This window comes from Ischnura elegans, chromosome X, assembly GCF_921293095.1.
Source record: "Ischnura elegans chromosome X, ioIscEleg1.1, whole genome shotgun sequence".
NCBI lineage: Eukaryota > Metazoa > Arthropoda > Insecta > Odonata > Coenagrionidae > Ischnura > Ischnura elegans.
Window position 1 is genome coordinate 91,044,693 of NC_060259.1, and position 60,721 is coordinate 91,105,413.

General features: G+C 36.1%; 1 protein-coding gene across 1 annotated transcript; it reads left to right on the top strand.

Moving 5' to 3' along the window:
- The first annotated feature begins 7,898 nt into the window (after positions 1 to 7,898).
- Positions 7,899 to 51,777, top strand: LOC124171207. Its single transcript, XM_046550349.1, has 5 exons — positions 7,899 to 8,033; positions 10,320 to 10,581; positions 10,735 to 10,936; positions 36,810 to 37,235; positions 51,510 to 51,777. The coding sequence occupies exons 1-5, from the start codon at positions 7,899 to 7,901 to the stop codon at positions 51,775 to 51,777; spliced, it is 1,293 nt and encodes a 430-aa protein (XP_046406305.1).
- The last annotated feature ends 8,944 nt before the right edge of the window (positions 51,778 to 60,721 follow it).

Consider the following 60,721-nt stretch of genomic DNA (forward strand, 5'->3'; position numbering starts at 1 on the left):
AAACAGTCAGATCTAATCAATTTGCGACGTTGGTTTGCCTCCAACAAATTGAATATGAGTGTAGCTAAAACGAAGTATATATGTTATAACTTATGTAACAGGTACAAATTTGATTAGGTTTTACATTATCATGAAGAAAATTGTCCTATAATTTTATGCAATAGCTGTTTACCCATTGAAAGGGTTTCTAGTATTAAGTACTTAGGAGTAACAATTGACGATTCCTTAAAGTGGAATCAACATATCAACAGTCTCACAAATGTTAAGCGTCACACACTGGCAAATTTTTATTTCATTAGAAATAAATTTCCTGAAAGCTTTCTAAAGACAATTTATAACGCCTTAGTAAATACTAGGCTAAGCTAAGGCATTTTTTGTTGGGGTGGCGCATATCTAAACTCCTTGAATCCTGCTGTTTTCTTTTACAAAAAAGAATTGTGCGTATTATTTTGAAAAAGGACAGATTTGAAAGATCCTTCCCACTTTTTCTTCATTTGCGTTTGCTTCCGTTGAGGAATCTATATATTTATAAGGTCCTACGATGTTTTTGTGCTAAAAGTGGCAGCTCTAAAATATCTCAGTCCGTGCCTTCTCCCTTTACCCTGCGTAAAATAAGTGTGCCCTTACCTAAACCAAAATTGACTTTGTTTAAAAGATGTTTTTTGTACGTAGGACCAAAGGTTTTTAATTTGTTACCCCAGTCATGTTTTATTTCAAAGTCTTTAAAAAAGTTTTTGCAAAATGTACATTCTTGTCTTCTCACTAAAGAAAGTGTAGAACAAATATTGTTATAAAATATTGTTGTAAATGAATTGTAAATAGTGCTTTAGTTGTTTTTTTCATGTACGCAATTAAGCTTTGGTTGTATAGATTATCAAGTTAATACAAAATGAGCTACACTATATGTAAAGCATAAATATTATTATTTTGGATGGTAGCCTCAAATAGGTTATCCTTCGCGGCTACCTAAAATTACTCAATTTTGTTATTGTCATGTAATTTGTGTGTGGAGTAATAAAATTATTTATTATTATATTATTATTTCCAATTTCAGTCCACTGTGCAAAGTTACGTGATCATCTACCGGTCTCTTGTTCATGGGAAATGAATAATATTGTTCACATTGAGCCGTGAATGCTTAAACAAAAAACTTGAAAGAAATTTAAAATAGCATTTTTGATGGTCTCGCAGACCAGAAGTTAGTCATATTTGATATGCAGCTTGCAGAATTTAAACAAAAAATATATAAGAGGGATAATTTTTTTTCGATCTTTGTGAATCATTTCGCCGATTGAGCTATTACGATATTCAAAGCATAAGATGAGACATACTGACTTCTGGGAGCATTTTAATCCATTAAAACTTTTATCCTCTCGCCGCTGGTACAGCCCAACTGCTCCTTGGGGAGTTTCAATGGGACATTTACGATCACCCTCCGTGCAATCCTGAACTGGCGATTTTGACTACCACCTTTTCGCTGGAGTGAGAATGTTGCTCGAAGGATAGCGTTTTCAAACGGGCGCTTCAGGATAGCGGTAAAATTCATTGAAAGTTATCCGCTCCAACGCTCTATGAAAAAGGTATTGTAAAGCATGCCCGGAAATACGACTAATTGAAAAGTAACCGAAATTTTGCTGTATATTTAGCAATTAAATGATATTTAATCAATCAATTTGTCTTCCATTCATGACATATTGAAAAGCAGCAAAAGTTTAAGTAAATTTTTGTCGTTGGTAGTTCTTAAAATGCTGTCTTTTTAGAGGCTAATTTAAACAAAATTTTCAGGAACATTTAAGGGCTATGTAAATTACTGTGGAAGATGTTCCATGGCACGTAAACCCCCGGCAGGATTGCTGCCCCTCCCTCCAACATAAAACTCTAATCTTCCCCCATGTTCATGACTCATTGGAGGATGAAAAAACTGCCCTCGCAAATTAAAAAGAACTCGCAAAAAACAATAAAAATGTAAAATATACTGGTTCAGATTTTGAATTCCAAGCACGAAAGTCAAAAAGAAGATACAAAATATCGTATACAAATTAATTTATTCTGGTGTCTATAAAATATTAGCCACAGTGTTAATTTATTCTGTGCCATCAACACCTGAGGGGGTCGGGTTTCAATAGGATCAGAAGACTACAAATCCACCGAACTCCACCCAAGTATGAACAGTAATCAGTAATATTAAATATTATGTATTGATTGTTAATTATAAGTCATGTTTTGCAGTTCTGGATACCGCAGTTTATGCCACGAAATTGAGTTGACATTCGGATGGAAGTAAATCACATAGTCATTTAGAGTTGGGCTGCGCCTTCAAATATGGCCGTAAAAGTTGAATAAGGAATTATCATGAAAAAATATCTCATATTAATTATGTGTATAACGATTAAGAACTCCTCATTGGTGATTGTAATTGGCAACAGTATCAGCACGTGAAAGGAAATGTGTAAATGCATGAACTTAAGGATGTACCGTTAAACCATCCAAATTTGGCAGGGGAATAAACAAAAAATAGAACATGCCTTGATATGTTTCCTTAATTCTCGTATTAATTCGTACTTGTAAATGCTCTGCCTTAAGACAGTAAGATTAACAGAACATCTCTGCATCTATTTCATCTATATCTACACAATACCCTGCGAGCAACCTCTTAGGTGTATGGCAAGGGGTGATCACTTAATATCATGAACCATGCAAGAGGATTCCCACATGAACACCACACGGTCATAAAAACGTTACGCATACTAACAAATTATACTACCATATCCATGGAAAGGCAAAACTTGACAACTACATTTGAAGGTAGTCAGCTAGATCACGCAAAACATACTGTGAGAAATACTAGACCAATTCAGAAACATGCATAAAGATTAAATATGTTAGTAGGCACCTTTACCACTAAACTAACCTATTATTAAGTTCTGACGCTGCCATTATATTCTCTAATCGATCGTGTAAAAAACAACATTCTGAATCTAACTGCTCTACATTCCATATCTCTTCATTTATTTTTATGATCTGATCATTCGTAGTAACCGCACGGTCAACCACGCTAGTACCCCTTTATGCCCCGTTCACACTACGTCCTTTTTACGCCGGTTAGCCCCGACCATGGTTACAAAACGAGGTGTGAACGCAAGTTCCCGTGAACCGTGGTTGGGATTCTGACCACCGTTTTCCGACCATGGTTGGCGGTAGTTCATGCGTGTGTGAACGCAAGTTGGTTAAAAGCTGGTTAGAAAAAGAAGAAGGCGAAGCAGCAACGAAGTGGGATAGGAGGAAAGAAAACAGAAAATAAAGTTTCGAAGAGGAGACGGTCGTTATTGTTGAATTATATTCGTCAGAATTAATTCAAAGGAAAGTGCTATTGATTCATTCCGTAATGTGTTGTATAGTATGAGATTTTAAACCTGATTTAAGTTATGCGATATACTTTATAGTTCGTAGTGAATTAGCTATTAGCTCGTATTGTATTGTTACGGACAGATTGAATAATCTATATTAATATTTTGCTAGAATTAAGTAAAATGTGCGAAACTACGATAATAAAAATCCGAAGGTCACAATGATTTTAATGTTTTGGTAAGAGTTCTTTGTCCCAGTTTGAAAAAGATCACTTATGTTCATCCTTGAACAAAAGTTCTTCCCATATCAATAAAAGTATCAGGCTAACGGCTAGTCAGATGTAACGATAGAAAATAAATTTAGAAACGTCGGGTGATACCACATATCGCAGAAATTACCACGTTCTCTCTCTAATTTCATAAGTTAAATTTCAACAATCTTCACATTTCTGCAAGTTATTCGTCCACATTTGAAGAAGAGGTAAAAGAGTTTTAATTTACGGTATAGCATCAGAGTGGATCATGTCCTTTGTCAAAGTCAGAAAAAAATAATAGCTAAGAATGTAATGCAGCGAAAAGTGTATCTCCATCCCAAATCACAAGTGTCTCAAATTGAGGCTCAAGTCTCAAGATTAGGTCCTCGATTTTCTTCACCTACATCAATGATTTGTCGACACATCCGAATCAAGGGCAAGTAGTAGCATATGTTGTTGATATCAAACTAATTATCAGCAATATTCGCTTTCATTCGTATTAAATAGAGCATTAGAAGAATGCAAGCCACACTATGGATGAAATGATTAGTTGGACGAACACATTTGAATTACCTTCTACGTAGCAAGGAACAATGATTGTCGACGCTGGAATGCAATTTTTAATTCATAAGCAGCTCATAATATGCACATATGTTTAAATTCATCGTCAATATCATTGCAATTAACACAAGAACTTTTCCCTGCACATTCTATATTTCCTTCCAACAAGTTATTCGCTCTTGTCAATTCATTTTTCACTTGGAATTACTATACCACTCATCAGATGTCGCCAGGGTCTAACCACGGTTGAGTGTGAACGCGCGTTGGTTCTGACGTCATGTTACGCTGGTTAAGAAAGATGGTAATGTGAACGGGGCATTAGACGACCACGAAGACGTAGTGCATCGCATGCTGCATGTTGGTGTATACTCACCCCCTGACAAACACCACTGAAGTGGCTCGCAGGCTATTATACAGATGTATCATCATTCAGGCCAGGCTAACGTCAACAAACGTATCAATAAGCCCTGACTCTGCCGTTATAGTCTTGATCAGTCTCTCTAGTGTCTATCTGTTCTAAAGTCTTTCTCTTATTTTGTTTTTAGTATCAAATGTGCAGTGGAGCAAGTGACCTTTATTTGTGAACAATGCAGACTACGTAGGTATGTGACGTCTCGAGAGGTATGTAGGGCCCTTAGTCTCTTCTCCACCCCTCCCCACTTCGCCGACGCTCTTGAGTACCTCCCGCTAACCACAACTCCACCCAACGACGCGACAACCGAACCTGTCCCGACCGCTTTCATGATGCACACGGACTCAAAAATGGGCCCATAATGTTGACTTTGCTTTGGGATATTTACTATGCCAGGCAACCTCCCCTGCGATCCTTAGTGCTTCCTCACACTCAATTACCTCTCCAGCGCTGTAAGTAAGAAGCAGTGCGTCACTTTGTCTTTATCCCCTCATTCCTCACTCTGTTATACGAAGCTTTAGTCCCACAGTAGTTCGGTTAGCGTCGAGAGGTGGATGATCTGTCGGTGAAGAGTACTGGTAAGTTAAGTGCTTGTTAATAACCTAATATTCCATGCTATTTCTATGTATTAAATCATAGTTTCTAACTTGGTTCAGAGTTTTCGTGTTTTGTTAATTATGCTCAAAATCTGGCACAAGAATTTGGTTCACGCATACATATATTTTTCGTTCAATTAGAACATGTGCGGAAATTTACATAAACTTGTACAAGGTACAGTGCAATTAAATTAGGTCTTTAAAAATGGCTTAAATAGGTGTGCATTGCATGCATTTCCGCGGTCACTTTTCCTTCTTGTCGTATGAATAAATGTATAGTGTCCTTAATATAATGTTTTGTGTTATAGCTTATAGGTTATTTCTTGTTTTTTTATTTTAGAGATTACAGAAGGTGTAGTGAATAATTCAGTCAATCCATTAAATGAAAGTACAAGCCTAACAACAAGCTTTCAACGATCCCTTTCAAGCTTTTGGCTTGACCTTTGGAGCAGCATCATCGGTCATACTGCTCAAAGTATGCATGTCTTATGGAAATAATGAGAAGCTACATGCTATATTACTCAACGCCAGTTACTAGTGATCATCCAGCTGTGCAGTGAAGTGAAAGTGTCAATAGTTCATAAAAAAAATCATTGTCAGTTGCGTGTTCTATGTGAAGTGTTGGTGAATATAAGTGTTTTGGAGAATCGCTGTTGTAAAGCTGAGCTCTGCCGCCCATGGACTCGGAAGCAAATAAAAGGTAGGGAGTCATCTCTTCTTGCAGTTTGATTGAAATGATACTTAAACATTTTTTGCGGAAAACTATATAAAAAATTACTTTTAGCTCCTTCCTCTATGCTGAGAAGGAGAATTCATTGATGCAGGGTGGCGTCTTTTTGAAAATCCACAGTTTTCTTTGCATGCTGGTTCTACTGTTATTTGTAATATAGCAGGACAAATAAAAAAAAACGATTTTTAGATAAGGTCAATAGATATTAAATGCAATTATTGTACATTTACTATCGTGTAATGCTTCCACCAATTTTAAAAAGCTCGACTTAGGCAATATTATAATACTTTTAATTTGACACCTTACACGGTTCAGCAATCTAGCGTCATTCAGTTTAAACTCTAATAAAATGTGTGTAATTAAATCCACATCGAATAGGTACCGTGCAAGCCTCCACTAGGGTGTGTGGCACGGGGTGACTCCATGCCAATAATAGTGAACGAACAGTTAGCTTAATAAAAGAGTCATGAATGAATTGTAACATGCCAAGAAATGCATGCAGGTAGCTAGTATTGAGAATTATAGGAAATTATTATCTAAAATACAGATCCTATTTTATCTAGACCACGTTAAAGTATCATAGAGCTAAAGTATCGCAGTTATTACGCGGAAAAAACGAAATCTTAAATCTATCGGTTCTGTAGCCTATCTCCATAATCTTATCATAGCGATCGTTTCTTTTATAATAATTAGGCTTTCTCAAAATATCTCGAACATCAGGCAAAGAGTATTCTACCTGAAATTTTCGCAGAAGATTTGATCTAAGGTTTGCCCTTCAATCACTTTGACATTCCGAATTGACGTGCAGGCAAAATTATTTAGGAAGTATGTATCGAGGGGAATTAGGGAGAGAGATATGAGAATAAATGAATCACCACGTGGAAGAAGTGGGTTAGAGTGAGAAACGCATTTGGTCTTCGGCAGTAGATAAGATTTTTCCCTTCCCACTGCGATTTTGACACACGAACGTTCAAACCTACGTGAAGCAGTGATCGCGGCGAACAGGACCCTATTTGACCTCAACTTACGCGATGGCATCACCAACATCTATCCCTCTCTTGAATGACATGACTTATAAGGACGTGCCACTAACGCTCGTCCGAATGTATATATATATATTCTAGATAATGGTTATAATCGTGATTATATCTCTTTTCCGACATATTACTTGCTAAAATCTGAAGCTCTTCTTTTGCAGAGTAATGATAATTTGCACTCTTCCACATAAATATTTATTTGGAATTGAGTCAACATAATCCACTGGACTCATGATAGCTGATGATGCTGCAGTGCAGTGAAATATGTTGACTCATTTAAATATTTATGTGGAGATGTGCAAGGTATCTTAACTTCATGCCCTGCAATATACATATGGTATTCCCCAAGCCCCATTGGCCAAAATAAAGGTTGAGAAAATGATAAAAATAGCGCTAAGGTATGGATCCAAGATGATTAATGAAATGGTATTTATAAACCTTAGTATGATTTATTTAGATAATGAGCTCAAAAATAGGTAGGGGTGTGTGAGTGTGTATGTGTGAATGGTCCCTTTTTGTGTTTTGCCCTTTGAATTTTGGTTGTGTTTGGGGAGGGTTGGGAGGGAAGTTTTATGTATATTTTGTGTGTTCATACTAATCCTACCTCTCCACAGATTCAAGTCATCGCTGGATTTGAAGAAAAGAAGACAGCGGTCGAAGAGGATCACAACAAGAGGATTGATTCAGTTGGTAATTGATTCTCTTGGTATTAGTAAATTCGTGTCTTGCGATTTCATTACCCAGTTAGAGACTCATTTCTAAGGCCATGTCCGGAAACATTTTACCCGCATGTGACTCGCAAAACAACGTAGTTCGCTCGGCTATTAGCGAAAAATTATTTTAATTTATAGCACATTGTGAGCCCTCAAGGAGAGGTCGTACTTAAATTTGCTTCAATTTTGATTGATTTATACAATTGGTGGTGAAAGAATGGGTCCTACACAGCTATGCCATATTTGCGATGTTCCGGGAAAAAACAGTGGCGGGGCACGAGGCTGCTCTGGGCACCACCGCGATGTACAGGGATAAATATCTCACCATTTATGTCTTCGCCAGACCAGTGTGCATATTGAAAATTAGGGATAAAGATATGAGAGTAAAGTGTTAGTTCAAATGAAAAAACATCAATTCCGGTGCAAATGTTTATTGTGGCCTGATGCATTCTGGCATATTTTGGGCAACATAAATCTCACGTAAAACTCTTTTAATTTTTCCACCATGTCTATGGCCCAAAAATTATTTTATCTTGGCTTATATTAATTAACATACCATGAGGATATCACAAAATGTATTTTTTAGTAGATATTTCTAGCTGTCCCTGCTCTTGGTAGAAATTTCTGCTTCTTCTGCGTAGCTATTTATGTATTTATAACTCCTTCCTTATGAGTATTTGTATAATTATAGGGGAACTTGATTTCCGTCAAGCCTTTGCCGTCAGTTATTATTCCATCAGGACTTGCTACCAAAAAAGTTACATTTTAATCAACAAAGAGATCTGTGGGTAGAACTTCATATTTGCTTGATCTTTCATATTTCTTGATGGCAAATTTTTCATTGGCATTTTCTCAATCGGTTGCCTAGTTTCCTCTGATGGAAGGAAACAAACTTTCGTTTGACAATTTTGATGTTTGATTTCCTTAGATTACATGCACGTCCAAGGAAAGAGGCTTCAACCTCATCCGCCTTTCTGACTGCCAAGTCCCATTTAGCATTTAATCTCTAGCTTCCTTCTGTTAATTTTCACGCGACAATTTTTCATTAGTTATTTGCAAAAAATGTTATGCACATCGTATTTTACGTATAAGGCTACTGATGCAATGGTGCACCTAGTTTCGTAGGACCCCTTAGGCATAAATTTACTCTTTTCCCTCCTATTTACTTTGCCACGTAAGAGTTGTAGAACTCTGCTAGATTGTTAGTGACATTATATATTTAAAAAAATACGGAGTGACGAGATAAAATGCTACTAGCATAAGTGATATGCTCCCAGATGCCGCAACTCATGATATGAGGGATCAAATTTTCCTCTCCTTCTATCAACCATTTGCAATAATATATGTCACCTTTACTATGGTTTTCGAGGGTATTATTTCCTTATCTTTAGCCGGTTACTCTCCAATCTCCACTTCAGCCCACTGTGGGAGGGTGGGAATCAGAATGACGTCATAAGGGCTTTTCCCATCATTCATACTCGGCCGTCCCGTTTTTGCGCGCTTGAAATTTTTCACTTTTCATTCAATCGCAAAAAATAGATGTCGTCATTTAAAAATCTGGGAGCGTGAAATTCGTACTCCAGGAGTAATAATAATCATTTGATTTAGGCAATAATAGGAAACCACCCTATTGCATTTTTCAAAATATAAAATGCTTGCGGGGTGATTTCTGATGAGTGTTATAACAGAAAAAATGACGACACAAAGTTAATTGGATTAACTACTACTTATGTCTTGAAACGCTGGTTTCGGCTCTCCATCAGTATGTTTTTCACCGTGTTATGCTTTATTGCTTCTTTTCATCGGTATTAATAAAAAAATTCTTGCTGTAACTTAAGTAACCATTGTTTTTTTACATCCAAATGTGACCTTCAATCAAGCTAGCTGACATATTTTGTAACATTTTATTAACCGTTTACAGTCCAATGTTCCCATTTGAGAACAGATTTATAAAAATTCATAAAAATTATATTTCGTATCTCTGATTAATTTTATAGCTTTTATATGTAAATAAAGTATGGAAGTATTTTTTAAAGTGAATCGCATGACTTGTTCATGCATTTGTCGTTAATTATACATTTTTAAAGTTGGTTATTTTCATTAGGTACCTCTGTATTGAGTATGCGGTTTAACCAATATTTTTCTCTACACTCGCTCTCAAGTAACAAATAGTCATTTATTCAAAAGATCAACATACATTACATTGTTAAACTTAGTTTTTTGGTCAAGTTTGTATTTTTTATCGAGCAATAACAAAATGTTGAGGCGTGTTCTCATTTGGGAACATTGGACTGTCGGCATATCTAAGTCAGTTGCTGTTTTTTACCTCCGATGAGATATCTCTTGTGATTTTATTTTTTTCGTCCCATACAAAGGAGTTTTGAAACATTGTCGCCCCTTTGGCCTGATTATATCTGAATTCGCCACCTCAGACTGCTTGCAGCTATATAAATACATTGTTGTTTTTGTTGGACATTGCGGTATGAAATAGACCCGGTCAAACCAAGTGAGTCGTAACAGTCGTAACTTGTTCCTTCAGGTTCTGACGTCCACTGTGTGCTCCTCTGTTTAGTCATTCTGAGAGTCGGTTTTGTGACCACTATCTTTGAAGAACATACTTTTTTTTAGAAACATCTGATAAAATGAGCTCAAAGGAGTTTCTTATTTAGGGTGACGTAGTCGAATATTTAGACGTTCTAAGTGACGATGAACTGTCGGAATACGAGTTGTGCCAGCTTCCTCCTGAAGAAGACTACCGTTTGACGGATGAAGAAGATGTCAATGAAAATGATCTAGGGGAAATAATTCCGGCTGACACATGTGGGAAAATCAGCCTCACTCTACCAAACAGAGATGATGATGGAGAGAAAGAGAAAGACAGTCTACCTAGAAGGAAAGGAGTAAAAAAGAAAAGCAGTACTTTGGGAAAAGGTCAGTAAAATAAATTTTCCTCATACTTCATTGCGGAGTTATTTACTTTTTAAAATCACAAATCAGCATCTTTTAACACTTCAAAACTTTTCATTTTTTTCAATTTATATATTCCTAAGCCATGAAGTAATTGAATGGTTGTATCATTCACAGGCAATGTTTGGAAAAAGCTGAATCAATTTGAAAAAGAAATTCCATCAGAACCAATGCGGGGGCCAGATAATCATCTGGAGGAACTGGTTGCCTTGGAGCCGATTGAACTCTTCTTCAAGCATTTACCACAGCAGTACTTCAGTCATGTTGCAAACATGTCCTCTCTTTATGCTCAACAAAAAGGCTCATCTCTTGATGTTACGTGGGAAGAGATTGGTCAGTTCTTCGGAATACTTTTGTTTAGTGGTTACCACACGGTCCCCCAAGAAAATTTGCATTTGTGTTCTGCAGAGGATATGTCGATTCCAATTATTCCACCAGTGATGTCCAGGAATCGTTTCAAAGACATAGAAAGATACTTTCACTTGTCCGATAACAACATGTTGCAAAAGGGTGACAAATTAGGAAAAATTTCTCCTTTGTATAGAGAGTCGGGAAAAAACGTCGTGCAGTTTGGAATCTTCCAAAAGGAACTAAGCCTTGACGAATCTATGGTTCCATTCTACGGCCATCACTCGAGCAAAATGTTTATCAAAGGAAAACCAATTCGTTTTGGGTACAAAATCTGGATGCTATGTTCATCATCAGGATATCCCTATGCGATGCAAATATAAGCAGGCAAAGAAAAAAATTCTACTGGACCGCTGGGAAGTAGGGTAGTATGTGATCTTTTGGCTGTTGTAGAGCACCCTAAGCAAATTGAGTTGTACTTCGATAATTTCTTTTCATCCCACTCATTGCAAGTAGAACTGGAAGATAGAAGCATAAAGGCAACAGGTACAATTCGCGAAGGAAGGATAGCCAAATGCCCACAAAAACCATCAAAAGTGATAGCAAAATCTCACCGAGTGGATTTTGATTTCCTATGTGATGGAGTGGTATTTTTCTGTCGAGGGAATGATAATTCAGTGATTAAATTAGGGTCCAACTGCTACACTAATGAGCCATTGGGTTCTGTAAAGAGATTTTCTAGGAAGGAAGGGAAAAGGATAGAAATTACACAACCGCAATTGATAAAAAAATATAATTTGGGAATGGGGGGAGTTGATGTATTGGACAAACATCTGAGTAGTGACAGGCCAAAACTTCGGAGCAAGAAATGGTGGTGGAATCTGTTTTCAAATGCTTTGAATATGAGTGCCGTCAGTGCATGGCTTTTGCATAGGGGAATCCATGGAAAAGGGTCGAAAACGCACTTGGAGTTTCTTCGCGACGTAGCGACAAGTCTCATGCGACTACGCCCAAAAATAATCTCTCATCCTGGACCTAAGACGCACTCTTCAGTGAAACGAAGAAAAACTGGGGGGCATATTCTAAATAAATCTTCCCAGGGAAGATGCGTAGTCTGCAAAAAAAAACACTCGCCTCCAATGCACCGAATGTGGAAAAAAATGCATCTTCACCGGTTTTCTATGTATCATGAGCAATCCATAAATGCAATTTATACACTGTATAATGAGAATGATGTCATTATTACATGTATTTTCTACCACATTCATGATATTTTCGAAAAATATACATGCTCAGAAAAAAGTAAAACCTTGAAATTTTATTCGCTTGAGTGTCTAATGTTGCCATTTGAGAATGTGCTTGAAAAGGCATTTAAACATCTTTGTTCGGGTTTTCTTTCATAACATGTCTTAATGAGCTGTAAAATAAATAGAATATGCAAAAAAAATAATAAAAATCAATTGGTAAGTTAGTTCGGTCTTTAAAGGGTCAATAGTTTATTATGTTAGTTGAATATATTTTGCGTAAGTATGTATAAAATGAGATACCTCTCCATTTTTCCCTCCCTTCATGAAGATGCTCTCAGAAACAGTTGTCTCATTCAATAAATATTCCCTCAAAATTGTGAATACTGCTAAGGTCCCGAATGAGTGAGAATACATTTATTGACATAGAGATAAGGATTTGATGTTGTTGACTAGGCGTTTTCCTTCTATAAGTGGGTCTGCACAGCCTTCATCGCAATGTAAAAAAAATATTACTTGGACACATTGACTTTTTGACGGTTTTTCAGAATAGAGAAATGTCACAAAAGCATTTCTGATCTATTCTGACTTATGCCCTTGGTACACAATCTGATTTTGGACGGCCGGTAAAATACTGGCCAATATGATCTTAGGTTTTCCCGGCGTATCGGTTGCAGAAAAGTTTCTCAGGTTTTCCACCGGTTGAAGTCGTCCATGTCTCCCGGCGCGGCGTTTCGATCCGCGACTTGCTGATCATCCTCAGGGGATCTTCCGAATGCCGTTCTTCGATTTTCAATTTCATTTCAAAAAGGGTTTATTTCCATACTACAAGTTTTACATGAATATTTACATAGTGAGGTAGAGTATTATAATACATGTATACAGTAGGTCCCCGTTATAGGAATATTTCCTCTTCAGGGCATGTCGCAATTTGTTATTATATATACATTGTTTGTGAGCATGTAGCAGATATGGCAAAAATCAAAATATGGAACTCTTTGCTTCCGGGATGGCTATTGGTCCGACATTTGTCCGAGACGTGAGGGAAACCGGCAAAACCCCACGTAGACTGCCGTGTAATATTGGTGTTGCTGCTGGTGATGTTGATGTTCTCGCGGTGATGTTGGACGTCATTATCCTGGTGCCCTTGGTTTGCTGGTGCGTCCGGTATTGGAGTAATGGGTGCAGTGCTGCAATGTCAGAGTGTGAATTAATATACAATATAGTACAGCCTTAAAATTAGCACAAGTTTGTATACTATTTACAACCAACAATGTTTGTCAATAGGATATTTATACATTTATTTACATATTTGTATACATATTAACTTATTTTACTGAGCAGAAGTTGCATTACGTCATATGAGATTGTCTTCGTCATTTTGTTCAGTATTTACATTTTTATATATACATTCGCCTGTCGTCAAAACATGAATTAAATTTTCGGCGAGTTAATTGCATTTGACGGATGATCCTGTATTTCTAGAAGAAAGATTTAGGAAGACAAGGTTTCAATTTGCCTTACAGGCAGAAAGGAAGGGGGTCAGTCAGAATTGAATTATAAATATCAATTATTAATAGTTAATTATTAAATGCAGGTGAATGTGAAAGCATGAAATATTGCGGTCAAAAAGCCTGAGTGACAACTTCGAGTTTAACATGTGAAAGGCAAGAGTAAGGAGAAACTTGAAATCCTAAAGTGCAAATAAATGACCAAATCTTAGAACTCACTGAAGGGATTATTGATTTTAAGTTCAAGTTTAATATTGGTGTGCATCTTTATTCCTCAAGATTAGAAAGTAGTAAAGTTATTATTCAATTTTAATGAATTTAAATTGGAGTTAGGGTTTTTTGCTTAATTTGCACTGAGATTAATTTTAAAATATTGGAATGAAGCAGTGTTTTTACGTTGAAATCAGTTAGGATTGACTTTATGCAAGAAAGTATTGAAGAAGTTACTTGGTCATAATGCATGGAATTAAGAAGAAATTTTAACTTTGAATGCAGTTGTCTTGTCATTGCCTGAGGGGCCAAGTGGGAAAGACAGTTATTTTAACCCTCGGCCTCCACCTGCCCAATACTTACGTGAACTCCACCTGGGGTCTTTTTTGACCCCATGTCGTAAATTCAAAAAGAAATCGGTATTTTCTCTGGATATTTTGAATTAAAACTTTTAAATCATAATAAGACATAAAAAAGTAATTTTTATTGTTTTATCAAGTAATATTAGTATTTTGAAATACAATAACATTGATCTTAGAAAAATCCATAAAGTATTGTTCATCCAGAAAATTTCTCTTATAATTTTTTCGTTGCAGTCCAAGACAAATAACAATTATTTCTATAAAATTAAGCATTGAAATAGTTACTAATTTATCTTATCATCCTTCATATTTTCTGCAGGATATAATTATATTTGTATGATCATTACAAACAAAGACTCCACATTTTTCATACCTCCGATTCATTTTCCTGTCGGATTCTCTCAGACAGAATGAACAGTGTTCACGGTTTTATTCTACGTGGTGGCGTATCCCTTCTACACTGCTGTGGAATACATTTTAAAATCCTGCACAGGTTGTTGCTTCCCCAATTACATGCGTTCGTGTCTGAGGATTTTTCAATCGTCTTCTAATCTCTGGTTCTACTAACTCCTTTGTAATATCAATAAGAAATTTTCTCCTTGCTCCCTTTCCTGTTTACCCGTCGAACCTCTTTGAATTTAAAACAAAAGCGTTTATTGCTGCAATATCAATAATAACAAAAAATAGAGCAAGAGGCCACCTTTACGCTTTACTGAGTAATGTCTTGCCTTTAGATCTACAGTGTCGACGCCGGATTTTGTATGATAGTAAAATAAAATTACTTTTTTATGTTCATCACGACTAACATCAAATGATCGGTGTTGCGTTGAAAGTAGAATAAATGCTTTTCTTGGCTTTGCAACATATGAAACCACTAGCGTATTGTTTGCATAAGCAAAAATACTTGAATGCTCCTCTCGATGCTTGGCGGGTAACACCACCCTCGGAATTTCTACGCGATTTGGTCTTAGTGTACCTACAAGTGATAATTTCTTTTTGAGGAGTTCTTGACCCAGTTCATAGCTTGTGAAGAACCTATCCGCAGTTATATTACTTTCACTGCCTTGAAAATTACTAGCCAAATCTAGCACTACGCGTTTACCTTGAATTACTTCCCTGGATCCTTCAATTTTTCCAGTGTATTTTTGTTCATTTACAATATACTATGTTTCACAGTCAACGGCTGCCCATACTTTTATTCCGTATTCCCCCGGCTTTGATGGCATGTACACTTTGAATCTACATCTACCCCTGCATGTGCGCATATGCTCATCAACTGTAATGTTTGAGGATGGTTTGTAAGATATAATACAGGCCTCCGTAAATATTTCAAACACAGTTCATATTGCCTCCACTGCATTTTTTGATATCTTTTGCCTAGCAGCAGGAGTCTCCTTATTATCAAATCGGAGACACCTAAGAATATCTTGAAAGCGGTGACGAGACGTTGTAGCTCTAAATATTGGTAAGCCATAGTCTGCAGACCAAAATTCAGGTAGCGGCTTTCCTCGTCCTTTCTGAACACCACACATAATCAGAAGACTAAGGGAAGAATATAGCTCTATGATATCCAGATCCACCCATTTAGATAGCTGAAAGTAACATATTTATATTTTTATTAATATTTTGGATATCACTTGTAAATATCAATGAAATATAATGGCAAAATATCTATCAAAATCAAAATACTTTCAATGTGTGCGCTTGTTTATTCGTGTGCTTACAGTTGTGTTGCAGGATGTCTATCACGATGAATCTCTTGAATCAGTTGGCCTTTGAAGCCAACTCGTTCTGCAGTTGCATAGGAATTCCAGTCGCTTCTCTGAATAAGTTCTCTTGAGATCTTCACTGTCCTCAAACTCTGACGAATTTTATTCCACTATCACGTCTGTGACATCCTCTTCTATTTCAATTCGATCCTCTTCATCACTGCTCAATACACAACTGTCCATTGGTAAGTCTTCGTCACTGTCCTCAAAAATTTCATTTAGTACCTGATCTAGACTATATCCTCTGCTCAGCCGATGAAACTCCATATTTACTTCAACTTTTTGAAGGTACTTTTTTTTCTGGCCCCACAAAATTGCTTGCGATGTGGACTATGAACCTACGGAGCTAAAACGAAAATAAGGCCTATCCTCCTTGACATGAGAGTTGTGTGATAGAAAGCGGTGGCCAGTTTGAAAATGAGGAGGAAGAGGAAATCCTGCGACATAGTAAAGGTGTTGAATCATTATCACAGGTAGGGCAAATTGTCCCTTAGTATTTTATTTTCCTTCTCTCAATGCACCCGCTGCAGCGCGCAAGCTGATGACATTGGGTTACGTTGCTCTAAGCGGCCAGGCAGTACCTTCGACATAGGCGTTGCATGCTGTTATTATTTCATGAGTGAAAATGTTATTTCCATAATGCCAATTCCATGTCTTTGACATGTAATAGTACGAAGATAATGCATCATCATGATACCCTCCGAGACAACTCAGGCAGGCGGAGGCTATTTTCATTCAATGTTCACTGGGCCCACATTACAATATCTGTGATACTTTATATCCAAATTATAGCCCTAAACAGAGGGAATTATATTGGATTCTACGAACATCTTCAGCTTGAAAGACGGGAACTAGCTACCCAAAATCCTTACACTGGTCGGCATTGTCCAACGTGCCTGGGCAATACCGTACATCAGTTGGGGCAGTACCGCTCTGTGCGGGGGAAAACAAAGATGGATAATGCTATTTAAAGTTTTATTCCGTCATAAGAATAAGTAAAACATAGCATAATAGGTTACATTAAAATAAAAATAATACCAACCCCCATCTTAGTTGAAATAAACGTGAGCTAACAAAAAAATAAAATTCAATAAAATCCTTTTCTAGCTACGATAGTAGTTTTATTGTAGCATTAAAATATGAAAATCCATAATTAGTACGGACAAACGGACGGCACAGCGGATGAAGGTCGTTTGGACTATTGAGTTCTTCCGACTATCGTGTGTTCGGGCTATCGAGGTTCGCCTGTACATAGGAGGGTTGGCAAATCACACATTCAAAGGTCCTTCGTAACTCACAGAAGCATTTCAATGTCCAAGTTGCTCATAAAAGTTATAAAACTATATGGAGCATTGTCGTTCAACACGAAGCAATACCGTACACCTAGCGCCTTGTACGGCATTGCCCCATGCAAGGTGCACGGAATTGCCCCAAAACAACATGACGCAGCACTTTCAACCCTAACAAAAAATAACAACAATACAGGACTCATTATTGGTAATGAAAATAGCCCATGATATGGACTATTAAAAACCACTATTTTGAATATAGTCACTAGTAACATGTTTCCCTGACCTCAGTTTGAGTTAGTCTTTAAAATCATAAGAAAAATTGACAAAATAGAAAAACTTTCGTTGCATGCACGTGCGTAAAGTCAGAAGCTCCCAGGTCGTGTTAATCGGTTACGCTTTCCTTCCGCTACACACCAGCACTTCCCAGCGCTCACTACATACTCCCGTGGATCTAAATTATGGTGCACGGTATTGGCCCGCCGTACGGTATTACCCCACTCTCCCCTAATGGACGTTAATTTAATGCATAATTGTAATTTATGTATACATATGCTGTGAAATTTTGTTAGGAATACAGTTGATTGCAGGGAACAGGAGATCTCATCATCCCTGGTCATCAATCCTAGGATTGGTTTGACGCAGCTCTACACTGAGTTCTCCTATCAGCTAATCTTTTCACACTTTCGTATTTCTTCTCTCTCACATCCTTCTTTACTTGTTCCATATATTTTGTTCGAGGTCTTCCTTTTCTATTCTTGCCTTCCACATGTCCCTCGACAATTGTCGTCATCAGGCCATCATGTCTCAAGATGTGGCCTGTGGTTGTTCCGTCTTCTTGTTAAGGTTTTCATGAGGCTTCTCTTACCTCCTACCCTTCTAAGAACTTCCTCGTTACTAACTCGGTCGATCCATTTGATTTTCATCATTCTTCTGTAGCACCACATTTCGAAGGCCTCTATCCTTGCTTTCTCCGCTGCGGTCATAGTCCATGCCTCACTTCCGTATAGGAGCATACTCCAAATGTAGGTTCTTATAAATTGTTTCTTTACTTCCATATTTAAGTTTCCCGCTGTAAGCAGGTCTCTCTTTTGGTGGAAGGCTCTCTTCGCCTGGGCTATTCTGCTGATAATTTCTTTCTTTCTCCTCCCGTCACTAGTTATCTTGCTTCCCAAATAACCGAATGCATCCGCCTCTATCAGTTTTTGCTTCCCTATTTTAATGTTAGTCTTGTCTTCTTCTCTTCTGCTACACATGAATATCTTGTTTTCTTCGTGTTTATTTTCAGTTGATATTTACCCATAACCTTATCCATATCAACCAGAATATTTTTCAAATCCTAGCATTCTAATTTTTTCTCCGTGGATATTCACTCCCATTGCCTATTCTTTGATTTCATTAATGGCTCTCTCGATGTTATTTATTATAGTATTCTACCGATTAAGGTAGGTTTCCATGGATTACGTAAGAAGTGATCTGGTAGCCTCCCTTTCCTTCCAGCACTGCCTTCTTTAACTCACAGTAAGGCTACTCACTTTCAATATATCTAAAAATCCTATTCTTTTCCTTCCCCTCCCTCGTTTCCCTAACATTCTACCCTCTAACACCATTTTCAACATCCCCTCACCGCTAAGCACTAAGTCCATCCATATCTTCTGTCTCCTCCGTATCTCATCTATAAGATGTCTCTCCTCGCCAACCATATCCAGCACTTCGTCATTCCTTTTCCTCTCCGTCCATTTCACCCTCTCCATTCTTCTCCATACCCACATCTCGAATGCCTCCTATCTTCTCTCGTCTTCTTTCAACAGTGTCCACGTTTCCGCACCGTAGAGAGCTACACTCCAGATCAAACTCTTCACTAATCTTTTCTTTAAACTCTTACATAACGATCCTCTTAGAAGCTCCTTCCTGTTCCTGATCGCCTCCTTCGCTAATGCAATTCTCTTCCTGACGTCCTTACTATTGTATCCGTTTTCCTCTAACGTACTGCCTAAATAGTTGAATTGCTCAACCTGCTCAAGTTTTTTACCACCCACCTTTATCTTGAGTGTAACATTCCTCGCTCGTGATGCTTTACAAAACCGCATAACCTTAGTTTTCTTGTGAATAATCTTCATCCCATACTCCTCGCAACGCTCGTATAACGCATCCACTAGAGCCTGAAGCTCCCTCGCTGACTGGCTAATCAGCGCCTGATCATCCGCGAATCTCACTGATTTGAACATAATTCCTCCCACTTTTATTCCAGCTTCTAACTCATCCCACGCTTCCCTTATCATCTCTTCAGCGCACACGTTAAACAGCAGCGGCGATAGAAGACATCCTTGCCTCACACCTCGGCCAATGCTTGCCCACCCAGATTCTCCGTCCGCTACCCTCACTTGCGCAGTCTGGGCCATATAATGATTACGAATCAGTCGTCTATCCCCCCAATCTACACCTATTCTCTTCAGAATATCCATTAACTTTACCCAGTTCACCCTATCAAACGCTTTCTCAAAATCCACGAAACACGCATATACGTCCTGGTCATATTATAGATTCCTCTCGACGAGGGACCTCATCATTGCTATTGCATCACGAGTTGACTTCCCTTTTCTGAAACCAAACTGATCTTGGCCCAAATACTCGTTTGCCCTCGCCTCCATTCGTCTGTTCAATATCCTCAGCACCACTTTCGCCGCAAGCGATATTAAGCTGATAGTCCTATAATCTCCGCATTCCACAGCTTTCTTCTTTTTCGGAAGCGGAATTAAAACCGTTTTCACGAAATCTTCCGGCCAACATCCCTCCTCATAGATCCTGCGCACTAGTTCGAATAACCTTTTCTTACCTTCCTTCCCTAGATTCTTCAGAAGCTCACACGAGATATTGTCCACGCCTACTGCTTTCCTAGCCTTCATATCACGAAGTGCTCTCTCTATTTCCGAATCTAATATCTCCGGCCCAAGATTATCCTCCTCCACTGCACTTTCCTCCTCTAGAGTCAATCTCTCTGGTCTGTTCATTCCGTCATACAGGTCCTCCACGTATTCCTTCCATCTACTCTGTACCTCTTCTCGCTCGGTTAGCATCCTCCCATCTTTAGCCTTAATTTTAGACATGGCTTGTCCTCTTTTGCCGCCCTATAGCGACTTAACTTTGGCGTACAACGCGTCTACTTCTCCATCCTTTTGGAACTTTTCCATTTCCTCACACTGTCTTTTCCACCAAGCCTCCCTTGCCCTCTTAGTTTCACGTCGTAATTGATTATTCAGTTCCCTATACATTCTTTTTCCCTGTTCTGTGTCCACGTTCTTCCACTACCTCCTCTCCTCCATTTCCCTTATTATGTTCTCCGTTATCCACGGCTTCTTTATCCTCCTACTGTCAACGTAACCAATTGACTTCTCCGCCGCTTTGACTATTTCCGTTTCAATATTATCCCATCTTTCCTCAACAGTCTTAGTACTTTCAATCTCCCGTATACTAATGTCCACTAGTTCCTGATATTATCTCCTCATACTCCCCTTCAGGGCTTCTACGTTCCATTTCTTCGCTTTCCTAACTTTCATAAGTCTTTTGAATCTTACGTTGCATTTCAAGAGCACTAGATTGTGGTCCGAATCCGCATCCGCTGCGGGGAAGCTGCGCGAGTTTTTCACACTATTCCTAAACCTCTGTCTTACCATAATGTAGTCTATTTGATATCTCCCCACATCCCCTGGACTTTTTCACGTGTACCTTCGCCCTTTATGATGATTGAACCACGTGTTTGTGATGAATAATTTGTTTCTCCTACAAAATTCTGCTGCTTTCTCTCCCCTGTCGTTTCGTATTTCTAGACCAAAATCTCCTATTTCGTGCCCATCCCTCCCTTCCCCCACTGAGGAATTCCAGTCCCCCATCACTACCAGATTTTTCTTACCCGGTGTGTCTCTAATTATTTCCTCGAGCTGTTCATACACCTCATCTACTTCTTCTTCCCTATGATTGCTAGTGGGCATGTAAACTTGGACCACCACAAGGTTGGTGGGCCGCGCCTCAATTTCTTCCACCAGAATCCTATCGCTTACCTGGTCTATACCTACCATACGCTTACCCATCTTCCCGTTTAATACTAAAGCTACCCCTCGCTGGCTCTCTTCCCCTCCACTATATATAACCCTATACCCATCACTCCAATAGTCCCCGCCATCCCTCCACCTCACCTCGCATAATCCTAAGATATCTATCCTCCCTTTATCCATTTCCCTTTTCATATTTTCTAACTTCCCCGCGCTCATCATAGTCCTCAAATTCCACGTCCCTACATTTATAGCCGACTTCTTCTTTTCCATCTTCTTGGTCTTCTTTTCTTTCTTCTTCATTGCTGCTGCAGCTGATGATGATGATGATAAGTCTCTGCAAGGATTTCGCATGTTGGCGACCCCGAGGACCTTGCCGACCTCGCTGCCGTGCCCGACACCCGCCCTTTGCGGACGGGTCCCGGGCGATGAGATTCCGAGGCTCATTTGGTTGTACTCCATGTTTTCAGGGAAGAGATAGTTGGTAGGGTTTCCCACATCCATTCCAACAGTGTTTTTCACGTGACACCATCTCGCGGACTACCTTTCGTCTGGCTCCTACCCTTCGACCTATCTGGCATGGGTGGCCCTACCGGGAATAATTTAGAATCAATCCCGCCAGTGCAGCTGTAGGGGTCATAGGAACGCGCAAGCCTTTCCACCGCGGCAAGGTTGTAGCTCAAGGGAAAAGTCTCTCGATGTAAACGTTGAAAATTACGGGTGACAATGCACAGCCTTGTCTCACTCCTTTCCTAATTCTTGCTTCTTCACAGATGGGCCCTGATTTTATCACCGCTATTTTCTTGTATAAACTGTGGATGATTCTTCTGTCAGTGTAAATAACCCCAATTTCTTTTAGGATTCCAAGCATTGTGCTCCAATCTACGTTATCAAATGCCTTCTCTAAGTCCACGAACGCAACGAACGTTGGCTTATTCTTTTCATGCTCTTCTCTATGAGCAGTCTAAGGTAAGCATTGTTTGTAATGAGTTGCGTAGGTGCAACTCATCGGGGCAATTATGCGATGGTTGCCCTTAGCCTTCTATATCGTAGAAATACAGCCGTTATGCAATTATAGCGACTCCTGCAGTGAATAGTGAGTCACTATACCGACCACTGTAGTCTATACCTTCACTCATATGAAGAAGAGCCTCCCCCCGTGTAATGGAATTCATAGTATTTGGCACCCTCCTGTAGCCAATAATTTCATAAAGTATGCCAATTGACTGAAAAATAGCCAGTCAATTGCAGCTGTTAGCTGCAACAAATTTCAGTAGTTAGCCGTGCGCCTCGTTTTCTAGAATACGCTTAATTTTTTTTAGTATTCCCTTGTTTTCATGATCATCATAGTGTTGGTAACCCTGAATATGTCGCATTAATGTATTCCAGGGGCAGTAAGTAGAAATTTGCTTTTTGGGGGAAACCGGGACAACCCTGCCACTTTTTTTTTGTTTTTCAACGACATTCTTGTAAGTTCATGTACGACGATGATTTAAAACCATTATCAGCCTTTACTCTTAGTCTCTAATTTCAAAATGTGTGAAAAATAAAACTTAAGTAAAAGTTTAAGTGTTAAAAAAATTGAAAACATAGTTGGCAAAGATTCTCTGGAACTGGGGAAACTTTTCTAACGGAATTATATCCATCGAAAACCTAAATAAAACAATGGAGTACATAATTTTAACTTAAAAAACTCTTAAATATAGAATGGTATACAAAGATACGCAAATGCTGAACATCAAATACTGTGGTCATTCCCCTAATTTTTCTTCTATTTAATTGTCCTCCAATATGATTCTGTGTGGAGGTGCTTGGAAGTGATCAAGCGTGATTTTTCCACGGTTTCTCCTGGGGCACATTAATTTTCCGTCTTCTTCTCTATGGCGAACTTTTATTTGGATTGCGACAGCAGGCTTGAAGATAATTAAAAAATGAAGCACTTACTCTTTTAGGAGTGTCGTTACCATCAATTTTCTCTGCATCCGGAACTCAATTCCGTATTTTCTTGGCATCTGAAAGGTCTATAGAACGAATATGAAAAACGTACCCTTAGGAAAAAGTTTACTAGAATTTGAGAAATAACACTAATGTCAGTTGGCAAAGTTGTCCCATTTCCACCAAGCTTCCTGGTGCAACATGGCCAACTTACATTATTAAACCTAAGTACCACTTACATTTTACCATTTAAAGCGATTCTGAAAGTAAATTATATGCCCTATTGAATGATACCAGAAGTTTTCATTTATGTTTGATAAAATGGGCAGGGCGAGACACTTTAATAGCCTACCAAAATATTCAGTTTGGCGCGACGAAAACAAAACACTAATAAAGACCTGCAAAAACCTCGTAAGACTGCAAGTGTGTGGAAAGGATATCACTCAATATCTTTTCTTTGTGATAAAAACATAGGCCCTTTCTTAGATAATTAGGAACTTAGTAGGGCACCAAAGATAATATTTTTCAGAACCTGGCAAAGTTGTCCCAGTTTACGGTACCCCAAAATATGCTCGATATTAAACATTCAGTTTTGGTTTTAAAGAGGACTCTATTCCAATTTATAAGGCTGCAAAAATTTGTCTGTGATGACATGTACCGTCTATTACATCGATTTGTTTCATAACCTTAGGATGGCTTCCTGATTAATGGTCTAATTTTTATTACCTCTAGGGATCTTGTCAACTACTTGTGCAAGTGAGTAATTTGCTAGACTTAGATCTCGAAGATTTATATATTCCTGGATTTAGGTTTTAGAGTGTAAGAATCCAAATTTATTGATGGAGACTGAAAAAGTTAATAAGGATATTTGATTTTCTAAATGGAAAAGAATGTAATTTCGTTTATTAATTGTGCACCATAAATTTCAATTTCAATATAAGTTAATACATGGGAGGCGCTGTGCGATTAAGCTGTTAGAAAAACTCCATCTCCTATCCCATAGTGTCGACCGCAATTGTAGATCTTAAATGCTGGAGGGAAAACTTCGCTGTCGCTTACATCCTTCGTACGTCAACATTCTGTTCCTATGACCATGTATGCGTCATGAAAATTATACTCGATTTTAGCACTCTTGTTTATAACGTTTTGACAATTAATTGCGACAACGTTAATGTCTATTTTTTAGATTGCCTTTCGGTTGGTTCTTTTCCTCGCTAATGTGTATAAGATGAGTGTACCACTCTGGAAGTGCTAATTAATTTAGATATAATCGCTTTCCCTGGAGTAGACGTTTTGGAATTGGGAATTACTCACTTGCACAAGTAGTTGACAAGATCCCTAGAGGTAATAAAAATTAGACCATTAATCAGGAAGCCATCCTAAGGTTATGAAACAAACATTGCTGCCCAGAAATTTACTTCATATAATGTGAGGATTTTCGCACTGTGGACTACCTCGGAGGCTACATTTAGTTAGATAACTTTACTCATTCAAAAACTTCAGTACTGAATATTTCTTGAGTAACCTGCATAAATTATGTTGATATTAAGAATACACCTTTTAATAAAAAAGTATAATTATGTCGTACTCGATCCATCGAAGTAATCTCACGAAATTATATCACACTGTATAGACCCACTCGGCCGCGGAGCCACGTATTGGTAAAAGATAAACGGTGAGTCCAAATACGAATCTAAAGGTAGGAAAAACCTCGCCACGGAGACCGAAAGAAAACACTCCGACGGGGACGTGAATTACCTCAATGAATTCCATCCGCTAATCTTAATTTCGATTGGGCACTTTCTCCTGGAGTTTGACTCCAGGTTCTGTTGATCAGTCGCGTCCGTGTCCGTCCTCGTCGGCTCGCCGCTAAGGCAAAGGATACAGGTGGCTTCGTGAACCAACCTTCCAAGTTTTCACCGACCCGGCCTCATCAATTAAGCGGGTCTCGTGTCTACATATTATTGAAAGCGAGTGATTTGGCGCTTGAATTCTTCAAGCGGGTTGTGGTGGGTAAGGAGATATGATGGTGTCACGTGTTTTCGAGTAATGTGTCCTTAAGTTGTTTACTTGTTCAAAAAAAAACACCATCTTTTGTTCGACAGGGTAAAAATCTTAATATTTCGGCTAATGGACTATTTAAATCTTTGATAGGATGTCATTGTTGTGATAGCTTTGTTTAATTATTTATTGTCAAATTCACCGTAAAAAGCATATAACGGCCTTTTACAACGAGAGTTTCCAACATTAACCCTTAGGTGCACGCTAAGCGGGGATTTTGCCGCATTTTTCAAAAATTCGAAATAGCGCGTTTATTGCGCTTGGATCACTGATGGTAAATTTTGGTATTCTATTTCTGTACTTTTCCCTATACCAAGAACATATGTTTGCGTCAATGTGACGACCAACTATTGCGTTAGAATCTTACAAAGTGAGAACGACGACAACTTCGGGTGATTTGCCGCTAGATGGCGTTCACACGATACTAAGAAACATCTGATAATCTGTCGCTACCGTGGAAACTTGGAAGCATAACTCTTGTTTCAATAATATGCTAATATGTTTTTTCGTAATTATTATATTTTTTAAAGTATTTGCAGTATTATTTTGCTGTTATTATTATTTATATAATTTATCTCAATCTCAAACCACATGTCGTAATTTAAAAATTTCATCTTGATACTCAAATATGAATTGCATTGGTGTAAAAATGCATTATTTACTCTCTACTAGTGACCGAAAAATAAGTTATGCACGTTTTTTTATAATGTATTGGAGTTTGAAGGCGAAGAGTCGGCACTTGGTGTATCTACCTGCGGGAAAAGAACATAATGCTGCAAAGGTATTATAAAAACATTTAGGAATCGTAACCTCCTTATGGACGTAAATTGTATTATGATTTTATCGAATTTTGAACAAATTGAGTAGGTGGTGACTAATGTAGAGTATATGATATTCCAAGATCAGAACGTATTTATTACCCTGATGAGTTCTAACGAGTGCTTTAAAAGCTTGATAATGAAGTTGGGAGGGAATGGCAGGTCAACCACGGTATGGAGAATATTTTTTTGATTTCTCACATGAAAGTGAAGGGGAGGTAGACTTTTTTTGAAGACGCATTACATTCCAGCGATAGTTAGTAGTCTGATGATAATAGTATTGTTAGCCACCCACATAATTTCAACGTTTATCTAGTTCAACGGAAACGGTTAAACGTTTTGGCTGAACTCTTAGACACAATTTTCTATCACCAGAACAAAAGCTAAAGACATTGTTCGTGTTTCACCTGGGCCAACATCATTTCCTAAGAATGCCGCAACTGAACTCGAATTGTTGTCGAAAACGATTTTACTGAAGGTGATTGAAAAAAGTGTCGAGAATACCAAATTGTATTTTGAAGGAAAACTGGCATCTCATGTGTACTCGAGAATCAGATATTGCATCACTACTTCCCGTGTATAACCAATAATATTTTTATTTGAAAATTAACACTCTCTCTGTAGATAAATGTTGCTAGACAGATGCTAGAGAAGAGGTTGTAAAACAGATGGAACAGACCTGATGATTTGCAGAACAGCGTTCGGGATAGCATCGGGAATACAGGAATTCGAATGGGAAAATAACAGCAAAAAATTACTATTCAAGCCTTGATTAAGCCACGTATTTGCTATAAAATGGTCTACCTTTCCTAGGTACCGTGAAAAAAACCTTAAATCCGGAGAGGGTTTCTACCCTGCAAAATTCGATAGGCTGGAACTTCATTTCTTGGTTTCCAGGATACCTGCACTCTTGTTTCGTACTTCACTAAACCAAACAAATGTGAAATTCTGTTTTCTATGTTGCACTGCAATGTGGACATCGATCTAGAAACTGCGAAACCTGAAATGATTCTGAACTACAACTCAACCAAGGGAGGTGTCGATTCCGTGGACCAGAAGTGTGTAAATTACTCCCTTTCAAGACGAACACGAAGAATGACTCTACCACAATTTCTCCGGTTTTTTATATGGCTACTCTTAGAGACCACGTGATTTTTGTAACTAATAATATTGAAAAAATCCATCGAAGACCAAGAATGGAGTTCATGGAAGCTCTCGCGTTAAGCTTTGTAGATGAACATCTGAAGTCCAGGGTAAAAAGGTAATATTCCAGCAGACACAAAGGCTTTTCTAGCAATGAGACTTGGGAAAATTCCTGAAGTATTTCTTCTACATGTGAACCACAATGTAGGGCGGGTGATTGTTTTAAACGTGGAAAATATAAAACGTTATAAGTTATAAAACGGCAAGTATAAGAATGTTTTCGATTTATATGCAATAATCATTCCACCTGCGTCAAAAATGTCACGAAGGTCATTACAGAGACAGTGATGGTCAATAAGGTTGAAAAAATTAATTTTATTTATGAAGTTTGTTATTTTTATAATTTTAATGATTGCATTAACGATTTGGCATATCCATTTCCTTTTTTGTGTTTTTTGACTTGATAGTGTCTAGATTATCGTCTGCAATTCCTTTAGAAAAATTAGTCTAAGTATTAATCCATAAATTTGCGTATAATTATGCCATACCTTTGTTTAGAAATAAATGGCAAAAATATTTTAAGTGATTTTATTTATTAAAAGTTACCTAAATACGTTAAAACACCCTCAAATTTGAATGCATATTTGGGAAAATCAGAAATGTAAAAGTGCGGCTAAAAAGCCGCTAGCGTGCACTGGCGCTATACTTGCAGGTGCGTGCACCTAAGGGTTATCAAAGTACAACACAAACATCCACGCCCTGTAAAGGGGTCACCTATCCAGGCGGGATTCGAACCCACGACCTACGGTTTGGCAGGCGAGGACTTTACCCCACCGCCACCATAAGCATTGGAAAATCGAAATTTGAAAATAAAATACTAGAGAGCCAATATATATTGAAAGAAATACCAGCTACGAAACATACTACCGTTGTTAAGCAAAAAAAAACTATGAAGTAGTATTTCCCCATATCTACGTGGTCTAACAGGAATGGTTATCAAGATATTCCAATTTGCATATTTGCTATAATAATCGAAACGAAAATTAGTATAAGCTGACACCTTTAATGTAGAATCAGCGATCCTATTGATTTCCTTTCCAGTCAACGTTATTCCCCATTTAATGCCAACAAAGCTATTCCAGTGGATGATAAATCCCTAAGGAATTGCGAATCGATTTATTTTGAAGAAAAAGCATGTTCGATACATAACGGGAGCCCACTAATTATGATTATTTGGAATCGGTAGTATAAAGGAGGCTATCATACATCTTTTCACCAAATTTCATTAGGCTTACAGAAATGATTTAAGCAAGATATGCCAATTTTACGTATATGCTGCTATAATCGTATCGAATTATCGATTAACCGAACACCTGTATTGAACGATCCGCGATATTATTGATTTTTCATCCACTCATTCGTCATTCCCTGTATAATCCATGCTAAAGTATCCCCGTAGGTATCATATTAAAAGGTAATAAATACTCTACCCGGTGATATTGATCCGTTTGGTCTGACACTTAAAAATTTTACTCATCGGGCATTAACATATTTACCGCATAAATGACTAGATAGCCGGATAAATGTTTGTTTTTCTTTTTTATTCTATTTAAATTTGTAACAAATTATTATTCCTTAATTATTTAATGTTTGTTGTTATAAGTGCACTTTCAATTTGCAATATTGCTGTATGTGTATCTGTTTATTAAAATAAAATATGCTGCCAACGAGAAACGCGAATCTATTGCAATCTAATGCAAATTTATTATTATATTTGTCCATCGCAAACAATAAACGAAGTTATTGTTTCCGATAGACCAATGAAATTTGGCAAAAGGGTACATCTTAGTGTACTTCATATAGCAATGTTAAAATGCTTAAGCGGGGATTACACGTACGAGTCGACTCGTTGGTACTAGCCGACTCGGACGTGTATCATATCAACTTCCGGCCGAGTTCACTATCGATTGCTGTGGTTCTCGATACTCGGACGAGGTAGCCGCCATCCTAGTAGCTATCAAGGGTTCTCGATTAGATCGAAAAAATCGCACTGGTCCGAGAGCAGTGGAACGCTGTTTTAAAATGGAGAACGTTGAGAGAACTGTAAGCGTGTACGCAAGAGGAGGGAATATGAGTTGCCGGAGGGTACCATTTACCGAGGCAGACACGATAAAATTTATCGATGAATATCAAAGGCATGAATGCCTTTGAAACATTCAAGCACCGGAGTATCGGAGGCTTGACATGAAAAATCGAGCATATTTGAACCTGGCCGAGACTTTTAACTTGTCGGTGGAACTGGTAAAAATAAATTAAAAATATACGGTCCACGTATCTGCAGGAGAAGAAGAAAGTGAAGGCAAGCGGTAGGACTGGGTCAGCGCCTGAAGATATTTATGTGCCATCGTTGGGGTGGTACCATCAATGCGCGTTTTTGGATGACGTGGTGGTACCAAGGAAGACGTCGTCCAGCTTGGAGGTAGGTTTTTCTGCTTGTGAATGCATAGTGAATAATTGGGAATAAAAATGTTGATATCAAATAAATTTCTTTAAAACAATTAATTGGCTTCGTTTCAAGTTAGCATTTTACGGAATCAGCAGAATTTCATAAATCCACAGTATCACTGTAAGTTATCAATTGATGCTTCTTATCAAGCACAAGTTGCCTAAATTTTGAGCTAATCTTGGATTTTGCTAGCTTCAATTGGTATGGCGTTATTTTACCCATTTTAAAACCTTCATCATCATCATCACTGGTCAACAATCCTAGGATTGGTTTGACGCAGCTCTCCACTCAGTTCTCCTATCAGCTAATCTTTTCACACCTACGTATTTCTTCTCTTTCACATCTCTCTTTACTTGTTCCATATATTTTGTTCGAGGTCTTCCTTTTCCATTCTTGCCTTCCACTTGTCCTTCGATGATTGTCTTCATCAGGCCATCGTGTCTCAAGATGTGGCCTATAAGGTTGTTCCGTCTTCTTATTAAGGTTTTCATGAGGCTTCTCTTACCTCCTACCCTTCTTAGGACTTCCTCGTTACTAACTCGGTCGATCCATTTGATTTTCATCATTCTTCTGTAGCACCACATTTCAAAGGCCTCTATCCTTGCTTTCTCCGCTGCGGTCATTGTCCATGCCTCACTTCCGTATATGAGCATACTCCAGATGTAGGTTCTTATGAATTGTTTCTTTACTTCCATATTTAAGTTTCCCACTGTAAGCAGGTCTCTCTTTTAGTGGAATGCTCTCTTCGCCTGGGCTATTCTGCTGATAATTTCTTTCTTGCTTCTCCCGTCACTAGTTATCTTGCTTCCCAAATAACCAAATTCGTCCACCTCTATCAGTTTTTGCCTCCCTATTTTAATGTTGGTCTTGACTTCTTCTCTTCTGCTGCATACTAAGATCTTGGTTTTCTTCGTGCTTATTTTCAGTTGATATCTACTCATTACCCTACCCATATTAACCAGAATATTTTTCAAATCCTTCTCTGTTTCTGCTATAACGGCTATGTCATCGGCAAATCTTAGCATGTTAATTTTTTCTCCATGGATATTCACTCCCCATTCCTTTTCTGTGATTTCATTAATGGCTTTTTCAATGTAAACGTTGAAAATTACGGGTGACAATGTACAGCCTTGTCGCACTCCTTTCTTAATTCTTGCTTCTTCACAGCTGGGCCCTGATTTTATCACGGCTACTTGGTTTTTGTATAAACTGTGGATGATTCTTCTGTCATTATAAAGAACCCCAATTTCCTTTAGGATTCCAAGCATTGTGCTCCAATCTACGTTGTCAAATGCTTTCTCTAAGTCCACAAACGCAACGAATGTTGGCTTGTTCTTTTCCATTCTCTTCTCTATGAGCAGTCTTAGGGCCAATATTGCTTCCCTTGTGCCTTTGTTTTTTCTGAATCCAAATTGGTCCTCATCCAAGTACTCTTCTGCTTTTCGTTCTATTCTTCTATAGATGATCCTTGTCAGTATCTTTGACGCATGTGTAGTAAGGCTTATGGTCCTAAAATCTTCGCACTTCTCCGCTCTTTTCTTCTTAGGCATAGGGATTATAATGTTCCTCTCGAAATCCTTTGGTATCTCACCTGTCGTATACATTTCACTAATGATTTTGTATAGCTGGTTCAACGTCTTCTCTCCTGAATTTTTATTTAGTTCTGCAGGAATGTCATCAATGCCAGACGCTTTATTTATCCTGAGGTCTCTTACAGCCGCACAAATTCCGATCTTAAAATTGGGGCTCCCATGTCATCGGCATCCACTTCCCTCTCGTTTTCGATAGCATTCGTTCTGAGGCGACTTCCTTTGTACAAATCTTCCAGATATTCCTTCCATCTCTTCCCTTTTTCTTCGTTTTCAATCAATAGTTCTCCGTTTTTGTCCCTAAGGGTATTACATCTTACGCCGCTTTCCTTAAAGTGGTTCCTCACTATCCTATAAGGGGCCTCTACTTTTCCATGTTTAAGATTGTTTTGCATGTCTTCGCAAATGCTTTTCATCCACGTTTCTCTAGCCTTCCGCGCTTTACGACATATTTCGTTCCTTATTCTCTTGTAACGATTCTGTCCTTCCTCTGTTTTCGCAGCCTTGTATTTTCTTCTTTCTTCAATGAGATCTAATACTTCCTGCGTGATCCATGGTTTTTTCATAACGACTTCTTTTACCAAGAACATCCTCAGCTGCCGCCTGCAGACCACTTCTAATGGTTTTCCAACTCTCTTCCATTGGTTTGTTGGTCGCATCCTCCCCTATTTTATTTTCTACAGCCTCTTTAAAAGCCAGTTGATGCTGAACCTCCCTCAATTTTTCAACCTGCCATATGTTTTTCACGGCTTTCTTCAACTTTTTAAATTTACGGTGGCATTTCATCATAACTAAGTTATGGTCACTATCGATATCTGCCCATGGATAACTTTTGCAGTCCTTCACCTGGTTCCTGAATCTTTGTTTCACTAGAATGTAGTCGATTTGGAATCTTCTACGGTCTCCTGGCATCTTCCACGTGTATCTTCTTCGCAGGGGATTTTTGAATAAAGTGTTGGCAACCACTAGCCTGTGCTCCGTGCAGAATTCAAGTAGCCTTTCTCCTCTTCCAAATCGGTTACCCAACCCATATTTCCCAGTTATTATTCCGTCTTGACCTTCGCCGACGACGGCGTTCCAGTCACCTAAAATAATAAGATTTTCTTCCCCTCTTACCTGCTTGATAACTTCCGCTATATCTTGGTAGACATCTTCTACTTCATCATCTTCATAATCTGACGTAGGCATGTAAACCTGTACCACTACAGTAGCTATGGGTTTAGTATCTATCTTTACCATTACTATCCTTTCATTAAACTGCAGGTAGTTTTTGACACGCATCCCGGCGCTCTTTCTAAGCATTATGCCAACTCCAGCATTACCATTTAGCGAACCCGTGTGTATCATTCTGTAGCTTCCACTCCAAAAGTCTCCTTCCTGGGGCCACTTCCTTTCGCTGATGCCTAATACATCGAGGTTCATTCTTCGCATCTCCACCTTTAAGTTCTCTAGCTTACCGTAGGTACGAAGTGATCTGACGTTCCATGTTCCTATCCGTAACATTCTACTTCGTTTGACCGATGTACCCTCTCGAGTAGTCCCCGCCCGGAGATCCGAATGGGGACTAGTTTACCTCCGGAATATTTTACCCGAGAGAATTCCATCATGTCATTATATAAATTGAGTGGAGTAGCAGTGACTCCTCGGGATGATAATGTGGTGGTTTCCCCTTGCCTTCCACATCGCAGTACTGCAGCCGTTAAAGTAAATGTTACCACGCCCGTAGTGGAATGTGTGTCGCTGTACCGACCAGTATGGTCTCCACCTTCGCACATGTGAAGAAGAGCTGCTGCCCTCTCCCCCGGGTTATGAGAGGCATAATTGTTGGCGGCCCCCAGTCGCCAGGTCACGGTATCTTCACAGGTTTTGGTATCTTTTGAATGGTCTACCTTACCCAAGGGTAGCCCAATACCCCCTCAGAATACCGCCGCTTTTTGTCCACGACTGCTTATTCGACGAGAGAACTCGCTTATCTCGCAGCTAACCTCTATATCTAAAGGTCGACCCACCATCCGCAACCCGGTGGACGCACTCGGTGGCTTTAAGCTCAGCCTAAGTTAATTAAATTCTAGATAATATCTTTCCTTGTCTCTTTCAATAACATTCATTTTTGTTCTGGAGAGTTTTCATCGAAATTTGACCAGAAGCCACAAGGCCGTTAATTGGACAACAGTTTAGTAATTAAGTTGTTCTTAACGGTGTTAGCTGTCAAGGAGCTTTGGAATTTAGTATTTGAATAGTGCATGTGCACTGAGGTTTCCATGTATATTAATTGCTCCGTCAGCTGCACTCCTAGGTACAGCGATGTTGTATTTCCTAAGCAGTTGTTATACATTGATTGAGCTACCGTATTTTCCCAGCATTTATTTGCGCTGTGAGTTAACTGGAGTTGTTACTGTACTTTTCAGCATCAAAAGTAATTGCCCCTGAGACCGTGTATAACATTTTTCCACTTGAGGTAGAGTACAGAATTAGGTGGGTTTAAATACTAAACTTGTAGCCAGTAGCTTGAGTCCTTCCAGTACTTCGGTTACTCAGTACAAATTTTGTTGGAATGTTATTTCTAAGGTTTGGTTTATCACATTTCTTCTCCAATAATGATATAGTAATGAGAAGATGTAAGTACTATCATTTGCAAAAGTCTTGCAACAAATCGAGCGGCGCCACTTTCGCTCCATTGTCGATTTCTGGCCACCATTAAATTTGAATGATCACTATCTGGGGATGAATCTTCATGGTAGCTCGGGAACGACTCACGAACGGGTCATCGCGACACGGGAGTGAGACGTAGGAAATCATTACGATGTTCAGTTGAGTACACGAGCGTAGATGTTGTTGCGTCGTCGCGGCGTTTAAGATTATTTTTACACTCGTAGTTGACTAGAGTAGATAATTGAAAATATTTACCCGTTGAAAGTGTGGGTACCTAGTGGGTGTCATCTAAGAGTGGGTAATTATGATGAGCAGTTACGGACCTGCAAAGGGAACCTTATAGCACCAGGAATCACATTCACCAGTGATTCTGATTGGAGTTCCTTCAAGGGAAACGCAATGATTCGTCCTATCGCGCTAACAACGCAGGATTCCCGTCGCACGATCATTTAAATTATAAATTGTTGTAAAAAAATGCTTAAATTCAATATTTGGTACCCTCTTAACATACATTTAAAAATAAAAAAACTTTAAAATAAAATACGCCTGTGAGGAGGATAAAAAATTTTGGGCATGAGAGGGATTTGAACGCGGGACTCTTTGATCACCTGTCTAATATTCATCCACTCAGTTATTTCTATTACATTATTAGAAGGTGATAATTTGAAGTTTTTGTTGTCATTGTAACACTAAGCTGCTTTCATGTGCTTCTCAATTGAACGAATTTTGATCAAAATAATTATTTTCTCGGTATCTTAGTATTTTATTCGTTTATATGATTATAACTTGAGCACGGAGGCTTTCGCATACTTTATGTTTCGGCTGTTTAGTGTATACAATAGGAATATAATGATGTTGTCGCCTGCGACTTCGGTATGGTATCGTCCTTATAAGTTATTATTATTAGTTATTATGTTTCTAACTCGGTATTTGTATTTCTAATGAAGCAAACGTATACATTCATTTCAAGCAGAAATTCTGTAAGGATTTGCTTACGTCCTTCTTACTCGACTTCAAAGGTTTTATGAAATGAGCTTCAGTTCCACTGATTTCAATCTTACCTTAAATATAAAACGTATTGCCAACAAACACACTTCCTAATACCATGTAACCTACTTAATGTAAGTAGAGAAGTTAATTAATGATGCTAAGTATATATCCTACATTATCCCGAATTCATCAGAGTATATGCAAATGATTGCAGCTAAATATGATAACTTAATCATTAACCACATAGCAGCGTAGAGTTATTATACGAATTCACACTAATTCAGCAGTGGCACATATTATCAAACAATACCTGTTGAAACCCGAAAATCATTAAAAAAAGGGACTTAAGGGAATTAAGTTTTTCTGGTCATAATTTGAATACGTGGAAAGGAATACATCTGTACTGTTTGACGGACGTCGGAGAACTCTGTTGTTACTTACGCAACGATTAATGCCGATCAGCTTAACTAATTTCATATTTTACGTGTTTGCTCAGATATTTATATGATGGAAAACGTGGAATATCAAAGCTCTCTCGTATCTTATGTCGTAGATATTATATTAAAAACATCAACCCGAGTCGATAGATGTAAACAAAAGTCCGCCATGTTCACAGTGAACGACTCGTGAATTCCTGCTCTCTGAAAAGAGCTAAGATCGCTCAAAAAGAGCCAAGCTACAAACTTTTTAAAATCTCTCCGAGGAATTACCTTCGATCCTTACTCCTGCATTAAATGCTACAATGTGTTTGGGGGAACATAATGAACATTAATTTCACTTAAATGGAAGCGATCAAATCCCAAGACTGAAAAGGATGAAAAAATATCTCACCCACCTAATGACCCGTTCTCCATATATTGAACCATGAAGACTAGTGTTAGTTTGCTGAATATACCCGAAAAACATACAGTTTCCGAGCACAATCTTTGTGGAGCGAAAGTGGCGCCGCTCGATTTGTTGCAAGACTTTTGCAAATGATAGTACATCTAATTTGATTCATTGATTTATCTCGATTTTCCATATCAGGACTAATGAGCACCTAATTTCTGAGTAATTGTTGCATTGAACTTGTATGTTTGTAGATTCATGCTCAAGAACAAATGCCCACAAGACTTCCGGACCATGTCTCAGTCGTCAGTCTCTTTGTGTTTGCATTCCCTCCCGTGTCCCAGTGTTCTTGAGTTACTTGTTTCAATAGGTCTATTTTTAAATTTCTCATACCATCCCCCACCCGAGGCCATTATATATTATCCTTGCTTTCAATTCACTTTCCTCCATCTTACAGTAATGTCTGTAGTAGGTTTATGGTCCTCAACATTCATGTACATTTATACCGTTCACGCTGCCTTCACATTATCTGCCTTGGTACTCTAAGTCATTCTGTGTGCAGTGTACATAATAAATTGAATTGTCTCATGTTGTGGTATTTCTCAAAGTTTACCAGGAAGATGTTGTTTTCTGAAAGTGAACTGTTTAGTTTATTTATGACGTGCATATCATTGTTAGTTCAATTAATTATAGGATTGCATGTTCAGAGCTTGGTTAACGAAGGCTTAGGTTCATTTATGTCAAATCTTGGTAGATTAAAATATTGTATCAATAGTTACTGTGGGTATGTTTCATTTTAAGGAATATTTTTCATTTCTTTACTGCCTTTTTTGACATCAGCTTGTTAAGACATACTTAATGAACACGTTGCGTTTCTTTGTCTTACAGGGGGATTAGTGCTGATGGATTAGAAGAATGGGAGACCATCGAGTGCGACACCCCAGAAATAGGAAGGAGGAAGGGCCCGAAAAATGACTCCAACGCATATATTAAGGAAGCGGTCGATCGCCTTGTCCAGCCCATGGATGACAGTGAAAGCTTCGCAATGAGTCTGGCGGCTCAGATGAGACTGTTGCCAACACTGGACAGGGCGATGGCAATGCTGGACCTCCAAACCGTGATATCTGGCAACACAATAAGGCATGCAGAGAGGCGGTCATCTGTGGACTTACCCAACCTTAATGCTGATGCAAGTCTTCCCTCTTCCAATACCCTGTTACCTGCCAATCAGCCGCCTCCTCCTCATGCTCCTCCCAAACCTTCCCCACCAGCCACCCCCTCTCATTCACATTCTCCTACGATAGCGCACGAAAGGTCGGCACCAAAACCTACTGTCCATGTTGTCTCCATGAACCCAATTAATTCTAACCATAATATAACATTAATAGGACATCCAGACTTACAGAACTGCATAGGGTTCTCACAAGGTAACACACCGAGCTGAGTGTATTCGTGAGGGAATCAATGTGATTTACCAAGAGAGGTTGGCAGTGATATGAATGCCAAAAGATTTTATGGAGTTACCCTTCACTATCTATAGATTGGCACTATTTTGGATTATTATTATTATAATGTACAATGCTGAAGGAAAAACACCCTGAGTTAATGATTCCTTAATCAGGTATACCAATGGTTCCTTTATTTACATGAACACACTAAGAATTATGAGGCCTGGCAAACCATCGGGACCAGTACTATGTTTTTTGCCTAGTTTCAATACAATTGGTTTAACTCGTGTACAGTACAAGGCTGGGCAAAAAAAGAAACTGAAGAGGTTGTGGTGGTAACTTATGAGGCTTCGCTGTGAGTTATTGAAGAGGGTTTCAGAGTGAACAGTTTGTTGAATAGGCTACTCAAGTCACCATAGCTAACTTCTGTTTTATCATCTACTTTTTTAACATCTGGCAGTATATGCCTCGAGGATTTCCTGACTCAAGTGTTGATAATTTCCCAGGAGGTTTTGGATTTTTTATATGAAGAGATGATTTTATTCTCATTATAATTTGCCTGCAAGAGACAAAAAAATTGTATTATATTGTATTGTAAAAAATTTTAAACCGTATGTATTCCTCGGTGACTTCAACTGAATCTGAGCTTCTACTGGCAGCTCCAATGATTTAAGGTGGGAGGACATTTGCTTAATTTCATCTGTGACCCATGGTTTCTTTTCATGTTTGTGTTTACCCTTGATAATGACTTGAGGGAAGGCAATATTAAACCAGAACAACATATGGTCATGCAAGTTTTTATAACTCTCATCAATAGAACATGGCTGATAGACAGTTTGCCAATAAATGGATGTTATCCTGTTCTTGAAGTAGCTTTGTTTGCTGTAACTTGTATCTGATGTTACATATACTTAAAAAATATTACTGTGGCAATTAAAATCAGTTTAATTGTTTAACTGACTGTTGTTTTAATTTCAACTTAAATTAATCTCATCCGGTGTTATCTAGTGTGGTAAGTTATTCTAAATCTTAGAAACTATGATTTGCAGTTTCTATTACCATGATATTGATACCTATGCAAATTTCTATGAAGCTATTTTTACTCTCAAGCATCCTTATGCATTTCGTTTGTTTAAACCATGTCTACATCTCTTTCTCTCAATAATAGGGACTTTTCCTTGTGAAGACTTCCACAGGTGGGTTCATTTCAGACCAGAACTCTCGATAGAAGTAATCTCTTCCCATAAGTGTATGCCCGCTACTTGTACAGCTAGGGTTAAATAAGATGTTAGAGTGGTTTGTCATATATCTTCATTTCTGTGAGCATCCCCTCGATGTTTGGTCTTAGCTGTTATATTATAATTATTTCTAACTTCTTTGGTACTAACATTTGAGACTGCTGAGAAGATAAAGAGTGCGATGGTTGGGGTCAAAAGATCGCTGATCGTAGTTAAAGAAAGCAGAAATCATTGATGCCATGTTTCTGTTATACTTATCTGTTCAAAGTAATGACAGAGGGCTTCTTGTAAAGGTAGAATAGTAGTAGGCATAAGTGGGAACTTCAGAAAGCTCATTCATTTATCACCCATATTTCATTTTGTGAGAACTGGTTACTTGTCTTTCTAGTTTGCTATGTGGTATCCATAGATGGGGAGAGGTAACTGTGTTAATAAATTTGTAAAATTACTTAACTTACCTATTGAGGATTTTACGTAGGGGAGCTTGCGAACCAGTTCACGGTGGACCCACATTTAATGTGAAACAATTTTTTGTTGTAACCAAGTAGTTATTAACATCAAGTAAAGGCTGCTTTACAAGGGGCACGTAATTGTACAATAAGACGTATGTACAAAGTCGCAGTCAAAATTGCGTCGTGTAAAGAGGTGAATTGCTAGAACGCATGCATGCGAGATGGTAAAATAACCCGTTCTAATTCCGACCTCGCATTCTTGCAATTTTACGCCATATTGAAAATTAATGCAGTTCTAACCTGCGCAAGTAGACCGTGTAAAGCAACCTTAACCTTTTGCTTGTAAAATAAGTTTGCCATGAGCTACCCAGACGGAACCAGCCTCAGTTATTTTACAGCAGGAGAGAAGGATTGAGAGGAGCTGCATAAAATTCCTTGGTGTTGCTGTTGAGTGAAAGGAATATGGTAAATGCACATAAATATGGAAAGTTGGAAAAGAATAATAATAATAGAATATGTTGCCAATTGAAAGCAATTGCTTCCATTCTAATTACAAATTGTTCACTTTTATAAAACTGCACTTTCATTTCATACACATTCATATATATCATGCATATACAATAAAGGACAGGAAATTACTACAACATATGACATACAATTCTACCTACACCTACAACCTCTACACAACACAGTTCCATTGGAAATCCACCTCTCCCTCTGACATGAAATAATCTACCAGGTTCTCCCTAGCTAAACGTGCATGTGTGCTTGAGTAATCTGCTCCCTGCCTCTCCTGAACTGATGGCAAGGCTGCAACCTCACTGTCTCCCACATTCAAAGAATTAGGAGGTGAGTCTGCCAGCAAATAATTATGCAGGGCACAAGAACACAAAATCAGTTTGTCAATGGTGGGTAAACACACCTCTATTGGCCTCAGATATATTCTGAACCTATTCGCCAGGATGCCAAAGGCATTTTCCACCACCCTTCTTGCCCGAGACAGGCGATAATTGAAAACTTTATGCCTGGTGGACATGGCGCAGGTTCTGAGGAATGGCTTCATTAGGGTGGTATCAAGTTGGAAGGTATCATCCCCTAAAATAAAATATGGGAAGGAGAAATCCCAATGTGGCACCTTCTCTGGTGGAGTTAGTGATTGTCCACCGTTAAGTAATGGGTATAAGGTCGAATTTTTGTGTACCCCCCATCTGACATTCGTCCATTACACCCAAAATTTATATAAATAAAGTGGTGAGAGGCATCCACCAATGCTAGAAGGACCACACTATGGGTCCCCTTATAATTAAAAAACCGTGACCCCTCTCCTTGAGGGGCCTTGATTAGTACATGCTTTCCATATGATGCACTGACTTCATGGGGGAACTGCCAAATGGTGTTGAAATTCTCGGCCAACTCCCTCCATGAATTGAGGTTGTCAGGAATCTGAAATGGGAAATAATAAATGAGCAGTGAGTAATGAAAGTCTTCTAAATATGTACTGATTCCATTTTTAATTTGATTGAATGACAGAAAGGAACAGGTTTGTTGCATTGGTTAGAAGTGGATGGATATTGTAACGGCAGCGCTAACTAATATTTATGGGGAGAACTTGTCCCAGTTTCTACCCTTTCCTTTTTTTTTGGCTGTTTAGTTTATTTAGTGTAAGTTTAGTTTATTTTGTGTACGTGTGAACAGAATTTTTTGAATACCGCGCAACGATGTGAGTGAATCACAACCCGACAGAGCGCGCAAGAGAAAACCACTGCCCTCCCCTCCCTTACCCTCTCACGAGGTGTGCTTAACGAGATTGAGCCACCAGACATCGGGCAGAGACGCTCGGGAGACTCCCGAGACAGCTACGACTCGCCTTGACTCGAGTGAGTCGAGCATTGAGCCACCAGGCATGCGGAGAGACAGAAATGATCGGCAGACTTCCGAGGCAACTACGGCTTGCATTTGCTCAAGTCAGTTGAGCATTGAGCCACTGGGCATCGGAGAGAGAGAGAAAGCACCTTGGCAACTCTCCTGTCAACGGCCTGGAAAATGCAACGAGGAACCATCACGAGCTCATGAGAAGTCTGCTTGGCCTCGCCATCACCTCGTGTGACTCCGTGTTCCCGAACAAGGTGCAGTAATAAACCATGCCCTCACCACTTTCCCCGGTTGAAGCAGTGTCGAGAACGTTTTTCTCTCCCCCCTTTTTCCCCCCTGTTTCAAGTTGCGCTGGAACAATAAGTGAACCTTGATTTTCTAATGTGTAGCAGTGGACTTTTAAACCCTGCAAGAAGATTTAAATGCAGTTCATTTTAAACTTACTTTTATGTTATCAAGTTGATTTTTGGTTTCTTTGTATTTTGTATCCGATCCTTGACAATCCGGCCCTGCTAACATCATTTCAAGTGCTACTCCCCATATTTTTGTATGTTAACTTTAATTATCACGTTCTTTTGTGAATAATCGCATTTCTTGTGTTCGCAACCCATGAATACGTGTGGTCTCTTTACCCTCAACCTCCCCTTCCAATTATCCCGTTCGTTTCGCTTCCCAAAATTTACTCGTTTTTTCACGTCGCCCCCGCTCTGAGGTGTTTCCTGCTCTACTTTATAACGGACGCAAACCCGTTCGTCACAATATATTATCGATTATTTGGCCAAAAACAGAGGCCCTTACTCTCTTGCAATGTATGAGTGCCCTTTTGGATGAAAATTTTGAATACTAACATTTAGATGGCTTTCTCTGGCATTGTTATGAAGAATATATTTAAACCTTCATCAATTTTAATTGATTATGATGACAAGCAAGCCATAACAATTCTATAGCTGAACTTTTTTCCTCTCATTTTTCTGGAAACTTCTCCAATGACAAACCTAATGTTCTTCCATCCTGCAAGTTTCCTGTAGAATCAACTTTTACTGTCTCGGTCACTGCTAAGGAAATTGTCAGCAATTTAGATGCTCAGACACCAACAAGAGTTGTGAGTCTAATGGTATTCACCCTACTATTCTTAAATCATGTTATTCTGCTCTTTCATATCTCTTTATGCTCTTCAATTTATCCTTCCGCAGTGGTTCCTTTTCCTGTCCCTCTGAAAATTAGCTATTTTATTCCCATTCATACGGCTAACAACAAATGTAATACAACTATTGTCCCATCACAATTCAGTCAGTAATAGCCAAAATCATGAAAAGCATAGCTGTTTACAAGGTTGAACCTCTACTGAAGAGTATATTACCACGTAAGTAACATGGATTCAGACAGGGTTCGTTAACTGTATCCAACCTACCGGTTTTTGAGGATGGTTGTCAAATTGACGTCCTCTATACTGACATTTCTAAAGCGTATGATAGAGTAAATCACATCACTCTGCTACACAAATAGAAATCTCTTGGATTAGTGGACTCCATTGGTTTCATAGTTATGCATATTACTGTATCAAGTAAAAATTGAAACCTCTTTCTCACAGCAATTTATTGTAAACTCCTCACCGAAAACTGACGACGTGAAACAAGCGAATAAAAGGAAGATTGATTTTCCTCTACAAGGAACCTGCTGATATCGTTGTAAAATTTTTAATTTTTTCACTTTGAGTAGTGAATTCGCGTTTGTAAAAAGAATATTCATATCCAAGTCAAATTTTCAATTTTTTCACTATGACAAGTACATACGCGTTTGTAACAAGAAAATTTATATCCAAGTCAAATTTTTAATTTTTTCATTTTGGTAGTGAGTTCAGGTTCGTAACAGGAATATTCATAACAAAGTCGCATTTTTAATATTTTTTGTTCTGAGTACTGAAATCGCGATTGCAACAAGAATATTAATATCCAACTCAATTTTTAATTTCTCACATTGAGTGGTGAATTCGCGTTGGTAAAAACAATATTCATATCGAAGTCATATTTTTAATTTTTTTACTTTGAGTAGTGAATTCGCGTTTGTAACAAGAATATTCATATCCAAGTTATATTTTTTATTTTTCCACTTTGTGTTGTGAATTCGCGTTTGTAACAAGAAAATTCATACCAAGTAACAGTTTTAATTTTTTCACTTTGAGTAGTGAATTCGTGTTTGTAAAAAGAATATTCATATCCAAGTCCAATTTTCAATTATTTCACTATGACTAGTACTACCGCGTTTGTAACAAGAATATTTATATCCAAGTCAAATTTTTAATTTTTTCATTTTTGGTAGTGAGTTCATGTTCGTAACAGGAATATTCATAACAAAGTCACATTATTAATATTATTCGTTCTGAGTACTGAAATCGCGTTTGCAACAAGAATATTCATTTCCAAATCAATTTTTAATTTTTCACGTTGAGTGGTGAATTTGCGTTGGCAAAAACAATATACATATCCAAGTAACATTTTTAATTTTTTCACTTTCTGTAGTGAATTCGCATTTGTTACAAGAATACTCATATTCAAGTCACATTTTTAATATTTTCCCTTCGAGTGGTGAATTGGCGTTTATAGAAAGAATATACATACCCACTTCCCATTTTTAATATTTTCACTTTGAGTAGTGAATTTACGTTTTTACTATGAATATTCATAGCCAAGTCACATTTCTAATTTTTTCTTTCTAAGTACTGAAATCGAGTATGCGACAAGAATATTCATGTCCAAACCACATTTTAAATTTTTTCAATTTGAGAAGTGAATTTGCGTTTGTAGCAAGAATTTGGATGTCGTTGTCACATTTTTAATTTTTTCACGTTGAGTAGTGAATACGCGTTTGTAAATAGAATATTCATATTCAAGTCACATTTTTAATTTTTTCTTTCCAAGTACTGAAATCGAGTATAAGACATTAATATTCATTTCCAAACCACATTTTAATATTTTCAATTTGAGAAGCGTTTGTATAAAAAATATTCATATCCAAGTCACATATTTCGTTTTTTCACTTTAAGTGGTGAAATCCCGTATGCAACAAGAATATTCGTATCATATCCAAGTCATATTTTTAATTTTTTCTCTCTGAGTAATGAAATCGCGTTTCCAATAAAAATATTCATATCGTAGTCATATTTTTTTTTATTTTTTTACTTTGAGTTGTGAAATCGCGTTTCAAACGAGAAAGTTCTTATCCAACTCATATTTTTTATTTTTTAACTTTCAGTAGTGAAAACGCGTTTGTAACATGGATATTCATATTCGAAGCATATTTTTAAATTTTTCACTTGGGTAGTATGTTCACTTTCGTAACATATATATTTATATCAATGTCACAATTTTAATTTTTTTCGTTCTGAGTAATGAAATGGCGTTTTCAACCAGAATATTCATATTCAAGTCACATTTTTAATTTTTTCTTTCCAAGTACTGAAATCGAGTATAAGACATATATATTCTTTTCCAAACCACATTTTAAATATTATCAATTTGAGAAGCGTTTGTATAAAAAATATTCATATCAAAGTCACATATTTCATTTTTTCACTTTAAGTGGTGAAATCCCGTATGCAACAAGAATATTCGTATCATATCCAAGTCATATTTTTAATTTTTTCTCTCTGAGTACTGAAATCGCGTTTACAATAAGATTATTCTAATCCTAGTCATATTTTTTTAATTTTTTTACTTTGAGTTGTGAAATCGCGTTTCAAACGAGAAAATTGTTATCCAACTTATATTCTTTATTTTTTCACTTTCAGTAGTGAATTTGCGTTTGTTGCAAGAATTTTGATGTCGTTGTTACATTTTTAATTTTTTCACATTCAGTAGTGAATACGCGTTTGTAAATAGAATATTCATATCCAAGTCATACTTTTAATTTTTTCTTTCTTAGTACGGAAATTGGGTATGCAACAAGAATATTCATAAATAAGTCACATTTTTCACTGTTGCACTTTAAGTGGGGAATTTTTTAAAATTTGAGTGGTGAATTCGCATTGGCAACAGTAATTTTCATATCGAAGTCACATTTTTAATTTTTTCACTTTGAGAAGTGAATTTGCGTTTGTATAAAAAATATTCATATCGAAGACATATATTTCATTTTTTTACTTTAAGTGGTGAAATCCCCTATGCAACAAGAATATTCGTATCATATCCAAGTCATATTTTTAATATTTTCTCTCTGAGTACTGAAATAGTGTTTCTAATAAGATTATTCATATCCTAGTCAAATTTTTTTATTTTTTTACTTTGAGTTGTGAAATCGCGTTTCAAACGAGAAAATTCTTATCCAACTCATATTTTTTATTTTTTCACTTTCAGTAGTGAAAACGCGTTTGTAACATGGATATTCATATTCGAAGCATATTTTTAAATTTTTCACTTGGGTAGTATGTTCAATTTCGTACAGGAATATTTATATCAATGTCACAATTTTAATTTTTTTCGTTCGGAGTAATGAAATGGCGTTTTCAACAAGAAAATTCATATCCAAGTCACATTTTAAATTTTTTCTTTCTTAGTACTGAAATTGGGGATGAAACAAGAATATTCATATATAAGTCACATTTTTCACTGTTTCACTTTAAGTGGGGAATTGGCGTTTGTAACAAGAATATTCATACTCAAGCACATTTTTAATTTTTCCCTTCTGATTACTTAAATCGAGTTTGCAATAAAAATATTCGTATCGAAATCACATTTGTAATATTTTCACTTAAGATAGTGAAAACGCGTTTTTAACATGGATATTCATATTCGAAGCACATTTTTAATTTTTTCATTTGAGTAGTATGTTCACGTTCGTAACAGGAATATTTATATCAAATGCACAATTTTAAATTTTTTCGTTCTGAGTACTGAAATGGCGTTTTCAACAAGAATATTCATATTCTAGTCACATGATTAATTTTTTTAACTTTGAGTGGTGAATTCGCATTGGCAACAGTAATTTTATATCGAAGTCACATTTTTAATTTTTCACTTTGAGTAGTGAATTCGCGTTTGTAACAAGAATATTCATTTCAAAGTCATATTTTTCATTTTTTCATTTCAAAAGGTGAATTGTCATGTGTAACAGAAATATTTATATCCTAGTCAATTTTATTTATTTTTCACATTTTTGTTACATTGGGCGGATCCCGGTTAAGAAGTGAATTCGCGTTTTTAACATGAATATTCATATCCAAATCATATTTTTAATTTTTTCTTTCTTAGTACGGAAATCGAGTGTGCAACAAGAATATTCATATCCAAGTCACATATTTCATTTTTTAACATTCAGCATTGACATCGAGTTTGCAACATGAATATTCATATCAAAGTCACAATTTTAATATTTTCTTTTACAGTGAATTCGCGTTTGTAACAGGTATATTCATATCCAAGCCGCATTTTTAATATTTTCATACTGAGTAGATATTCCATATTTGCATAAAATATATTCATATTTTTCACATTTTTAATTTTTTCACCTTGATTAGTGAATTCGCGTTTGTATAAGGAAGATTCATATACAAGTCACATTGTTTATTTTTTCACTTTAATTGGTGAATTCGCGATTGTAACAAGAATATTTATATTCAAGTAACATTTTTATTTTTTTACTTTGAGTATTGAAATGAAGTTTGCCACAAAAGTATTTACATCCAAGTCACTTTTTTTATATTTTTCATTTGGAGTAGTGAATTCCCGTTTGTAAAAATGTTTTCAGTGTAAGTAGTGAATACGCTGTTTTAGCAAGATTATTCATATCCAAGTCGAGTTTTTATTTATTTTTTTGTTTTTGAGCACTTAAAATATTTCATATCCAAGTCACATTTCTAATATTTTCTTTCTATGCACATAAATCGATTTTGCAACAAGAATAATAATATCGAAAATATAAATAAATATCCAAGTCAATTTTTTTTATTTTTCACCTTGGGAAGTGAATTCGCGTTATCAACATGAATATTCATATCAAAGTCACATTTTTAATATTTTATTCATATCCATGGGAAATTTTCAGTTTTTTCACCATCATTAGTACATACGCGTATGTAACAAGGATATTCATATCCAAGTCAAATTTTTAATTTTTTCATGTTGGTAGTGAGTTCCTGTTGGTAACAGGAATATGCATAAATGTTTCGCGTCAGTTTGATCAGCAAAATGTTTAGTAGCGATAAATGTAGCGGTTTCTTCCCATGGAGCATTTACTAACGGTGAGAACACTAATAGACTCCAAAAAATGGATGATGATGTTAGTGAAATTAAAAATAGTTTATCGTTCTTGTGCTCAAAATATGATGATTTACACGGCCAATTGAACATAATAAATGAACTCAGAGGTGTTATTGATGCCTTAAAAAATGATTTGGCACATAAGGACAGAGTAATTGAGGATTTAAAGGATATAACCATAGATCTTGAACGATCCAAATTGAGTAAATTGAGTAAATCTCTGGACATTGTTGGAGTTTCCTTACCGGAAAATCGTAGATGTTCAGATATAATTTGTGATATAGCCAAGAACATTGGTATTGATGAATTTACAGTTAATGATATTGATGATTGTTATACTGTTCCTAAAAAGAGGGATGGTGGAAGTGATAACATTATTGTAAAATTTATATCAACTGTTATGAGAGATCAATGGTTAAAAAAAAGGAAGCACCTTAAAAATGTTGTATCTAATTTTAACAAAGGGAAATCCTTTTATATTAATGAATCACTAACTAGTTATTATAGTAATCTGTTTTGGAAAACTAAGGGTAGATGTAAAGAAAAGGGCTTTCGATATGCATGGATAAACCATGGGAAAATACTTGTCAAAAAGGATCCGAATGCTTCTGTAATTAGAATTAAATCAGAAAGAGACGTTAGCAATATTTACTAAGGTTTAAAATTTTATTTGAGATATAATCATGGATATTCTAAAGATTATTAAAAGTGTTAAACCTCTGGTAAAAATTTATGAACAGTTAGATGATATTGATAGAAAAAGCTCTTCTGGCACAATTATTTTTATTAACATAAGATCATTAAAAGCTCATTGGGAAGAAATAGAGTATTTATTCATGGCTATGTCTAAGAATTTAAATGTGAATGTTTTCATTCTGGCTGAAATCAATTAAAATTCAAATGATACAACATCATATAATTTAGAAGGTTTTTCAACATACTGTAAACCACGGAGTAACAGGAGAGGAGGAGGATTAGTGTTCTTCGTTAAGTGTGGCCTTGCATTCACTATAGAAGATATCAAAACTGACAGTTTTGAATGTTTTAGTGGAAATGTTTCAATTGGTAAAACTAATCTTAATATCATTGGTGTATATAGGCCCCCAAACAATTCTATAACTGCATTTCTGGATGAACTAGAAGACAAATTCTTAATCAAATGGTAGATCTCATAACATTATCATAGGGGACATCAATATTGATATAAAAAATAAAAGAAATATCAGCTGTACAAAATATAGGAATCTCCTAGCTGCATATGGCTATGAAGAAATTTTTTCAGAGTATACTAGAGAAGAGATTAAAGGTAATAAATTGGTTACTTCTTGTCATGACCATATTTATTATAATAATAATTTAAAGTTTGTGGAAGGACTCCTATACAAAACAAAAATTAGTGATCACTATATGGTTGGACAGTCTTTCATGGATGAACAACATAAAATTCAATCTAATGATTTCATCTCTGACATTAATCATGATTGTTTCTTGGTTGAACATAAAGTTAAAAGTAACATAAAAAAATATCAGTGGGGGAATATAAATGTACCAGGTGTTGGTCATGTAATGAGGTAATGTACCAGGTGTTGGTCAAAACTCTACAAGAAATATATAGTGTATCAAGTGAAAAGCGAACAGTTAATAGACATAAATCTCCAGTAAAACCATGGATGAATATTTACTCTATAAAGCTAATTAGGGATAGAGATCTTGCTTTTAAAAAATGGAAAAGTAACATTTCCAACAAAAAGTATAAGACGGATAATAAGAGTTTAAGAAAACGAGTATTGATTGAAATCAGGAAAATTAAAAAGATTTATTATCATAAATAAATAGCAAATATCAAAGATACAAAAGAAATGTGGAATATCATAAATGAATTGCTAGATAGAAAAACAAGTGGAAGAGGAGTTGATATCATATTGACACATTTAACTGGACGACTAGGAAGTGACAAAAAAGAAATATGTAATTTATTTGTTGACAACTTTACAGACGGCATAGATACAACAAGAATATTCATATCCCAGTCAAATTTTAATTTTTTCACCTTAAGTACTGTATTCGCGTTTGCAACAAGAATTTGCGAATGCGAGTCTAGTTTTTAATTTTTTCACTTTTAGTACTGAATTCGCGTTTACAAGAAGAATATTCATATCCCAGTCGAATTTTTAATTTTTTTTACTTTTAGTACTGGATTCGCGTTTGCAACAAGAATATTCGTATCCCAGTCTAATTTTTAATTTTTTCACTATAAGTATTGAATTCGCGTTTGCAACAAGAATATTCGTATCCCAGTCAATTTTTTTTAACTTTTAGTACTGAATTCGCCTTTAAAAGAAGAATATTCGTATCATAGTCTAATTTTTAGTTTTTTCACTTGAAGTACTGAATTCGCGTTTGCAACAAGAATACTCGTATCTCAGTCTAATTTCTATTTTTTTCACTTTAAGTACTGAATTCGCGTTTGCAACAAGAATATTCGTATCGAAGTCTAATTTTTAATTTTTTCACTTTTAGTAATGAATTCGCGTATGCAACTAGAATAAGGGTATCCCAGTCTAATTTTTAATTTTTTCACTTTTAGTACCGAATTTGCATTTGCAACAAGAATATTCGTATCCCAGTCTAATTTTAAATTTTTTCACTTTTAGTACTGCATTCGCGTTTACAACAAGAATATTCGTATCCCAGTCTAATTTTTAATTTTTTCAGTTTTAGTACTGAATTCGCGTTTGACACAAGAGTATTCGTATTCCAGTCTAATTTTTATTTTTTTCATTTTTATTACTAAATATGCGTTTGCAACAAGAATATCGGTATCCCAGTCTAATTTTTAATTTTTTCACTTTTAGTACTGAATTCGCGTTTGCAACAAGATTATTCGAATCCCAGTCTAATTTTTAATTTTTTCACTTTTAGTACCGAATTTGCGTTTGCAACAAGAATATTCGTATCCCAGTCTAATTTTAAATTTTTTCACTTTTAGTACTGAATTCGCGTTTGCAACAAGAATATTCGTATCCCAGTATAATTTTTATTTTTTCACTTTTAGTACTGCATTCGCGTTTACATCAAGAATATTCGTATCCCAGTCTAATTTTTAATTTTTTCAGTTTTAGTACTGAATTCGTGTTTGCAACAAGAGTATTTGTATTCCAGTCTAATTTTTTATTTTTTCATTTTTAGTACTAATTTCGCGTTTGCAACAAGAATATCGGTATCCCAGTCTAATTTTTAATTTTTTCACTTTTAGTACTGAATTCGCGTTTGCAACAAGATTATTCGTATCCCAGTCTAATTTTTAATTTTTTCACTTTAAGTACTGAATTCGCGTTTGCAACAAGAATATTCGTATCCCAGTCTAATTTTTAATTTTTTACTTTTAGTACTGAATTCGCGTTTGCAACAAGAATATTCGTATTCCAGTCAAATTTTTAATTTTTTCACTTTTAACACTGAATTCGCGTTTGCAAGAAGAATATTCGTATCAGAGTCTTATTTTTAATTTTTCACTTTTAATACTGAATTCCTTTTGCAAGAAGCGAATTCAGTATTAAAACTTATGCAACCGCCGAAACATTAAACTACCCTGCAAACGTAGGCAAACCAGCAAAACCTTACTCCTTAACAGATATGCAACCAGCGAAACAAAAACCTACTCCTAGACACTTGTGCAACCAGCAATGCACAAAATTGCGCCTGGAAACCTTTGCTACCCGCACAACAGCAACCGCAGGCGCATATGCAACCGCCCGAGCTAAAAAATACCCTAAGAACATTGGCAATCCTACAAAACATTACTCCTTAACAGATATGCAACCGGCGAAACATAAACCTACTCCTAGACACTTGTGCAACCAGCAATGCACAAAATTACCCCTGGAAGCCTTTGCAACACGCAGAACCGCAACCCTTTGCACATATGCAACCGCCCGAGCATAAAACTACCCCAAGAACATAGGGAATCCGACATAACATTACTCCTTAACAGATATGCAACCAGCAAAACATATTCCTACTCCTAGACACTTGTGCAACCAGCAATGCATAAAATTACCCCAGGAAACCTTTGCAACCAGCAGAACCGCAACCCTTTGCACATATGCAACTTACCAAACATAAAACTACCCTAGGAACATAGGCAATCCTGCAAAACCTTCCTCTTTAACAGATATGCAACCGGCGAAACATAAAACTACTCCTAGACTCTTGTGCAACCTTCAATGCACAAAATTACCCCTGGAAAATTTTGCTACCCGCACAACAGCAACCCCTGGCACATATGCAACCGCCGAAACATTAAACTACCCTGCATACGTAGGCAAACCGCGAAGAAGGAGAAGGCTGCCACCAAGCGGTCCGCTCCCAAGGAGCGCTCCAAGTCCGCGCCCCCCGCGAAGAAGGCCAAGAAAGCAGACAAGCCCAAGGAGAAGCCCGCAGCAGCCAAGCCAGCGGCGAAGGCAGCAAAGTCCCCATCGAAGGCGAAGAAGGCGCCCACCAAGCCAAAGGCGCCCAAGCCCAAGAAGACGCCCACCAAGCCCAAGCCCGCGGCAGCAAAGAAGGCCGCCGCCGCCCCCAAGAAGAAGTGAGCGACCGAACCTCGCAGGTTCACCGAACTTCGATGTACGCGAAGTTCAATTTAGGCCCTCTTAAGGGCCATCAAGTCATACAGATGACTATTTTCCATGCTTAAAACAAAATCCTAAACTCCTCCTTCACCTTACCCAATAAAGTTTCAAACCTTACCCATTGAAGGAAATGAGTAGATAGACAATATTCCTTCTACAAATCCGCTAATTTTACGTCAAATTAATGCACCTTCCATTGAAGGTTGTCAGATAATTTTTTGGCAGTAAAAATTTACCTATGAAACTAAGTTTCGAAAGAGACGTCCGCTGCAGCAGAAAGCCTGATTGCTCAAAAGAATGAAGTATTTGCGTATCACATATTTGCAACCAAGACGGTCGATTGTTGAAAACAATGAAATCTTGGCGAAAGTCATTGTTGCATTAGTATTTTCCGTGACAATACTGCTGGCGGAAAACAATCGTCGCGCATGGCAACATCTCCTAACGACATTTTTTGAGTTCGAGAGATGCCTACATTGTCGTAACTCGATAAAGGATTGAGTGTACTCCTGACTTTGTTATTCTGATAGAACTTCGTAATTTCCGTTACTTATGAAATTTAAATTGCCATTCTGTAAAGATAGCATTTTCCGACAGGAAACTGCCACGATTCCAAGCACTCCATCTGCAAAAAAACATCTTTTCATAAGTTTTATTCATACCTTCCAGTATTCATTTCAACTATTTTTCATTAGTTAATTAAAATTATCATTAATTACAACTTTATTATTTTTTCATTCTCTTTCAGATTTTCTTTATGAAATATTATTTCATTCTCGTCGATGAAAGCAATGGGAAACAATCGTCTGTATGACGTCTAGTCCTGAAAAGGACTTTTGTCTTTGTGCCGACAAGAAGTCGACAGCCACGACGATCTAAGCGCGCTCTCCGCGGATACGGCGTGCCAGCTGGATGTCCTTTGGCATGATGGAGACGCGCTTGGCGTGGATGGCGCACAGGTTGGTGTCCTCGAAAAGACCCACGAGGTAGGCCTCGAACGCCTCCTGCAAAGCCATGACGGCGGAGCTCTGGAAGCGGAGGTCGGTCTTGAAGTCCTGGGCGATCTCACTTTTAATACTGAATTCGCTTTTGCAAGAAGAATATTCGTATCCCAGTCAAACTTTAAATTTTTTCACTTTTAGTACTGAAATCGCGTTTGCAGGAAGAATATTCGTATCGAAGTCTAAATTTTAATTTTTTCACTTTTAGTACTGAATTCGCGTTTGCAAGAAGAATATTCGTATCGAAGTCTAATTTTTATTTTTTTAAATTTTAGTACTGAATTCGCGTTTGTAAGAAGAATATTCGTATCTGAGTCTAATATTTAATTTTTTAACTTTTAATACTAAATTCGCTTTTGCAACAAGAATATTCGTATTCTAGTCAAATTTTTAATTTTTCACTTTTAACACTGAATTCACGTTAGCAAGAAGAATATTCGTATCAGAGTCTAATTTTTAATTTTTTCACTTTTAATACTGAATTCGCATTTGCAAGAAGAATATTCGTATCAGAGTCTAATTTTTAATTTTTTCACTTTTAGTACTGAATTCGCGTTTGCAAGAAGAATATTCGTATCCCAGTCTAATTTTTAATTTTTTCACTTTTACCTCTGAATTCGCGTTTGCAACAAGAATATTCGTATTCCAGTCAAATTTTTTATTTTTTCACTTTTAACACTGAATTCGCGTTTGCAAGAAGAATATTCGTATCGGAGTCTAATTTTTATTTTTTTCACTTTTAATACTGAATTCGCTTTTGCAAGAAGAATATTCGTATCCCAGTCAATCTTTAAATTTTTTCACTTTTAGTACTGAAAATGCGTTTGCAAGAAGAATTTTCGTATCGAAGGGTAATTTTAAATATTTTCACTTTTAGAACTGAATTCGCGTCTGCAAGAAGAATATTCGTATCGAGGTCTAATTTTTAATTTTTTCACTTTTAATACTGAATTCGCGTTTTTAAGAAGAATATTCGTATCGAAGTCTAATTTTTAATTTTTTCACTTTTATTACTGAATTCGCGTTTGCAAGAAGAATATTCGTATCGAAGGCTAATTTTTAATTTTTCACTTTTAGTACTGAATTCGCGTTTGCAACAAGAATATTAATATCCCAGTCTAATGTTTAATTTTTTTACTTTAAGTACTGAATTCGCGTTTGCAACAAGAATATTCGCATCGAAGTCTAATATTAAATTTTTTCACTTTTAGTACTGAATGCGCGTTTGCAACAAGAATATTCATATCGAAGTGTAATTTTTAATTTTTTCACTTTTAATACTGAATTCGCTTTTGCAAGCAGAATATTCATATCCAAGTCTAACTTTCAATTTTTTCACTTTTAGTACTGAAATCGCGTTTGCAAGAAGAATATTCGTATCGAAGTCTAATTGTAAATATTTTCACTTTTAGTACTGAATTCGCGTCTGCAACAAGAATATTCGGATCCCAGTAAAATTTTTAACTTTTATTTTTTAGTACTGAATTCGCGTTTAAAAGAAGAATATTCGTATCATAGTCTAATTTTTAATGTTTTTACTTTAAGTACTGAAGAATTCGCGTTTGCAACTAGAATAAGGGTATCCCAGTCTAATTTTTAATTTTTTCACTTTTAGTACCGAATTCGCATTTGCAACAAGAATATAACGTGTCCCAGTCTTATTTTTGATTTTTTCACTTTTAGTACTGAATTCGCGTTCGCAACAAGAATATTCGTATTGAAGTCTAATTTTTAAATTTTTCACTTCTAACATTGAATTCGCGTTTGCAAGAAGAATATTCGTATCAGAGTCTTATTTTTAATTTTTTCACTTTAAATACTGAATTCGCTTTTGCAAGAAGAATATTCGTATCCCTGTCTAACTTTAAATTTTTTCACTTTTAGTACTGAAATCGTGTTTGCAAGAACAATATTCGTATTAAAGTCTAATTTTAAATATTTTCACTTTTAGAACTGAATTCGCGTCTGCAAGAAGAATATTCATATCGAAGTCTTATTTTTAATTTTTTCACTTTCAGTACTGAAATCGCGTTTGCAAGAAGAATATTCGTATCGAAGTCTAATTTTTATTTTTTCACTTATTGTACTGAGTTCGCGTTTGCAACAAGAATATTCATATCCCAGTCAAATTTTTAATTTTTTTACTTTTAGTACTGAATTCGCGTTTGCAACAAGAATATTCGTATCCCAGTCTAATTTTTAATTTTTTCACTTTTAATACTGAATTCGCGTTTGCAACAAGAATATTCGTATTCCAGTCAAATTTTTTATTTTTTCACTTTTAACACTGAATTCGCGTTTGCAAGAAGAATATTCTTATCAGAGTCTAATTTTTATTTTTTTCACTTTTAATACTGAATTCGCATTTGCAACAAGAATATACGTATTCCAGTCTAATTTTTTAAATTTTTCACTTTAAGTACTAAATTCGCGTTTGCAAAAAGAATATCGGTATCCCAGTCTAATTTTTTAAATTTGTCACTTTTAGTACTGAATTCGCGTTTGCAACAAGATTATTCGTATCCCAGTGTAATTTTTAATTTTTTCACTTTTAGTACTGAAATCGCGTTTGCAACAAGAATATTCGTATTCCAGTCTAACTTTAAATTTTTTCACTTTTAATACTGAATTCGCTTTTGCAAGAAGAATATTCGTATTCCAGTCTAACTTTAAATTTTTTCACTTTTAGTACTGAAATCGTGTTTGCAAGAAGAATATTCGTATCGAAGTCTAATTTTAAATATTTTCACTTTTAGAACTGAATTCGTGTCTGCAAGAAGAATATTCGTATCGAAGTCTAATTTCAAATTTTTTCACTTTTAGTATGAACTCGCGTTTGCAACAAGAATATTCGTATCCCAGTCTAATTTTTATTTTTTCACTTTCAGTACTGGATTCGCGTTTGCATCAAGAATAATCATTTCCAAGTCCTTATTTTTAATATTTTCACTTTTAATACTGAATTCGCTTTTGCAAGAAGAATATTCGTATCCCAGTCTAACTTTAAATTTTTTCACTTTTAGTACTGAAATCGTGTTTGCAAGAACAATATTCGTATCAAAGTCTAATTTTAAATATTTTCAAATTTTAGAACTGAATTCGCGTCTGCAAGAAGAATATTCATATCGAAGTCTTATTTTTAATTTTTTCACTTTCAGTACTGAAATCACGTTTGCAAGAAGAATATTCGTATCGAAGTCTAATTTTTTAATTTTTTCACTTATTGTACTGAGTTCGCGTTTGCAACAAGAATATTCATATCCCAGTCAAATTTTTAATTTTTTTACTTTTAGTACTGAATTCGCGTTTGCAACAAGAATATTCGTATCCCAGTCTAATTTTTAATTTTTTCACTTTTAATACTGAATTCGCGTTTGCAACAAGAATATTCGTATTCCAGTCAAATTTTTTATTTTTTCACTTTTAACACTGAATTCGCATTTGCAACAAGAATATACGTATTCCAGTCTAATTTTTTAATTTTTTCACTTTTAGTACTAAATTCGCGTTTGCAAAAAGAATATCGGTATCCCAGTCTAATTTTTTAAATTTGTCACTTTTAGTACTGAATTCGCGTTTGCAACAAGATTATTCGTATCCCAGTGTAATTTTTAATTTTTTCACTTTTAGTACTGAATTCGCGTTTGCAACAAGAATATTCGTATTCCAGTCTAACTTTAAATTTTTTCACTTTTAATACTGAATTCGCTTTTGCAAGAAGAATATTCGTATTCCAGTCTAACATTAAATTTTTTCACTTTTAGCACTGAAATCGTGTTTGCAAGAAGAATATTCGTATCGAAGTCTAATTTTAAATATTTTCACTTTTAGAACTGAATTCGTGTCTGCAAGAAGAATATTCGTATCGAAGTCTAATTTCAAATTTTTTCACTTTTAGTATGAATTCGCGTTTGCCACAAGAATATTCGTATCCCAGTCTAATTTTTAATTTTTTTCACCTTTAGTACTGAATTCGCTTTTGCAAGAAGAATATTCGTATCCCAGTCTAATTTTTAATTTTTTCACTTTTAGCACTGAATTCGCGTATGTAACAAGAATATTCGTATTCCAGTCGAATTTTTAATTTTTTCACTTTTAATACTGAATTCGCTTTTGCCAGAAGAATATTCGTATCCCAGTCTAACTTAAAATTTTTTCACTTTTAGCACTGAAATCGTTTTTGCAAGAAGAATATTCGTATCGAAGTCTAATTTTAAATATTTTCACTTTTAGAACTGAATTCGCGTCTGCAAGAAGAATATTCGTATCGAAGTCTAATTTCAAATATTTTCACTTTTAGTACTGAATTCGCGTCTGCAAGAAGAATATTCGTATCGAAGTCTTATTTTTAATTTTTTCACTTTCAGTACTGAAATCGCGTTTGCAATAAGACTTTTCGTTTCGAAGTCTAATTTTTAATTTTTTCACTTATTGTACTGAGTTCGCGTTTGCAACGAGAATATTCATATCCCAGTCAAATTTTTAATATTTTTACTTTTAGTACTGAATTCGCGTTTGCAACAAGAATAATCGTATCCCAGTCTAATTTTTTAATTTTTTCACTTTTAGTACTGAAATCGTGTTTGCAAGAAGAATCTTCGTATCGAAGTCTAATTTTAAATATTTTCACTTTTAGAACTGAATTCGTGTCTGCAAGAAGAATATTCGTATGGAAGTCTAATTTCAAATTTTTTCACTATTAATACTGAATTCGCTTTTGCAAGAAGAATATTCGTATTCCAGTCTAACTTTAAATTTTTTCACTTTTAGTACTGAAATCGTGTTTGCAAGAAGAATATTCGTATCGAAGTCTAATTTCAAATTTTTTCACTCTTAGTATGAACTCGCGTTTACAACAAGAATATTCGTATCCCAGTCTAATTTTTATTTTTTCACTTTTAGTACTGCATTCGCGTTTATATCAAGAATATTCGTATCCCAGTCTAATTTTTAATTTTTTCAGTTTTAGTACTGAATTCGCGTTTGCAACAAGAATATTCGTATCCCCGTCTAATTAATAATTTTTTTCACCTTTAGTACTGAATTCGCTTTTGCAAGAAGAATATTCGTATCCCAGTCTAATTTTTAATTTTTTCACTTTTAGCACTGAATTCGCGTATGTAACAAGAATATTCGTATTCCAGTCGAATTTTTAATTTTTTCACTTTTAATACTGAATTCGCTTATGCAAGAAGAATATTTGTATCCTAGTCTAACTTTAAATTTTTTCACTTTTAGTACTGAAATCGTGTTTGCAAGAAGAATATTCGTATCGAAGTCTAATTTTAAATATTTTCACTTTTAGAACTGAATTCGCGTCTGCAAGAAGAATATTCGTATCGAAGTCTAATTTCAAATATTTTCACTTTTAGTACTGAATTCGGGTCTGCAAGAAGAATATTCATATCGAAGTCTTATTTTTAATTTTTTTACTTTCAGTACTGAAATCGCGTTTGCAAGAAGAATATTCGTATCGAAGTCTAATTTTTAATTTTTTCACTTATTGTACTGAGTTCGCGTTTGCAACAAGAATATTCATATCCCAGTAAAATTTTTAATTTTTTTACTTTTAGTACTGAATTCGCGTTTGCAACAAGAATATTCGTATCCCAGTCTAATTTTTAATTTTTCACTTTTAATACTGAATTCGCGTTTGCAACAAGAATATTCGTATCCCAGTCTAATTTTTATTTTTTCACTTTTAGTACTGCATTCGCGTTTACATCAAGAATATTCGTATCCCAGTCTAATTTTTAATTTTTTCAGTTTTTATACTGAATTCGCGTTTGCAACAAGAATATTCGTATTCCAGTCTAATTATTTAATTTTTCACTTTTAGTACTGAATTCGTGTTTAAAAGAAGAATATTCGTATCATAGTCTTATTTTTGATTTTTTCACATTTAGTATTGAATTCGCGTTTATAACAAGAATATTCGAATCTCAGTCTAATTTTTTTTTTCACTTTTAGTACTGAATTCGCGTTCGCAACAAGAATATTCTTATCGAAGTCTAATTTTTAATTTTTTCACTTCTAACATTGAATTCGCGTTTGCAAGAAGAATATTCGTATCAGTCTTATTTTTAATTTTTTCACTCTAAATACTGAATTCGCTTTTGCAAGAAGAATATTCGTATCCCAGTCTAACTTTAAATTTTTTCACTTTTAGTACTGGATTCGCGATTGCAACAAGATTATTCGTATCCCAGGTTAATTTTTAATTTTTTCACTTTTAATACTGAATTCGCGTTTGCAACAAGAATATTCGTATCGAAGTCTAATTTTTAATTTTTTCACTTCTAACATTGAATTCGCGTTTGCAAGAAGAATATTCGTATCAGAGTCTTATTTTTAATTTTTACTTTAAATACTGAATTCGCTTTTGCAAGAAGAATATTCGTATCCCAGTCTAACTTTAAATTTTTTCACTTTTAGTACATGATTCGCGTTTGCATCAAGAATAATCATTTCCAAGTCTTATTTTTAATATTTTCACTTTTAATACTGAATTCGCGTTTGCAACAAGAATATTCGTATCGAAGTCTAATTTTTAATTTTTTCACTTATTGTACTGAGTTCGCGTTTGCAACAATAATATTCATATCCCAGTCAAAAATTTAATTTTTTCCCTTTACGGACTGAATTCGCGTTTGCAACAAGAATATTCGTATCCCAGTCTAATTTTTAATTTTTTCACTTTTAAAACTGAATTCGCGTTTGCAACAAGAATATAATTACCCCAGTCTAATTTTTAATTTTTTCACTTTTAACACTGAATTCGCGTTTGCAAGAAGAATATTCGTATCAGAGTCTTATTTTTAATTTTTACTTTAAATACTGAATTCGCTTTTGCAAGAAGAATATTCGTATCCCAGTCTAACTTTAAATTTTTTCACTTTTAGTACTGGATTCGCGTTTGCATCAAGAATAATCATTTCCAAGTCTTATTTTTAATATTTTCACTTTTAATACTGAATTCGCGTTTGCAACAATAATATTCATATCCCAGTAAAAATTTTTAATATTTTTACTTTTAGTACTGAATTCGCGTTTGCAACAAGAATATTCGTATCCCAGTCTAATTTTTAATTTTTCACTTTTAATACTGAATTCGCGTTTGCAACAAGAATATAATTACCCCAGTCTATTTTTTAATTTTTTCAATTTTAGTATTGAACAACTTTTGGAAGAAGAATATTCGTATCCTTGTCTAATTTTTAATTTTTTCACTTTAAGTACTGAATTCGCGTTTGCAATAAGAATATTCGTATCCCAGTCTAATTTTTAATTTTTTTACTTTTAGTACTGAATTCGCGTTTACAACAAGAATATTCGTATTCCAGTCAAATATTATTTTTTTCACTTTTAACACTGAATTCGCGTTTTCCAAGAAGAATATTCGTATCCCAGTCAAATTTTTAATTTTTTCACTTTTAGTACTGAATTCGCGTTTGCAACAAGAATATTCGTATCCCAGTCTAATTTTTTAATTTTTTCACTTTTAATTCTGAATGCGCGTTTGCAACAAGAATATTCAGATCCCAGTAAAATTTTTAACTTTTCAATTTTAGTACTGAATTCGCGTTTCAAAGAAGAATATTCGTATCATAGCCTAATTTTTAATATTTTCACTTGAAGTACTGAAGTCGCGTTTGCAACAAGAATATTCGTATCTCAGTCTAATTTTTATTTTTTCTTTTTTTGGACTGAATTCGCGTTTGCAACAAGAATATTCGTATCGAAGTCTAATTTTTAATTTTTTCAATTTTAGTAATAAATTCGCGTTTGCAACTAGAATATTCGTATCCCAGTCTAATTTTAAAATTTTTCACTTTTGGTATGAACTCGCGTTTGCAACAAGAATATTCGTATCCCAGTCAAATTTTTATTTTTTCACTTTTAGT

Bases quoted from the DNA above. Each gene is read 5' to 3' on its own strand.
- LOC124171207 (XM_046550349.1), top strand. From the start codon at position 7,899: ATGTTCCGGGAAAAAACAGTGGCGGGGCACGAGGCTGCTCTGGGCACC. The intron at 10,582-10,734 runs GTCAGTAAAATA...TATCATTCACAG, and splicing joins AAGCAGTACTTTGGGAAAAG to GCAATGTTTGGAAAAAGCTG. The intron at 37,236-51,509 runs GTCGGCACCAAA...CTGCATACGTAG, and splicing joins CCTACGATAGCGCACGAAAG to GCAAACCGCGAAGAAGGAGA.